Source organism: Bufo gargarizans, chromosome 6 (genome assembly GCF_014858855.1).
Source record: "Bufo gargarizans isolate SCDJY-AF-19 chromosome 6, ASM1485885v1, whole genome shotgun sequence".
NCBI classification, from domain to species: Eukaryota; Metazoa; Chordata; class Amphibia; order Anura; family Bufonidae; genus Bufo; species Bufo gargarizans.
In genome coordinates this window covers 130,769,590-130,840,463 of record NC_058085.1, presented here as the reverse complement: position 1 = coordinate 130,840,463, position 70,874 = coordinate 130,769,590, and the positions used below count along the sequence as shown (strand labels likewise).

General features: G+C 45.4%; 1 protein-coding gene across 3 annotated transcripts; it reads left to right on the top strand.

Annotated features, from left to right (window-relative positions):
* Positions 1 to 19,575: 19,575 nt before the first annotated feature.
* Positions 19,576 to 68,712, top strand: ZNF652 (zinc finger protein 652). Of its 3 annotated transcripts, none has more exons than XM_044296990.1 (7): positions 19,576 to 19,757; positions 41,333 to 42,429; positions 48,636 to 48,662; positions 56,168 to 56,315; positions 57,621 to 57,736; positions 57,994 to 58,138; positions 67,080 to 68,712. In XM_044296990.1, exons 2-7 carry the CDS (start codon positions 41,479 to 41,481, stop codon positions 67,589 to 67,591), a joined length of 1,899 nt encoding a protein of 632 aa, XP_044152925.1. In that variant the 5' UTR covers positions 19,576 to 19,757; positions 41,333 to 41,478; the 3' UTR covers positions 67,592 to 68,712. The 3 variants fall into 3 exon arrangements, with proteins under 3 accessions (XP_044152925.1, XP_044152927.1, XP_044152926.1); XM_044296991.1 differs by lacking the exon at positions 19,576 to 19,757 and adding an exon at positions 37,245 to 37,335; XM_044296992.1 differs by lacking the exon at positions 48,636 to 48,662.
* Positions 68,713 to 70,874: the final 2,162 nt, after the last annotated feature.

The window sequence follows — 70,874 nt, the reverse complement described above, 5'->3', positions numbered from 1 at the left end:
TTTTTGTTCCAGAGCAATTATTTGAGCAGTGTAACTAGTTAAGCAGTACAACCCCTAAATTTCCTTCTAGGCGCACCGACTGCCGAAGGATGTCCCTAATTTTTAGAGTATTGTACTGCAGTTGAAGTCCCCTAGTGGGGAAAAAAAAAAAAAAAGGTTCAAGCGATTTACTATTGAAAAAAAAAATAGACATATTAGGTACTGTCGCATCTACAGGGAGTGCAGAATTATTAGGCAAATGAGTATTTTGACCACATCATCCTATTTATGCATGTTGTCTTACTCCAAGCTGTATAGGCTCGAAAGCCTACTACCAATTAAGCATATTAGGTGATGTGCATCTCTGTAATGAGAAGGGGTGTGGTCTAATGACATCAACACCCTATATCAGGTGTGCATAATTATTAGGCAACTTCCTTTCCTTTGGCAAAATGGGTCAAAAGAAGGACTTGACAGGCTCAGAAAAGTCAAAAATAGTGAGATATCTTGCAGAGGGATGCAGCACTCTTAAAATTGCAAAGCTTCTGAAGCGTGATCATCGAATAATCAAGCGTTTCATTCAAAATAGTCAACAGGGTCGCAAGAAGCGCGTGGAAAAACCAAGGCGCAAAATAACTGCCCATGAACTGAGAAAAGTCAAGCGTGCAGCTGCCAAGATGCCACTTGCCACCAGTTTGGCCATATTTCAGAGCTGCAACATCACTGGAGTGCCCAAAAGCACAAGGTGTGCAATACTCAGAGACATGGCCAAGGTAAGAAAGGCTGAAAGACGACCACCACTGAACAAGACACACAAGCTGAAACGTCAAGACTGGGCCAAGAAATATCTCAAGACTGATTTTTCTAAGGTTTTATGGACTGATGAAATGAGAGTGAGTCTTGATGGGCCAGATGGATGGGCCCGTGGCTGGATTGGTAAAGGGCAGAGAGCTCCAGTCCGACTCAGACGCCAGCAAGGTGGAGTACTGGTTTGGGCTGGTATCATCAAAGATGAGCTTGTGGGGCCTTTTTGGGTTGAGGATGGAGTCAAGCTCAACTCCCAGTCCTACTGCCAGTTTCTGGAAGACACCTTCTTCAAGCAGTGGTACAGGAAGAAGTCTGCATCCTTCAAGAAAAACATGATTTTCATGCAGGACAATGCTCCATCACACGCGTCCATGTACTCCACAGCGTGGCTGGCAAGAAAGGGTATAAAAGAAGAAAATCTAATGACATGGCCTCCTTGTTCACCTGATCTGAACCCCATTGAGAACCTGTGGTCCATCATCAAATGTGAGATTTACAAGGAGGGAAAACAGTACACCTCTCTGAACAGTGTCTGGGAGGCTGTGGTTGCTGCTGCACGCAATGTTGATGGTGAACAGATCAAAACACTGACAGAATCCATGGATGGCTTTTGAGTGTCCTTGCAAAGAAAGGTGGCTATATTGGTCACTGATTTGTTTTTGTTTTGTTTTTGAATGTCAGAAATGTATATTTGTGAATGTTGAGATGTTATATTGGTTTCACTGGTAAAAATAAATAATTGAAATGGGTATATATTTGTTTTTTGTTAAGTTGCCTAATAATTATGCACAGTAATAGTCACCTGCACACACAGATATTCCCCTAAAATAGCTAAAACTAAAAACAAACTAAAAACTACTTCCAAAAATATTCAGCTTTGATAATGAGTTTTTTGGGTTCATTGAGAACATGGTTGTTCAATAATAAAATTAATCCTCAAAAATACAACTTGCCTAATAATTCTGCACTCCCTGTATAACGACCGGTGTGACGTTACATTACCCTACTTCGTGAGACTTCCCTACCTTGTCACTTCCGGTCGCACCAGAAATGACGTTACGGAGGTGTGTCGATCTGCGCAGGCGCAAAACGACGGTTTAGGCAAATCTCACAGCAGAGTTCAGCTGGACACCGGCACACTGCGCATGTGCCGGAGAGCCTCACCATCCTTAGGTAAGGGAAAAATTAAGGTCCAGTGCGCAAGCGCTGGGGGTAGTATAACTGGCCATTGTGCAAGCGCTGCTAACCCTTTGCTGGAGCTATTCTCATATGAGCTGGTTCTTGATTGTTCTCTTATAGTGCTTACTGCAAGTTGGAAAACCTATTTACTATGTTCTGTAGTTAGCCGCGCTTGCACACTGCCCTGTAATTTTTCCTTACCCTAAGGATGGTGAGGCTCTCCGGCGCATGCGCAGTGTCCCAGTGTCCAGCTGAACTCCGCTGTGAGATTTCCCTAAACCGTCGTATTGCGGCTGCGCAGATCGGCACACCTCCTCACGTCATTTCCGGTGCGACCGGAAGTGACGAGGTAGGGAAATCTCACAAAGTAGGGTAATGTAACGTTACACGGTTCTATAAAAACATCACAAGTGTCAGAAGAGCCATATTTCGTCACCTCGCTCCACAAAATACATTGAAAAGTCATATGTATGCCAAAATGGTACCAATGAAAACATCAACTCATCCTGAAAAAAATGACCCCTCACACAAGACCATCACCAGGAAAAAAAAAAGGACCTCAGAACATTTTAGGTATCGCTGTGTCTGTAATGGCCGCCTCTATAAAGATATCACATGATCTATCCCATCAAGTGAACACTGTAAAAAATAAATAAATATATAAGTGGTTCTAGAACAGCTATTTTTTGCTTACCTCGTCTCACAAAAATAGTTTCCCAAAATGACACCAATGGAAACATCACCTCATCAAACAAAAAAGAGGCCCCCACACAAGACCACCAGAAAAATAAAAAAAATATGGCTGTGGGAAAATGGCGACAGAAATGCATTTATATGGTGTCAGGATGTTATAGAGCGGGAGGAGCTGAGCAGACTGATATATACTGTAGTTGTATGGGAAAGGATTTGGTAAAACTTGTAATTTATTCATTTAATTTCCTGCTCCTTCTGGGCTTTGAAGTGGAAGAGGCGGTTCTATCAGTGATTGACAGCTCTCTCTGTATACACAGTCATAGGGGGAAGGCTGTCAGTCACTGATAGGACCGCCTCCTGGACTTCAAAGTTCAGAATAAGAAGGAATTTAAATGAATAAAAAACAAGTTTTACTGAATCTTTTTCGACAAAACTATATATCAGTCTGCTCAGCTCCTCCTGCTCTACAACATCCTGTGTACCGATCAGACACCATATTCAGTGTGAAAGGTTTCTTTTAAACTGAAAAATTTTTTTGGACATATTAGTTATCACCTTGTTTGTAATCACCTGTTCTATAAAAATATTACATGACCTTTCCCATCAGGTGGACGCCATAAAAAATAAAATAAAAAAAGCTATTTTTGGTCACCTTGCCCCTGAAAAATTATATCAAGTGATCAAAAAGTCATATGCACCCCATACAGTACCAATGAAAACATCACCTTATCCTGCAAAAAAAGACAAGCCCTCAAACAAGACCTCCAGATCTCCAGAAAAATTAAAAAAGGACACTTAGAAAATGGTAACACAAAAATGTGTGATTTAACCCCTTAAGGACTCAGCCCTATTTCACCTTAAGGACTTGGCCATTTTTTGCAAATCTGACCAGTGTCACTTTAAGTGCTGATAACTTTAAAACGCTTTTACTTACCCAGGCCGTTCTGAGATTGTTTATTCGTCACATATTGTACTTTATGACACTGCTAAAATTGGGTCAAAAAAGTTAGCAAATTTCAAAGTTTCAATTTCTCTACTTCTATAATACATAGTAATACCTCCAAAAATAGTTATTACTTTACATTCCCCATATGTCTACTTCATGTCTTACTTCATGTTTGGATCATTTGGGAATGATATTTTATTTTTTGGGGATGTTACAAGGCTTAGAAGTTTAGAAGCAATTCTTGAAATTTTTCAGAAATTTTCAAAAACCCAATTTTTAGTGACCAGTTCAGGTCTGAAGTCACTTTGCGAGGCTTACATAATAGAAACAGCCAAACCAAACTCAATATTTATGGCCCTGATTCTGTAGTTTACAGAAACACCCCATATGTGGTCGTAAACTACTGTACGGGCACACGGCAGGGCGCAGAAGCAAAGGAATGCCATACGGTTTTTGGAAGGCAGATTTTGCTGGACAGTTTTTTTTGACACCATGTCTCATTTGAAGCCCCCCTGATGTACCCCTAGAGTAGAAACTCCATAAAAGTGACCCCATCTGAGAAACTACACCCCTCACGGTATTTAAAACGGATTTTTCAAACGTCGTTAACCCTTTAGGTGTTCCACAAGAATTAATGGAAAATGGAGATGAAATTTCAGAACTTCCATCTTTTGGCAAATTTTCCATTTGAATCCATTTTTCCCAGTAACAAAGAAAGGGTTAAGAGCCAAACAAAACTCAATATTTATGGCCCTGATTCTGTAGTTTACAGAAACACCCCATATGTGGTCGTGAACAGCTGTACGGGCACACGGCAGGGCGCAAAAGGAAAGGAATGCCATACATTTTTTGGAAGGCAGATTTTGCTGGACAGTTTTTTTTTTACACCATGTCCCATTTGAAGCCCCCCTGATGCAACCCTAGAGTAGAAACTCCATAAAAGTGAAACCATCTAAGAAACTACACCCCTCAAGGTATTCAAAACAGATTTTACAAACATCGTTAACCCTTTAGGTTTTCCACAAGAGTTATTGGCAAATGGAGATGAAATTTCAGAATTTCCATCTTTTGGCAAATTTTCCATTTTAATAAATTTTTCCCAGTAACAAAGCAAGGGTTAAGAGCCAAACAAAACTCAATATTTATGGCCCTTATACTGTAGTTTACAGAAACACCCCATATGTGGTCGTGAACAGCTGTACGGGCACACGGCAGGGCGCAGAAGGAAAGGAATGCCATACGGTTTTTGGAAGGCAGATTTTGCTGGACTGTTTTTTTTTTACACCATGTCCCATTTGAAGCCCCCCTGATGCATCCATAGAGTAGAAACTCAAAAAAAAAGGCCCCATTTTAGAAACTACGGGATAGGGTGGCAGTATTGTTGGCACTAGTTTAGGGTACATATGATTTTTGGTTGCTCTATATTACACTTTTTGTGAGGCAGAGGTAACAAGAAATAGCTGTTTTGGCACCGTTTTTATTTTTTGTTATTTACAACATTCATCTGACAGGTTAGATCATGTGATATTTATATAGAGCAGGTTGTCACGGATGCAGTGATACGTAATATGTATACTTTTTTTTATTTATGTAAGTTTTACACAATGATTTATTTTTTGAAGCAAAAAAAATCATGTTTAAGGCTGGGTTCACACCTGAGCGTTTTACAGCGCGTTCCTACACGCTGTAAAACGCACAACAGGCAAGAACCAATGATTCCCTATGGGAATGGTTCTCACCTGGGCGTTTTACAGCGCGTACGATCGCGCTGTAAAACGCCCGACGCTCAAACAAGTGCTTGAGCTTTTTTTTGGGCGTTTGTCGCGCGTTCCCGCACATAGAAATTCGGGAACGCGCGACAATGTGTGAACGCCAGTCTCTGTATGCGCGATTGTAAACGCCCGTACAATCGCGCATACAGAGCGCTCGTTTCAGAACGCTCAGGTCTGAACCCAGCCTTAGTGTTTCCATAGTCTGAGAGCCATATTTTTTTCAGTTTTTGGGCGATTACCTTGGGTAGGGTATGATTTTTGCGGGATGAGATGACATGTCCTATCTTTTAGCGGAACGGGCGGATCGCGGACCCATTAAAGTGAATGGGTCCGCGATCCGATGTGGCTGACCTACGGCCGGCGATTGTGCATTGCGGCCCGCTATTGCGGGCCGCAGCACGAGCACGGGTCACACACGTTCGTGTGAACTCGGCCTTACACAATAACAGCTTTTAAAAAAAAATAAAAAATATGATGTTTTAGTGTCTCCATATTCTGAGCCACAGTTTTTTTTTATTTTTTCGACGATTGTTTCAGGTAGGGGCAAATTTTTTGCAGGATGAGGTGACGGTTAGATTGGTACTATTTTGGTGGGCAAACGCCTTTTTGATCGCTTGCTGTTGTACTTTTTGTGATGTAAGGTGACAAAAAATTGTTTATTTAGCAGAGTTTTTATTTTTTACGGTTTTCATCTGAGGGGTTAGGTCATGTGATATGTTTATAAAGCCAGTCGATACGGAAGCGGCGATACCTAATATGTATACTCCCCCCCCCCCTTTTTTTTTTTAACTTTATTTGGGGAAAATTACGTTTTTGTTTATTTTTACTTGAAACTTTTAATTTTTTTGGGGGGGGGGGGAGTTTATTTTTCTAACTTTTTTTGCACTTAATTTTTTGTCCCACTTTGGGACTTGAACTTTTGGGGGTCTAATCCTTTACAATGCATTCCAATACTTCTGTATTGGAATGCATTGGCTGTATGAGTAATACTGTGTGTATTACTCATACAGCTTCCGGCCTGTGAGATCCAGGGGGCTGGATCTCACAGGCTCTTCACCGGAAGGCAGCACCGCCTACTACCGCCGCCCCGCACAATAAAAAGCCGCAAACCACAGGTCTGAATTGACACCGGGGGGGGGGGGGTCACGGGACCCCCCCTGCGCATTTAGCCATGGTGCCTGCTCAATGATTTGAGCAGGCACCGTGTTCCTATCACCGCCCGCGGTGATCGGAACAACACATGACGTACCGGTACGTCATGGGTCCTTAAGGACTCGGGAAACATGCCGTACTGGTACGTCATGCGTCCCTAAGGGCTTAAAAAAAAGTATATACTGTACACTGAACAAAAATATAAACGCAACACTTTTGGTTTTGCTCCAATTTTGCATGAGCTGAACTCAAAGATCTGAAACATTTTCTACTTACATAAATGACCCATTACTCTCAAATATTGTTCACAAATCTGTCTAAATCTGTGTTAGTGAGCACTTCTCCTTTGCTGAGATAATCTATCCCACCTCACAGGTGTAGCATATAAAGGTGCTGATTAGACAGCATGAATATTTCACAGGTGTGGCTTAGACTACCCACAATAAAAAGGCCACTCTGAAATGTGCAGTTTGATCACACAGCACAATGCCACAGATGTCGCAACGTTTAAGGGAGCGTGCAATTGGCATGCTGACTGCAGGAATGTCTACCAGAGCTGTTTCCCATGCAATGAATGTTCATTTCTCTACCAGAAGCCGTCTCCAAAGGCGTTTCAGAGAATTTTGAAGTACATCCAAACGGCCTCACAACCGCAGACCATGTGTATCCACACTAGTCCAAGACCTCCACATCCAGCATGTTCACCTCCATGATCGTCTGAGACCAGCCACCCGGACAGCTGCAGCAACAATCAATTTGCATAACCAAAGAATTTCTGCACAAACTGTCAGAAACCTTCTCAGGGAAGCTCATCTGCATGCTCGTCGTCCTCATCGGGGTCTGGACCTGACAGCAGCTCGTCGTCCTCATCGGGGTCTGGACCTGACTGCAGCTCGTCGTCCTCATCGGGGTCTGGACCTGACTGCAGCTCGTCGTCCTCATCGGGGTCTGGACCTGACTGCAGCTCGTTGTCCTCATCGGGGTCTGGACCTGACTGCAGCTAGTCGTCCTCATCAGGGTCTTGACCTGACTGCAGCTCGTCGTCCTCATCGGGGTCTGGACCCGACTGTAGCTTGTCGTCCTCATCGGGGTCTGGACCTGACTGCAGCTCGTCGTCCTCATCGGGGTCTGGACCTGACTGCAGCTCGTCGTCCTCATCGGGGTCTGGACCTGACTGCAGCTCGTCGTCCTCATCGGGGTCTGGACCTGACTGCAGCTCGTTGTCCTCATCGGGGTCTGGACCTGACTGCAGCTAGTCGTCCTCATCAGGGTCTTGACCTGACTGCAGCTCGTCGTCCTCATCGGGGTCTGGACCTGACTGTAGCTTGTCGTCCTCATCGGGGTCTTGAATGGACAAATGCTCACATTCCATGGCGTCTGGCACGTTGGAGAGGCGTTCTGTTCACGGATTAATCCCGATTTTCACTGTTCAGGGCAGATGGCAGACAGCATGTGTGGCGCCATGTGGGTAAGCGGTTTGCTGATGTCAACGTGGATCGAATGGCACATGGTGGCAGTGGGGTTGTGGTATGGGCAGGCGTATGTTATGGACAACGAACACAGCTGCATTTTATTGATGGCATTTTGAATGCACAGAGATACCGTGATGAGATCCTGAGGCCCATTGTGCCATTCATCCATGACCATCACCTCATGTTGCAGCATGATAATGCACGGCCCCATATTGCAAGGATCTGCACACAATTCCTGGAAGCTGAAAACATCCCAGTTCTTGCATGGCCAGCATACTCACCGGACATGTCACCCATTGAGCACGTTTGGGATGCTCTGGATCGGCGTATACGACTGCATGTTCCAGTTCCTGCCAATATTCTGCAACTTCGCACAGCTATTGAAGAGGAGTGGACCAACATTCCACAGGCCACAATCAACAACCTGATCAACTCTATGCAACGAAGATGTGTTGTGCTGCGTGAGGCAAATGGTGGCCACACCAGATACTGACTGGTTTTCTGATTCCCCCCCAATGAACATTCATTGCACGGGCATCAGCTCTGGTAGACATTCCTGCAGTGAGCATGCCAATTGCACGCTCCCTCAAACGTTGTGACATCTGTGGCATTGTGCTGTGTGATCAAACTGCACATTTCAGAGTGGCCTTTCATTGTGGGCAGTCTAAGGCACACCTGTGCAATATATATGCTGTCTAATCAGCACCTTGATATTCCACACTTATGAGGTTGGATGGATTATCTCGGCAAAGGAGAAGTGCTCGCTAACACAGATTTAGACAGATTTGTGAACAATATTTGAGAGTAATGGGTCTTTTGTGTATGTAGAAAATGCTTCAGATCTTTGAGTTCAGCTTATGCAAAATGGGAGCAAAACCGAAAGTGTTGCGTTTATATTTCTGTTCAGTGTATATAGCTCCCTCTAGAGAAAAATAATAAAACTTGTGGTTGTCCTAAAATAGCTGTACTGGTACCTCAGAGGCTGCTCAAAAGCAACATGGCGCCTGTACACCAATCCATTAAAATCTGCGCTGCAAAAGACGGTCTTTCCCTTCTGGACCCTGCAGTGCACCAAACAGCAGTTTACATCCACATTTATGGCATTTCCCTTCCAAAACAATATGAAACATGGCACTTACCGTGGGCCTCCGCACCACAAAAAAAAAAAATAGAACATACTCCTTTTTTTTTTTAGGTGTGGAAGGATCGCGGACCCATTCAAATTGAATGGATCTGCCAGCAGGGGCCACATGGATGGTGCAGTTTCATTGGGGAGCGCAATTTGCAGTCTCCAATGCACGGCACGGGTGGCACAGGTTCGTGTGCATGAACCCTTTGGAAGATTTATGTAGACACTTGTGCATAGAGCACCATTGAAGATTGATAATAGTAACGCCTTATTCACACAGTCAGGGGGGGGGCACATTTACCATAGTGTCGCCGCCTGTTTTCAGCTGTAAAAATGCTGTTTATGGGCTCATGCACACAAACGTATTTTCTTTCCATTTCGTGTTTTTTTTTGCGGACCGTATGCAGAACCACTCATTTCAATGGGTCCACAAGAAAACGGAAGTTACTCCGTGTGCATTCCGTTTCTGTATGTCCGTTCCGCAAAGAAATAGAACATGTTCTATTATAGTCCGCATTATGGACAAGGATAGGACTGTTCTATCAGGGGCCAGCTGTTCCGTTCCGCAAAATACGGAATGCACAAAATACATAGTTATGTGCATGAGCCCTTAGACTGTCTTTTTCTTTTTAGTTGCATTTTCTACTGAAAATGCACCTTTTTTGGAGGGATTATGCCTTGTTAGCCTATTTTCATTTTTTAAACTAATTTAGAAGTTTTCTAACTTTTGCGCCAGTTTTTTCGACCTATTTATATAAACAGTCTAATTTCTACTCCACTCCAGGGCTGGTGTACCTTTCTTCATCTGTCTTGAGCGCTGAGTTGCGCCACATTTTGTCATGGAGACACGCTCCTATTCTCTGCTCACTTGCACAACATTTTCATGTACATACTAATTACACCACTCTTAGGCCCCTTTCACATGGGCGTTGCGGGAAAATGTGCTGGTGCGTTCCGGGAACACCCGCGATTTTTCCGCGCAAGTGCAAAACATTGTCATGCGTTTTGCACTCGCGTGAGAAAAATCGCGCGTGTTTGGTACCCAAACCCGAACTTCTTCACAGAAGTTCAGGCTTGGGATCGGTGTTCTGTAGATTGTATTATTTTCCCTTATAACATGCTTATAAGGGAAATAATAGCATTCTGAATACAGAATGCATAGTACAATAGCGCTGAACAACGGTCACGGGTGCACACAACGGTCGTGTGCATGAGGCCTTAGGCTGGGTTCACACAGGCGTGACAGATTAGGTCCGTATGCGTTCAGGGTGCGTTCAGTGAAACTCGCACCATTTTGCAAGCTCAGTCAGTTTTGTCTGCGTGTTCAGTTGTCCAGTTTGTTCCGTGTGGGTGCAATGCGATTTGATGTGTTTTTCACGCGCGTGATTAAAAAACTGAAGGTTTACAAACAACATCTCTTAGCAACCATCAGTGAAAAACGCATCGCACCTGCACTTGCGTGAAAAACGCAGAATATAGAACATGCTGCGATTTTTACGCAACGCAGAACTGATGCGTGAAAAACAACGCTCATGTGCACAGACCCATTGAAATAATTGGGTCAGGATTCAGTGCAGGTGCTATGCGTTCACGTCACGCATTGCACCCGTGCGGAAATCACGCTCGTGTGAAAGGGGCCTTAGTGATTATGAACTTGTCATACTGATAAAGAGCCACTAGAGGTCAGACTAAGGCCTCTTGCATACGACCGTATGGCTTTTTCAGTATTTTGCAGTCTGCAAAAAACGGATCTGCAAAAAATACGGATGATGTCCGTGTGCATTCCGTTTTTGCAGAACAGAACAGCTGGCCCCCGTTATGCGGACAATAATAGGACATATTCTATCTTTGAACGGAATGGAAATGGAAGGCATATGGAGTACCTTCCATTTTTTTGCGGATCTATTGAAATGAATAGTTCCGTATACGGAACGCAAAAAACGGAACGTAAACAGAAAAAAAAGTTTGTGTGCAAGAGGTCTTACCCTAAGTTCACACCTCAGCATTTTACAGCGCGTTCAAACGCGCTGTAAAACGCTCAACAAGGAGAAACCAATGCTTCCCTATGGGAATGGTTCTCACCTGGGCGTTTTACAGCGCGTATGATCGCAAGTTCTTGAGCTTTTTTTGGGGCGTTTGTCGCGCGTTCCCGTACATAGACTTTCGGGAACGCGCGACAATGGGCATTCGCTTGTCTCTGTATGCGCGATTGCAAACGCCCGTACAATCGCGCATACAGAGCGCTCGTTTCAGAACGCTCAGGTCCGAACCCAGGGTAAGGCTACATTCACACGACATGTGATGTACATTTTTTCAAAGGCCATCACACGTCTGTTTTAAGACCAATGGTAGTCTATGGGGTTATTCACACGGCAGTTTTTTTTTACGTAAAAAAATAGATGTTCTATCTTGTCCGTTTTTCACTGACAGATTGCTGTGCGGCCAGATTTCTCCTGGTCCCCACTTTAGTGAATGGAGCAAGATGGCTATGCGGTAGCTTCCAGCAATGCTAAAATGCAGAGAGATCCGTCAGGGAACAGCTCGTCGGATCTAAAAGCACTAGTGTGAAACTAGCCTAGGGGCTCATGTACAATATGCGGGCACTGGCCGTGTGCACTCTGCTTCACAGATGCATATCCATTCACTTGAATGGGTCCACAATCCGGAAAGTCCGGTGCCGTACGGAGGCACGGAAGCACTACGGAGTGCTTCCGTGGGGTCTCTATCCGTGCCTCTGCACTGCAAAAAAGCAGTGCATACACTACTTTTTTGCAGTGCGGACGGACCACGGACCGATTCAAGTTGAATGGGTCTGGATGCGTCTGCAGAATCTGCACAGATGTTGCCCGTGCACTGGGGACAGCGCTTACGCACACAGTTCGGCTGCCTTTGCCGAACAGCTGGTTGTCAGTCACAGCGAGGGGGCGTCGTTACCGTGACTTCAAGCAAGGAGGCCGCTGCCCCCGTGACTTCAAGCCTTACAAACACGCTGCTGGATACTCTCAGGTACTGCTGCCGGCTTGGGATGTTTGTTGGAGGTGACAGGTTCCCTTTAACCTTCTAATGTCCCAAAAAATTAAAAAGACATTTACAAAATGATGCAACATAAGGCCTCTTTCACACGAGCGTTCAGGGTTGGCTCCGGATGCTTTCAGGGTGCGTTCAGTGAAACTCGCACCATTTTGCTAAAAAGTTCAGTCAGTTTTGTCTGCGATTACGTTCAGTTGTTCTGTTTTTTCCGCGCGAGTGCAATGCAATTTGATGTGTTTTTTCACACACGTGATACAAAACTGAAAGTTTACAAACATCTGTTAGCAACCATCAGTGAAAAACGCATTGTATGCGCACTTGCTTGCGGATTCAAAGCGTTTTTTCACTGAAGCCCCATTCACTTAAAATGCAGAATATACAACATGCTGCGTTTTTCACGCAACGCAGAAGTGATGCGTGAAAAACAACGCTCATGTACACAGACCCATTGAAATGAATGGGTCAGGATTCAGTGCGGGTGCTATGCGTTCACGTCACGCATTGCACCCGCGCGGAAAACTCACTCGTGTGAAAGGGGTCTAAAGTAGACATATGTGGAATGTAACTTGATAACTGTTTTATGATGTATCACTATGTATTAAAAGCAGAGAAATTCTAATTTAGAAAATAGCAAGTTTTTCCAAGTTTTCTTAGAGAAAACAATCTCAGAATGGCTTGAATAACTAAAATCTGTTATTACCACAACGTGACACGTCAGATTTGCTAAATTAGGCTGGGTCTTATATATATATATATATATATACATATATATATATATATAAAAAAAAAATGAAAATATAAACTCATGCAGCCCTTACCTGGTGTCAGAAGGAAGGCTCACATTCTCCCCCTGGTGGATGAAAAGTAATAAGCAGCTTCTTCACAAGAAGTGCACAGTAAAGGGGCTATCCAGGAATTGATGATGATGATGATATATCCTCAGGACAGGTCATCATTATCACATTGGGGGGGGGGGGGGTCCGATTCTGATGTTTCGGTGAGCTGCCGCTGCTCCAGGGCGACTTTCCGCGCACTGCGCCATACACTGTATAGCAGCTATGCTTGGTATTGTAGCTCAGCCCCACATGTCCGATGTACAGTGCTGTCACATGGCCTAGGAAGAGGCTGCAGTGCCATGGAGCGCTGGCCGCTTCTGACGCCGGGGTGATAATGATGAGAGTTGATGCAGAGTGGATGGCGCCCCCCACAGTCCAACAGATTTTTTTCTGGAGCAAGGATAACAAAAAAGATGCACCAAATGTATTAAGAGGTGTGTGCCGCTTGGTACATTTGGTGCATTTTACTCCAGCTTGCCACAGTCTGGCATAGAAAGCTCTGATGTTTCCTCCTGTGTGTGCGGATCCCGACTAAAGTACCACTTGTTGAGGGTCATTTATCATTTAGGGTTGTTTTTGTGTCAGTTTTAAGTCTGGCTTTGCTTTGTGTGTCTGCACCACATTTATGAACGGATGCACCTTAGTAATATATCTGGTGTGAGTATAATGTGGTTTACACCTTTAAGCCTCATGCACACGTCCGTGGAACACGGACCGTGGTATGCCGGCCTGGATTTCTTCTGAGTGCAGGAGTCATTGGTTGCTATGACGCCGTGCGCTTCCTGCTGCCGCCGCAGTACGGTGATACACTGGTATAGATCTATACCAGCGCATTACTGTACTGCGGCGGCAGCAGGAAGCGCACAGGGCGTCATAGCAACCAATGACTCCTGCACTCAGAAGAAATCCAGGCCGGCATACCACGGTCTGTGTTCCACGGACGTGTGCATGAAGCTTTAGATGTAAAAGTAGACCTGGTGCGGGTTGGTGACTTCTTGGGGACTCTACAAAAGTTGTCCATAGTAAATGAGCCATAATCCAGGTCTAATCTCACTTTTAGGGGTCATTCACACAAATGTATTTTGCAGTCCGTATACGGGCCGTTTTCTGCATTCCGCGTACGGTCCGTATACGGAACCATTCATTTCAATGGGTCCGCAAAAGATGCGGACAGCACACAGAGTGCTGTCCGCATCCGTTGCTCTGTCCCGTGGCCCCTGTCCATTTTGCAGACAAGAATAGGCATTTCTATAATGGGCCTCCTGTCCCGTTACGCAAATTGCAGAAGGCACACAGGCAGTATCCGTTTTTTGCGGACCCCAAAAAACGGCACGGTCGTGTGAACAAGCCCTTAGCCTTAGGCTATATGCACACGGCAGTGGTTTTTTGCGGCCTCCATTCCTTTTTTTTTTTTTTTGCGGATCGAATGGTTTCCAATTCATTTCTATGGATCCGTTAAAAATGCGGTGGACTCATCCATTTCTTGTCCACGTCCACTGTTCGCGTTTCCCGTCTGCAAAAAAAGTATTGCATGTCCTATTCTTGTGAGCAATATACGTTTTGCGGACCCATTGAAGTCAATGGGTCCGCAAAAAAATGCGGATGACCAACGGAAGCCATCCGTATGTCATCTGCATCCGTTTTTTTTTTTTTGCGCATGGTTACTGGGAAACCTGTATATATTAAATTCTGAAGAATTACAGCCTTCAGTTTTTTTTGGGGCGGACCGCAAAAAACAACAACTGAAAAACGGAAACACAACCTACAAAATTTGCGGACAAACGGAGCGGATGTGGATGTAAAAAAAACAGGAACACGGATCCGCTATTTTTGGACCGCAAAAAACAACTGTAGTGTGCATGTAGCCTTAAACATAGACCACTGTGACCACTGTCTTTTATTCCTCATGCTTGTTTTTGACACAGACGATGGCGCAGAAGGTGATTATTATAACGAGGCGTGAGTGACTCAAGCTTCGGATCCAAGATCCAAAGTCCGATCATTCCAAAACTTAGTTTTGCATCAATCGAATCGACTTTGGATCTATGACCCGAGGCCCGACTCACTCACCCCTAGTTATAACTATATGAATTGTCCGCTGCTTCTTGTAGACTCCTTCCCCAGATCTGACAATCCTAGACCTGACTGGTACATGCACACGACCGTGTCCGTATTGCGATCCTCAAACTGCAGATCCACAAAATATGGACACCTTCTATGTGCATTCCACCGTTTTCTCACTTCCATCGTAAGAAATGACTATTCTCATCTGGAATGCGGACAAGTATAGGACATGTTCTATAATTTATGGAATGAAAATATGGATGACATCCGTGTGCCGTCCGTCTCACTTGCAGAACCGTAAAAATGAATGGGTCTTTTTGCAATACGCAGAGAATGTGGATCGAACACGGAGGCAAAATATGGTCGTGTGTATGTAAGGTTATTTTCACACTTGCGTTTACATTTTACGGTATTGAGATCTGGCAAAGGATCTCAATACCGGAGAAAAAAACGCTTCATTTTTGTCTCTATTCATTGTCAATGGGGACAAAACTGAACTAAACAGAACGGAATGCTCCAAAATGCATTCCGTTCCGTTTGTTTGCGTTCCCATACCAGTGCAGCATGAGATGCGGAACAAAACGGATCCAGCATGACGCACAATGCAAGTCAATGGTGCCGAATACGTTTTCTCTGACACAATAGAAAAAGGATCCGGCACACATTGATTTACAATGGAGTTCATGACGGATCCGTCTTGGCTATGTTAAAGATAATACAACCGGATCCGTTCATAACGGATGCAGATGGTTGTATTATCAGTAACGGAAGCGTTTTTGCTGATCCCTTCCAGATACAGCAAAAACGCATATGTTAAAGTAGCCTAAGGGCTTGTTCACATCACCGTTATGGATTCCGTTATTGTTTTCCGTTATAACGGAAAATAACGGAATCTATACGACTGAAGTCAAAACGGAGGCATTCCGTTTGGATCCTTCATAATACAAGTCTATGGGAAGCATACCGTTATGTAGAACGGAAAAAAAAAAGTCCTGTCGACAGGACTTTTTTTTTTCTGTTCTGCATAACGGAGACCAGACGGATCCGTTATGATTCCCATAGACTTCTATTATGACGGATCAGAACGGAATGCCTCTTTAAAGGCTTCCGTTTTGCATTCCGTGATAATTCAAATCTAAGGGCAGCATAACGGATCCGTCCTGGTTTTCGTTATGGAGGACTGGACTCCTGCATGATGGAAACCAGGACGGATCCGTTATGCTTCCCATAGACTTGTATTATGAAGGATCCAAACGGAATGCCTCTGTTTTGACTTCCGTCTTATGGATTCCGTTATTTTCCGTTATGACCATGTTATAATGGAAAACAATGACGGAATCCATAACGGCGACGTGAACCCGCCCTAAGTCTGTTATTCCTACAGTCTCTAAGGAGATATTTGCACCTGCCAAATGTGATGCAGAAATCCTTGAGACTGCTGAAGGAACAACCCCAATCATACTGTATGTATGGGACAGATTTTCAGACGCAGGTATTTCTCACACAAATCTGCCGCGTGTGAATTTCCCCCCAGGTAAAACATGCAGAAGATTTTTGCATTTTCGTGCAGATTTCTGCATGTTTCTGCACCCTGACCGCACCAAAATATGCATGCGTTACTTGCGGCTTTTGGTAAGGATTTGATGCAGTTTTAACGCAGATATCACTCGTCCATTGAAAGGGGTGCAATACGCCCCAAAAACCGCAAACATAATGGACATGCTGCAGATATCTAAATCCACACGGAACACAAAAGCAAAGTGTACATGAGATTTGTATAATCTCAGACACATCGCTGGTACTGTATTAGGGCTCGTTCACACAAACATATTTGGCGTTCCGTATACGGGCTGTTTTCTGCGGTCCGCATACGGTCCGTATACGGAACCATTCATTTTAATGGGTCCGCAAAAGATGCGGACAGCACACAGAGTGCTCTGTCCCGAGGCCCCGCAAAAATGATGAGTCCTGTCCTATTCTTGTCCGTTTTGCGAACAAGAATAGGCATTTCTATAATGGGCCTCCTGTTCCATTCCGCAAATTGCAGAAGGCACACGGGCGGCATCCGTTTTTTGCGGATCCGCAATTTGCGGACCGCAAAAAACAGCACGATCATGTGAACAAGCCCTTACGCAGTGGTTTTACTGCACGAGTATCCTTGTGGAAAAAAACTAGCGTAATCCACAACATGTGCAGACAGCTACATTCATGTGGCGATTTTGCCACTCTCTGCTGCAGAAACTGCCGTGGTTACTGCCATAGTTTTTTAACTATAGATGTCATGGAGTCGCTCATAGTTTACCCCATAAAATGGTGCTAAACTGCGAACTGACTACCGCTGCGGCTTCCAGTGCTGTCTGTGCAGACACCATACCAAGAAGGGACATGTCCCTACCTGGCACAGTCGCAGCTTTAAACCGCCAACTGTGTGAACAGCGGTGTGCCTCCCTCTGAGAATAACTGCAGGCGGAGAATTTTGGAGCGGAATTCGCGCTAAAACTATAGCGCCATAAACATAAATAGTCACTGGTACTATTACACGGCACACAGTCAGAGTGGCACATTTACTAAGACCAGCTATTTACCGCGGCCTTAGTTTCCCGCTTTGTGGTGCCGTTAGATTTGTCTAAGTTATGTGGCAGTTTTTGCCCCTGGCTGGAGTAGTTTTTCGCTAACATGTACACCTGTTTCCAAGTGTAAATGTTAAAAAAGTTTCAGAGGCTGGAGTCGCGGCTTTGGCACACCCCTTGACAAACCCCCCCTCCACATCAACCCTAACTGGCTGACATGGCATAAAACCAGTCATGCGACTAAATAGACTTGTGACTATTGTACGCCTAAAATGCGCGCCAGTCCCTTAGTAAATGTGCCCCAGAGAGTCCTGCACATGTACAAGGGTTGTCTGATGCAGCAAATGATACGTGTATACTGTAAATAGGGCTGTGAGGTAAGGTAGAAGTATTTTGGCTTCTTAGAGGACGACCACGCCGCGCGGTTGTGTGGCGCTTGTGACACGGCTGCGCTGTGGTCGAGTACCGCACGGCCATATGGGCAGCAGAGGGCCCTAATTAAACTACTGAGACCACACTGTTTAGTGCATTGTTAAGTGCCCCACCGCCATTAACAATAAAGACAGACTAAACAGTGTGGTCTCATTATTTAAACTGTGTGAGAAGGCATCGGCTGCAGCTTTCTCGCAGCTCACCAAGCACAGCGCCACGCCTTGTACTGTATAATGGCTGTACTTGGTATTACAGCTCAGCTCCATTCTCTTCTATGGGGCTGAGCTGTGTCTAGGCCATGTAACCAATGAACCTAGTCACTGGCCTAAGGAAATCTGCGAAAAGGCAGCAGCGCTACCGTGAGCGCCACAGCCTTCTCTAGCAGCTGATTGGCGGAGGTTTCGGACCAACACGATCAGACACTGGATAGGTTTCTGCGGCTGACCACTTTTGTATAGTAGGCACAAGTTCTGCACCAGCTTGGACCAGTCTGTACACTGTATGGCCCCAGTCTTCGGACAGGTTAGCAGCTCCAAAGCCTTTGGTTTTACATGGAAATATTCTGTCTGGCCACGACCACCACTTGGTGGCGCTCTCTCCACATGGATGTCCACAGTGCCTACCACAGCCAGCTCTTCAGCTCCCTGCAGAGGTTGCCTCACATAGCTAGAATGTTATCATTCATAATCTGGAGGAATTTTTAGGATAGGTTCAGACTGATTTTTTTTTTTTTTTGTGGGAGGTTTTGAAGTAGATTTCTATTAAATGTTTTTTAGCCAAAGCCAGAAGTGGATCCATCAGGAAGGGGAAGTATATGACCTTCCTTTATATTTCCAAATCCTTTAAATCCACTTCTGGCTTGGGCTGAAAAACCTGAAGGGAAATCTGCCTCAAAAAACCTTCTCCAAAAACCTATAGTGAGCCTACCCTTCGAGTTTAAAAAGCAAAGCAAACAAACATGTCCAATAAAAGGTGGACAGTTGCTATTGTATTGCCATTGTCTCTTTAAGACACAAAGGGTTAACAGGACACCAGTCCGTCTGCCAGCAATAAAGCCCCGCCTACTTTGGCGCATGCGCTCTGGTTGCCATTGTGTTTCGTTCACCTTTGTACGCATGCTCTAACAAAATAGCGAAAATACACCGCTTGAGGCAGTCCCGTCTCTCTCTTAGGTTTTGAAGCCTTCGGCCATTTTATTGTAGACCATAACTCATAACGGGTGTGCTTACACAAAATGGATCCATGTAGTAGAGACCGATTTTTACAGTCAGTGGTAAGCGAGAACATAAGCTAGGACACTCTACCTCTGACGCTGTTCTCTACAGTTCACGCATGCGCTTTCCTTAGTGACTCCTAACCACGCATGTGCGAACTAAGAGACGCCGCTAGGCGCGTGCATGACTGGCGCATGCGCGCGATCTAACCAACACAGCGCAAGTGTCTAGTTTCGTCCTATGCTGAGGACATGCGCGCTGTACAACGCTCCCTCCCCCGGCGCGCATGCGTGGGTTTTCCCTGGTTCTGAGCCAAGACAGGCGCGCCCCCGACACGGAGCGGGCAGCGGCCACGTAGCTGCGCGACACCGGGAACGCGCACAGAGGGGGGTGCTCGGTGTTGTGACGTGAACGGCGGAGGAGGAGGAGGACAGGAAGGAAGCTTCCCGGGAGCCATGGACCGAGACACCCCGGGAGGGAGGGTGAGTGAGATAGGGAAGGAGCCGGGCGGGAAACGCAGGCCTAGAGCATTATGTGAGGTGGAAACCCCAGGCCGAGGCCTGGATATGGACTGTTAGTGACTGGAAAGTGAATGCACAGAGCAGGCCTGAGGGAGCTAGGCCGCAAGAAGTGCCTATGATGTGACTGCTCTGCACTCCTCAGTGTGTGGGGCTGACATCTCCTCAATGCTGTGGCCTAGGGAGGGGCAATTACCTGCTTACTGCCATCACTTCCATGATTTACCACAGAGGGGAGCAATTATTTACCCCTCCCTCCTAAAATGACAATCTGACTAGTGATTAAACTCGTGCCCCTCTCTGGTCTCTGCACCGCGTTCACACCTGCTGAAGCGTTTATTTCAGTATATTTCTGTGTACGCCTGATCCCAGGACATGGCGCTAGTAGTCGCGCTGTCAGCTTTGCGCCATATTCTGGTGTAAAGAATGGCCCCTAACAAGGCATTCTGCCCGCCATAGCTATATTATGAACGGCTTAAGAAACTAAGCGCGATATTTCATTACCCTGGGGCACATTGCTTTGCCCGGTTTACCTGTGCCCACCAGTCGCTGTTTTCAGCCAGGGTTTACCTCCTGTCTGTGGGCAGCTTTATATAATAAATTGGGCATCCCCCCCATTGACAGCTCTCATGGCTGTCATTGGGGGTGCTTATTTAAAGGGGTTCTGGAGCGAACTGGGGTATTTTTTGTGCCAGCAGTAAATAGTGGGTATACTGGCGTTACATTACGCATAGAATATAACCCTGGTGGACCCGCTTACTGATTGCTGGCACAACATCACTGGAGGACCTTGTTGGCTGCACTCACACGACAGTGGAAAAGAAAAGGATAAACTGTCAGTTTTCCATGGCCATTTTGCGTGAATGCATGCATCCATCTTCAGTCCTATCTGTTCTTATCGCCTATTTTGCATCAGTCTTTAACGTCCGTTAAATTCGTTAAAACCCCACCCCCTCAGTGTATATAATGTCCACCCCCTCCGTGCCCTCAGTGTATATAATGTCCACCCCCTCCGTGCCCTCAGTGTATATAATGTCCACCCCCTCCGTGCCCTCAGTGTATATAATGTCCGTCACCCCCTCCGTGCCCTCAGTGTATATAATGTCCGTCACCCCCTCCGTGCCCTCAGTGTATATAATGTCCGTCACCCCCTCCGTGCCCTCAGTGTATATAATGTCCGTCACCCCCTCCGTGCCCTCAGTGTATATAATGTCCGTCACCCCCTCCGTGCCCTCAGTGTATATAATGTCCGTCACCCCCTCCGTGCCCTCAGTGTATATAATGTCCGTCACCCCCTCCGTGCCCTCAGTGTATATAATGTCCGTCACCCCCTCCGTGCCCTCAGTGTATATAATGTCCGTCACCCCCTCCGTGCCCTCAGTGTATATAATGTCCGTCACCCCCTCCGTGCCCTCAGTGTATATAATGTCCGTCACCCCCTCCGTGCCCTCAGTGTATATAATGTCCGTCACCCCCTCCGTGCCCTCAGTGTATATAATGTCCGTCACCCCCTCCGTGCCCTCAGTGTATATAATGTCCGTCACCCCCTCCGTGCCCTCAGTGTATATAATGTCCGTCACCCCCTCCGTGCCCTCAGTGTATATAATGTCCGTCACCCCCTCCGTGCCCTCAGTGTATATAATGTCCGTCACCCCCTCCGTGCCCTCAGTGTATATAATGTCCGTCACCCCCTCCGTGCCCTCAGTGTATATAATGTCCGTCACCCCCTCCGTGCCCTCAGTGTATATAATGTCCGTCACCCCCTCCGTGCCCTCAGTGTATATAATGTCCGTCACCCCCTCCGTGCCCTCAGTGTATATAATGTCCGTCACCCCCTCCGTGCCCTCAGTGTATATAATGTCCGTCACCCCCTCCGTGCCCTCAGTGTATATAATGTCCGTCACCCCCTCCGTGCCCTCAGTGTATATAATGTCCGTCACCCCCTCCGTGCCCTCAGTGTATATAATGTCCGTCACCCCCTCCGTGCCCTCAGTGTATATAATGTCCGTCACCCCCTCCGTGCCCTCAGTGTATATAATGTCCGTCACCCCCTCCGTGCCCTCAGTGTATATAATGTCCGTCACCCCCTCCGTGCCCTCAGTGTATATAATGTCCGTCACCCCCTCCGTGCCCTCAGTGTATATAATGTCCGTCACCCCCTCCGTGCCCTCAGTGTATATAATGTCCGTCACCCCCTCCGTGCCCTCAGTGTATATAATGTCCGTCACCCCCTCCGTGCCCTCAGTGTATATAATGTCCGTCACCCCCTCCGTGCCCTCAGTGTATATAATGTCCGCCACCCCCTCCGTGCCCTCAGTGTATATAATGTCCGCCCCCCCCCCCTCCGTGCCCTCAGTGTATATAATGTCCGTCACCCCCTCCGTGCCCTCAGTGTATATAATGTCCGTCACCCCCTCCGTGCCCTCAGTGTATATAATGTCCGTCACCCCCTCCGTGCCCTCAGTGTATATAATGTCCGCCACCCCCTCCGTGCCCTCAGTGTATATAATGTCCGCCCCCCCCCCCCCCCCCCCCTCCCTCCGTGCCCTCAGTGTATATAATGTTCAGTTTCGGGGAACTGCTTTACCCGTTTTGCTGTGACAGGAGCTGTTGTCCTGCATGACAATTGCTGGCTGATTGAGTGATGAACGCGCGGAAGGAACCATGTGTTGTTGAAGAAGGTTCTGATCCACACTTCACTCTGCCATGTAGCTGTCTGAGAAGAAAACATTCCCCAAACCATGACACTTCCTCCTCCACCTCTCACTGACTTCTTTACACACTTTGGGTTCAGTCTTTCCCCAGTTTGTCGACGAAACATAATGTTTCCCATCAGACCCAAATAAATTAAACTTGCTTTCATCACTAAAATGAACTCTGGAGCACTTCTCCTCTGTCCACACAACATGCTCCTCAGCAAAGTCTAGCCTTCTGATTCTTTCTGCTAATGAGAGGTTTGGTAACTGCAAAGTGGGCTTTCAGTCCAAATGCTCTTAAAGGGGTTCTGCACTTTGTTTTATCTGATGATCTATCCCCCCCCCCCGGGACCCCCGCCGATCAGCTGTTTGAGAAGGCAGCGGCGCTCCAGGAGCGCCACGGCCTTCTCACTGTTTACCACAGGCCCAGTGACGTCACGACTAGTATCAACTATCGTGGGTGGGGCTAAGCTCTGTTCACTTGAATGGAGCTTAGCCCCGCCCCCCCATAGTTGAAACTAGTCGTGACGTCACTGGCCAGCGGTAAACAGTGAGAAGGCCGTGCTACTGGAGCGCCGCTGCCTTCTCAAACAGCTGATCGGCGGGGGTCCCGGGTGTCGATCCCCCCCGCCGATCAGAAGCTGATCTATCTAGAGCAGGGGTGCACAACCTGCGGCCCGGGGGCCACATGCGGCCCTTGATACCATTCTGTGCGGCCCCCAACCATCTGGTAACAGACATGTATGCCTATATCTTGTGGCTGCTCACATGTATTTTTCATGTATTTCTCCCATTAGATGGGAGTCCTGGAAGTGTAACTAGACATTAATGGTATATAATGTGTGTTCAATATGCCATAAGTACAATATTTCAGTTGTTAATACACCTTTAAATTTTAATTTCGGCCCTCGTTGGTTCAGTCTGGCAATGTGGCCCCCAACCAGGAAACGTTGTGCACCCCTGATCTAGAGGATAGATCATCGGTTAAAACAAAGTGCAGAACCTCTTTAAAGGTGGACACCCTGTATGACAAGACTGATCCTTACCCTGTTCAGTGCTGAATTGTCGAGCAATTCCAACGATGACCCATGGAGATTCTCCGCAATATCCTGTCCTCTCTTGCATTTGTCTTAAGAGGGCGACCGGCCTTCTTGGGGGACTTGAATAAGTTTGTGATGTTGTAAAGATGCAATATTCTAGAAATCACAGACTTGGAACGACCAACTTCTCTTGCTATGGCTGATAGGGTCACCCCTTTGGCCTTCATCTGGACAACCTGCTGCTGGAGGGTTTCAGCCACTTTGGAACGGCACACCGTTTTGGCAAAGTCAATGAAAACTGGAAAGTTAGGCTGCCAGTTACATAGTGTTTGTCATTAAGGAAATTAGCACCAGTTGTCAGATTAGCACCAATAACTTGCAGGTATCTGAAAATGTTCTCTATGGGTACTTTCACACTAGCACTTTTCTTTTCTGGCACTGAGTTTCATCCTAGGGGCTCAATACCGGAAAAGAACTGATCAGTTTTATCCCCATGCATTCTGAATAGAGGGTAATCCGTTCAGGATGTCTTCAGTTCAGTCTTTTTGACTGATCAGGACGGAAATAATACCACAGCATGCTACAGTTTTATCTCCGGCCCAAAAAACTGAAAACTTTCCATAGGAATGTATTAGTGCCGCCATTCAAAATACCGAAATGCCTGCTATGTCCAATGCATTTTTCAGACTGATCAGGATCCTGATCGGTCTTACAAATGCCATCAGTTGGCATACGTTTTGCTGGATCCAGCAGGCAGTTCCGGCAACAGAACTGCTTTCTGGATCACTCTGCCGCAAGTGTGAAAGTAGCCTAATTTTGATCAGTGTTTTTTTTTTTCAATTATCTCATTTACATTTTTTTTCTGTGCTTTAGAATAAATACAATTTGTAAAGTAATCTTAAAATAGTGCTAATTTACTCATGTTAGGATATATTCACATAGGACTACACTATGACCATGACATTTTGGAAATTGTGTGTTGTTCTCTAATGTTGATCGCCACTGTATAATGTCCACCCCCTCCATTCCCTCAGTGTGTGTGTGTGTATGTATATACATATGTATATACCCCCTCCGTTCCGTGCCCTCAGTATATATAAAGTCCATCCCCTCAGTGTATATACCGTAATGTCCACCCCCTCCGTGCCCTCAGTATATATAATGTCCCACGTAGTGCCCTCAGTATATAATGTCCACATCCTCACTATATATATATATTGTCCACCCCCACAGTGCCCCTCAGTATATCTAGTGCCCTCATTATATATAATATCCCCCACAGTGTCCCTTATGTATATAATGTCCCACATAATGCCCTTCAGTATATATAGTGTCCACAGTGCCCTTTGCAGATATGCTGCTCCCCAAGATCCCTCAGTATGTATAATGCTTCAATTTTTTTGTGTTTTTAACCCCTTTGTCTCTCTATAGTGCCCCCCACCCTCGGTAGTGCCGACATTAAAGGGGTTGTCTCACTTCAGTAAGTGGCCTTTGTCTTGTAGATGCAGTTAGTACAAGACACTTACTAATATGTTGTTACTATCCATATTGCTTCCCTTGCTGGCTGGATTCATTTTTCCATCACATTACACACTGCTAGTTTCCATGGTTACAGACCTCCCTGCAATCCATGAGTGGTGGGCGTGCTTGCACAATATAGGAAAAAGCACCAGCCTCTCTGGTGGCTGGGACCACGGGAACACACATACTAGTGCTTTTTCCTATATTGTGCAGGCACGACCACCACTGATGGGTTGCAGTGGTGGAAACGAGCAGTGTATATTGTGATAGAAAAATAAATCCAGATAGCAAAGGAAGCAATATGGTTATTAACAATACAAGGCACTTACTAATATTTTAAAGGGGTTCTGCACTTTCATTTAACTGATGATCTATCCTCTGGATAGATCATCAGCTTCTGATCGACCAGGGTCAGACACCTGGCGCTGCGGCCTTCTCACTGTTTACCGCCGGCCCACTGACGTCACGACTAGCATCAACTAGCGTGGGCGCGGCTAAGCTCCATTCAAGTGAACAGAGCTTAGCCCCGCCCGGCGGTAAACAGTGAGAAGGCCGCAGCGCTGCTGGAGGGCCGCTGCCTTCTCAAACAGCTGATGGGCAGGGGTCCTGGGTGTCGGACCTCCGCCGATCAGAAGCTGATGATCTATCCAGAGGATAGATCATCGGTTAAATGAAAGTGCAGCATACGAGCTGTGCGTTCTACAGGGCCCCCCTCTGTCTGAGTTCATCATACATACGGACAAGAGGTACATATCTGTATACACAGCACCATCAAGTATGCTAAGGAGCTAAGTACCATCTCATCCTTCTAAGCACAATTTTTTTATATAAATTTTTTTTTGCTTACTTTATTCCCTACGTTGACTACACTGTCATCACCTCCTGATGAGCTGCTGTATGCAGCCGAAACGCGTCGGGGTTGTGTCTTTTTATTATCTACATTAGATTTATTCTTTTTGTTTAGTTTCACTGGATTAATATTTGCCGATCCAGCTTTGCTAAGTAGGGCATCACTAGGGCCACATCTAGGCTTAGGTACGGGGGCAGGGTGTCTCCACCATTAGGGGACATCCCTGTGCTTCAGGACATAGTTCCGTAGGGTCGTCTAGGGAGAGAATTTTTCCCACAGACTTACCCACAACCATCCCCGTTCCTACAGTGATTTATTATTGTACCACCTATCTATAATAGGAGGTTCGTCGTTTGCCTTTTTTTATATCAGAGCATCTGAGTATATTGATCACTCTTGCTCATACCCACTCATTAATAAAGGTATCAAGTTTCCTAATTAAGCACGTCAATTCTCAATTTTCTTCTGACCTATTTCCTACGTGTAACTTATCAATAGATATCTGGTTAAGTGTCTTTAAATAAGAAAGTGCAGAACCCCTTTAACTTTCTCTACATGATAATTGCCACTTACTGAAGTGACACAATCCTTTTAACAAAAATAAATAAAAATAATAATAATCCCCTCACCACAGGCATGGCTAGGGACTCTCGCTCTGCACTGGAGGCAGCAGGACCTCCCAGCATCGTGATGTCACATGATCATGCTGGGAGCCTCAGGTCCTTCTACCTCCAGTGCGGAGTGAGTGTTCCCAGCATGCATGTGGTGAGGAGAGTATATACATAATGCCTAGGGGACCCCTTTTTCTCAAGCTGTTAGATGGGTGCATTTTTGTCTAAATGGCTGTTAAAAACTGGTCCATTGATTTCAATGACATGTCCTATTTTTGGGCAGACTGTATTCACAGCTCTTTAAAAAGGATGATTAGTCCCATAGACTGTAATGATTCTGAGAACATGTGTTTATCGTCCCCCATCGCTCTCTATCAGTAATGGGACTACAGCCCCCAGCATTTCCTGACAATTTTCCACTGTCAGAGCATGCTGGAACTGTAGTTCCCCCACAGCTTGCAGACCACAGGGGTGAGGTAAAGCAAGGCCCTTTACTTATAGGAAGTGGTTACTGCTCGTTATTAATGGATATAATTATATTGTCACTTTTAGGCCTCATGCACACGAACATTGTGTGTTTTGCGGTCTGCAAATTGCACATCCGCTAAAAACGGATGGGGTCCATGTGTGTTCCACAATTTGTGGAATGGCGCGGACAGCCATTAATATAACTGCCTATTCTTGTCTGCAAAACGAGTGATGTCTGAATCTTTTGCAGCCCAATTGAAGTGAATTGGTCCGCATCCGAGCCGCCAAAACAACAGTCGTGTGCATAAGGCCTTAGCCGTGTGGAGCAGACACAGATTACATTGTTCAGCAATTGTAATCCCTCTGTAATTATTCCCTGGTCATGTGACCGAATAAATGACAGGAACGCTGCTATTCAGATGGTTGTCAGCTGCAGTTTGTGCAGTGTGCTCGTTGGTCCTATAAAGGGTGATCTGGTGGGTGCTGGAGCCTAAGGGTCCATTCACACGTCCGTTGTTTCTTTCCTGATCTGTTCCGTTTTTTGCGGAACAGATCTGGACCAGTTCTGTACCCATTCATTTTCATTGGGTCCTGAAAAAAAATCTGACATTTCAGCGACATTTCATATAACGTATTTCAGTGGTGTCACAGCGAAATGCTGTTGCTATAGTCGGTGCAACAGTCACGTAAAATGCATCCCAGTGGGATTTTGTTGAGACTGCATATCACATTGGGACACAATACACATTATGTGAAAAGTAGTGTCACCAATGTCGCCATGACATCATACCCTATTGTGCCGTGCGACACCGTGCTGTGTAGCCGTACCCTTAGCCAGTGACGTCATGTTGATCGTCACATGATCTATGTGCAATTCAGTCCGATTCAAGTGAGTGGGCTGCAGTATGAAGTGTACGGCGCTGTGGGGAGGCCATAGTGCTTGTCATCAGCATCCCTTTCAAAAAGCTGGTCCGTGGGGGTGCTGGGAGCCAGACCCCCCCCCCCCACCCTGATATTGATGACCTGTCCTAAGGATCGATCATCAGTGTTGTACTGCCAGAAAATCAATAAACTCCAATCAGAGGATGGTTCACTGACCGTGTTGGCACTTAAGGTCCATTCACACGTCCGCAAAATGTGTCCGCATCCGTTCCGCAATTTTGCGGATGAGGTGCGAATCCATTTTTTTGCAATGGGGCCGGAATGTGTTGTCCGCACTTCCATTCCGCAAAAAAATAGAACATGTCCTATTCTTGCCCGCAATTGCGAACAAGAAAAGGCATTTTCTATGAGAGTGCCGCCGATGTGCAGTCCGCAAAATTGCTGGTGTCCGTGTCTTGCAGATCCGTGAACTGTCACATATGTGTGTGGCACTTTACCCTCCATGATTTGGGGGTAGACACATTCACTGGTCGAAGCCTCTAGTTCAGGGATGGCCAACCTGAGGCTCTCCAGCTGTTACAATACTACAATTCCCATCATGCCTGGGCAGTCTACAGCTATCAGCCTACAGCAGGGCATGGTGGGAGTTGTAGTTTTACAACAGCTGGAGAGCCCCAGGTTGGCCATGCCTGCTCTAGTTCATAGTTTTTTTTATTATTTCACAGAAGCCCAAACACTGATGATGTGTTATGCCTGGTACAGGGCCAGAGTGGGCGGGGCATGTGACAGAACAAGGAGCTGACAATCTGTCATGTTTCGCCCTCTCAGGCCCTGCACTGGGCTTGTTGCATTGTTTCTACATAAAGTATGGGGTATGTTTAGGCAGGTTCTGGGCCTGTATATTCACTGTCCTCATCAGGGCAGGTAATCTGCCAGCACAATACAGGCTCAGGCGCTGGCATTTACATCTGTTTGCATAGCAGTCACTGCAGGAATAGCAGGTGAGGTGCTGCGATGTGTTCATGCCTTTGTCCTCTACCTATTTCTGATGCAGCCACACACTTCATATTGCGCGCGCTGCTTTCTCTCATTGGGCATAATGCTGGTATTAGATGTGAAGGACAGATGGGGCTACTTTCACGCTTCTGTTTTGTCCCCATTCATTGTCAATGGGGGCAAAACGTAACTGAACAGAACGGAATGCTCCAAAATGCATTCTGTTCCGTTCTCATACCGGAGAGCAAACCGCAGCATGCTGAGGGTTGCTTTCCGTCCTGGGATGCTAGTGTGAAAGTAGCCTAACACCCAGAGATGTACCATCGGCCGGAGTCATGAGGAATGTGTGAAAAACCACGGGAAATGAAAAAGACATGGGGGGAACTTATCATCCCCTCTGCTCCAGAAAACTGGCGCCAAAAATGTAGTGACTCTGGGGATTTCAGGAACGGCTCACCACTTTTCAAAGTAGCGAGTGGTTTGGGGCTGTCATAGATGGCCCGTCACATTTATACATCAGAAAACATAGGTTATAGCGGAAATCTACATCAGCCCCTTTTCTGGTGCAGATCTCTGCTTTGGAGCACGGAGCAGTACAAATACTACCATCCATGCGCCTCTTGACTCCAGCAGAGAGATTAAGGCCCCTTTCACACAAGCAAGTTGCACGCATTGGACTCACAGGGTAGGTTAGTCAGAGCAGCCGTCCTGACCTCCCAGCAGTGACAGGGTTGCGTAGCATAATATTGGTTTATGATGCTATGTAACCCTTAGAGGTCTGGAATGTATTGGATAACACTGATGTAATGCTGTCAGTGTTAACCGATACATTCCAGAATAAGGGCATCTGCTGGAAGGTCCGGACGGGTGCTCTCACTGACACGCCCTGCGAGTCCAATGTGAAAGGGGCCTAAGACCGTTGTGTAGGACTCCAGTCTTCATCAATCTCCCCCAGGATGATCAGGGTTCTCTGTAATGATAGTCAGTGGTGTTGCAATGTACCTTTTTTTTTTTTTTTTTTTTGCGTCAGTTGCGTTGCATGACACGAGTGCTGTACCCATTTTAATCACGAGACACATGTCACCATGTAGCCGGACTGTATCGTTCAGTGTTCAATTTGCTCTATAAATGAAAGGGCCACTAACCCTAAAGTCTGCAGCCTGTAAAGCTGCAAATACACTTTCATTAGCTGTGGGCCAAAACCCTGGTTTTGGCTGACGGCTATTTCACCCTGACCCCGACATACATGCATGCTTGGGCATGTGTTCTCAATGGCAGAGGAGAATAAAGGCCAGACACTTATTGGTGGCTTATCTCCTATGAGAAGAGCACAGTGAGACATAGCCATCTGCTGTATGGAAGAAGTGGAGCTCCCACATATGTTCAGTAGTCAGTCCATCAAATGTTGGTGCCTCCAGTCCATTCATGTGTGTGATAATGCTCCTCCATCTTCTGACATGGTGGTCTATCATTTCCACCTTAAAACTGGTAAATGTCAAACAGTAATGGGTGCAGTAGTTGCACGATTTGCACTACATGTCCTAGCATGTCTTAAGTTGTCGGCATAAGCACTGTATTCAGCCGCTTATACATTCTCATAGTGTTGCCATACTGCTACCCTGAGTAGGTATCTTTCTATTTATTACCAATGCAAAAGTAAGGGTACGTTGAATATACGTCCGAAAAATCCAACCTGTAATTGCCACGGACTGACCCTTGAACGTCTGCCATAGATTTGTAGTTAGTTACACCGCAGATCCAAGTGCCATCCAGTGGGAGAAATGTGCTTGTGGAAACCGCAACAAGAAGGCGCACGTTGCTTTATTTCTACTATGCGGTGGGACACGAGAGGTAGATTTCGGCTTGGGGTACGCTCTGTTTTTCTGGACTACTAGTGTGAAAACAGAAAAAAGATGTGGACATAATTCGCGTGCTGTGTATTTTGTGTCGGTCTCTCCTTTGTGTCTGCAAAGAGTTATTTTGTTTCTCTGTAACCCCAGAGATGCATCGCTCCCTCCCTTTCCTTGTCTTCTGGGTCTTATTACACAAGATGCCAGAGAAATAAGAAAATACATGTCTGCCTCTTTGGGTTCCTCGTTCTACTAATCACCTCTGGCCAAATACAAAGCGCTGTGCCTTTTGGAAATGAAAATCCCACCTATGAAGGTGAGTTCACTGCTAGCAGCGGCTGGTTGTCACCATGTGTCAGTGGGCGCCGTGGAGGGATTGGAGGACAGCGCCCCTCTTGGACTTGGGCTGCGTTTAGTATTGCAGATCAGCCTCATTCAGTTGAAAAAGTGCAATACCAGAGACAGCCCATGGATGAGAGCGTGTTTGGGGGGGAAGGGGGGGACACCCGCTATATGGATGGCGCTCGCTATGTGTCACTGAGTGTCTGGGAATTTGACAAATGTAGAAATGTGATGCTGGTGTGTGTGTGTGTGTGTGTGTGTGAGGACCTCTTACTGGGTCACTAAACAGTGGGGTATTCGGAGTGCTTTGTCCACCTATGGAGAAAGGTAACAACCAAAATTTCATCCTGGATCTGCTCAAGTTTCCACTAAAGAGGGAGACAGAAAATCCTCCATGTGCTTCGATAAAGAAAAGAAGCCTAATCTACTTTTATTATTGGAATATATCTTTTTACAAGCGTGAGCCTTCTGGAAATCTGGGAAGCCTATTCCCTGTCTGCTGAGCACAGCCTGCTGCAAATCCCTCCCACAGGATCCTGATGTCATTGTGTTAGGAGTGCCGCAGATGGTTGCCACCTTTGGTGGGGTCATACTTACTATAGAGGTCTATGATCCAGCCCTCGCTCTTTACCGGGCAGACACTTGAGGATTCTCGGGCAAGCTGAATTGTCTAATGGCAGAGAAGAGATTGATCATAAGCTTATTGTGTTCAGGACATGTTTCATTTCACATTTGTCTGTCTTTCCAGTCATTGGACGTTCGCTCTAATTGTCCCACCTATGTTAAGCAATTGCACAAAAGGCCCCATTGTCCGTGCGCCACCCGTGTCAGTGGCTGGGATAATTGTGCCTCTCGGATGCACACTTGCAGAGGTTTGTTCCCTGTGCCCTGCATTGCTTCGGCAGGAATGCGTAAAGATTCATCCTTTTGTTGGACAAGGAGGGGAGGGAGCGAGTTTCCAACGACATGTGCGATAGATGAAGGTTACACTACAAGGTTGGGGTAGATGTGCCTTCTGAGCAGGAACGTGTGTGCTACTGTCTTCATGGCCTAGTTAGGGATGGTTAGAATCCTGGAGAGGTGTAACTGGCTCCTATGGTCTACAGTAGCCTGCCTGACTTTCATATGAGATCAATAGACATCCATCTAAAAATCCAGGCATCAGCAGCAGACACTGCCGTAGAAGTCTATTTCATACAAAACTTACAGGGGTATTATCATCTTAATGATCACTGTTAAATCTGTTAATGATTTAACAGCGATCATTTTTCTAAATATATTTAATTAACAAATCCCCACCCCTTAGAAAAAAATAAACCTATACTTACCTGACTGTTGTCTTCCGTCTCCCCTGGTTATGGCCACCGCTCTTCTCAGGAATCGCGGTGGCTACGCGTGCGCAGACGTCTTCTTTTCTTCTCCCGGCCGGCCGCTCGCTGTACTGAACGCGCACGCAGAGTCCGCGCATGCGCCCTGGTGACTTCTTCCTGGCAAGTATACTATACTGGCCAGGAAGAAGTCACCAGGGCGCATGCGCGGACTAGGCATGCGTGTTCAGTACAGTGCCCGGCCAGAAGAAGACATCAATGAAGATGGAGCCCACCCCCTGCCGAAACCAGGAAGTGGACGGCACGCCGGGAGCAGGTAAGTATAAAACCGCGTCTTGAGAAAACCCCTTTAATTTGTGATATGACGAGAAGAAGTTTACACCATCAGACGTCATCATAAAGGGAGAGTTTCTCCACAGTCCCGTATTGCAGCTCCTGGACTGTGCGCAATACTCCACTGCTAACTCCTTATGCCTCTCTAGGGGATATTCACATAATGTTCAAGATTTTCTCTGCGTTTTCAAGGCTGTAATCTGCACCCAAAAGCACCTTCGGGAACCTTTGCCGTAGTTCATAAGGCGCGATTTATCCATGTATGTCGTTGAAATCCGTTTTGCCAAAAAAGAAAAACGGTTGGTAAATCCATTCTTGTCATGGTTTCCGCATGGAATCCACGGACATCGGCCTTAATATGTTTAGCCCTATTAAATTAGGAGCTCCTCATTCAGATCCACAGCAGGAATCAGCGCTTTGGTGTCCGCCTCCAAAGCGGGATGGAGACTGAACGGAGCCAAACTGATGCATTCTGAGCCGATTTTTTTTCTATTCAGAATGCATTAGGGCAAAGCTGATCAGTTTTGGACTGCTTGTGAGAGCCCTGAACGGATCTCATAAACGGATAGCCAAAACGCTAGTGTGAAAGTAGCCTAATACTGATCATCGGAACAATGCGGAGGAGACACAGGGCCAGCTTTATCATTAGCTCAAGTCAAAATAATGGAGTGAAAAAGTCGAAAATTTTTGCGCAATCGCTAAAACAGGACAAATAATTAGCGACTTTTATTGGCTCTGCACAATGTTTGACAGTTTTTTTGAAAGTGGGTGTGTTTTCTTATGTGAATTAATCTCTAGACAGATTTACTGTTGCGACAATTTAAAAAAAGTCGCAAAAAATTGTGCAATCTCACTCCAGTGAGGACCATGCTTATCTTATGCGACTTTTTAATAAACATGTGACTTTTTCGTAAAGATGTGCGACTTTTGTAAAGCCGCTTACTGAAGGATAAACTGCTACCGTCAAACCACATTTATCACAGTATTAAAGGACCATTAATAAATCTGACTCTGGACAATCTGACCGCCAAAAGTGACTTATGTAAAAGTGGAGTAAGATGTAAGTGTAATGATAAATCTGGCCCACAGGCTTTCTCTGTGGGCGTCTCCTTCTCCCTGGCTGTGATTGGACAGCGCTACAGCCGGGGGGGGGAGAGGAGACGCCCACGGAGAAAGACTGCGTCTCCTCCCCATTGCTCCGATGCGCAGAATTTGTTTGTGTGTGTGTGGGGGGGGCGGCATAACGGGGCGCAGGAGCGCTATTTAAAAAAAACTGGCAGGGTAGCAGCACAGCAGGGGGTACCCCGCAGCTAGGGGTGGGCGGTATAGGCGATATGCGATATAAATTTGTGCCACGATATGGATTTTGTGCATATCGCCGGCCTGCGATATGACCACGGAGTGGCAGTTCCGATCGGAGTCCCAGCAGTGTAATGCTGGGGCTCCGATTGGTTACCATGGCAGCCAGGACGCTACTAAAGTCCCGGCTGCCATGGTATGTCAGTGAGCAGCATTATACTCGTGTGCGCCGTGGCCGCCGGGCGCTCCTTCTCATAGGTCTGTGCGGCGCAGACCTATGAGAAGGAGCGCCCGGCGGCCACGGCGCACGTGAGCTATAAGCATTAGCGTTGCGCCGCACTAGTGGGTGACGGTCATCTTAGTATAGTAGCGCAGTCCCAGAAGCCAGTGTTACCTGTTCGAGAGGTGTCAAATCCACACCAAAAACCGCAAGTGACACATGCTGTTTTTGGTGCGGAAATGAACAGAAATGTATGTGGAAATTCTGTTTGTAAGGGCTCATGCCCACCACATGGTTTTGGTCTGCATCCAATCCACAAAAAAATGCAGACGTGAACACGTAGCACTCGCACTGAATCCTGACCAATTCATTTCAGTGGGTCTGTGTACATGAGTGTTGTTTTTTTTCATGCATCAGTTCTGCCCTGCGTGAAAATCGCAGCATGTTCTATATTCAGCGTTTTTCATGCAGGCCTAGCCCCCATAGAAGTAAATGGGGTTTCAGTGAAAAACGGAAGCAAGTGTGAATGTGATGCGTTTTTCACTGATGGATGGTTGCTAAGGGTACTTTCACACTAGTGTTATTCCTTTCCGGCATAGTTTTAAATTAGAGGGGCAAAGGTTTAAAAGTAATATCAGGAAGTATTACTTTACTGAGAGAGTAGTGGATGCATGGAATAGCCTTCCTGCATAAGTGGCAGCTGCAAATACAGTGAAGGAGTTTAAGCATGCATGGGATAGGCAGAAGGCCATCCTTCATATAAGATAGGGTCAGGGACTATTCATAGGATTCTGTATATTGGGCAGACTAGATGGGCCAAATTCTATGTTTCCGTCCTAGGGGCTCTATACCGGAAAAGAACTGATCAGTTTTAGCCTAATACACTCTGAATGGAGAGGATTCCGTTCAGGATGCATCAGGATGTCTTCAGTTCAGTGTTTTTGCCTTTTCAGGACGGAGTTAATACAGCAGCATGTATTATCAGCAGCACAGTTTTATTTCCGGCTAAAATTCCGGAACACTTGCCGTAATGCCGGATCCAGCAAAACTGATCCGGTATTGCGCTCTGTGCATGCTCAGACTGCAAAAAATTAGAAAAAAAATAAAATAAACGCCGGATCAGTTTTTCCGGATGACACCGGAGAGACGGATCTGGCATTTCAATGCATTTGTCAGATGGATCAGGATCCTGATCCGTCTGACAAATGCCATCAGTTTGCATACGTTTTGACAGATCCGGCAGGCAGTTCTGGCGACGGAACTGCCTGCTGGAATCCTCTGCCGCAAGTGTGAAAGTACCCTAAGAGATGTTGTTGTAAACCTTCAGTTTTTTATCACGTGCATGAAAAACGCATCAAAGCACATTGCACCCGCGCGGAAACTGACTGAACTTGCTTGCAAAATTTGAGTTTCACTGAACGCATCCAGACCTAATCCGTCACGCTCGTGTGAAAGTGGCTTTAGGCCTCTTGCACACGGCCGTGTGTTCCCCGTGGCCGTATTGCGGCCCGCATACGGTGGGTCCGCAATACGTTGGACACCAGCCGTGTGCATTCCGCTTCACGGATGCGGACCCTTTCACTTGAATGCTGCAGCAGTGAAGGCCTGCTTGCACAGATGTGAATCAGAGCTAGGCTTCACGATAATTTTATATAGTGGAAGAGACTGAACAATTACCGATAAAACATATGCTGATCATGTGAATAATCAAATGTGCGGTCATCGAAATCATTGATTATGACATTGCAGTATATATGCACATAAATTGTTTGATTTATCGCCTTTTGGTAAAATCATGTATTAAATGGTACAGTGCCAACTGTAAGAGAAATGGGTGGCTGCCTGCAGCAGATGACCTGCGGGTCCTCGGAGAAGATGCCACAAGATGTCTTTGACAAGTTCATTGGTCATACTTGGGGTATGTGCACATAGACAGGAATTGTTGCAGAAATTCTCAAAGAATCGTGAGGGGAAGTAATCAAAAGGTACAGAACCTCTTTAAAGGGAACCTGTCACCTCCAAAAACGGCCAGCATTACCTTATAGTAGCCCCCAGTCTGTTCATAATCGTATGTTTGATCCGGTAATCGCTCAATAGCTTAAAAAAAACAACTGTATTTTAAGCGCCATCAGCGCTATTTCGCCGGTCATCTTGAAGTCAAGGGGGCAGCAGCTTCCTTGCTTCAAGTCAAGGTAAGCACGCCCCCTAACTGTCCCCTTTTTTAGATCTCTTAGATTGACAGCCAGAAATCTCGCACATTCGTGGTGCGCTCCTTGGTAAGGCGTGATCCCGTCTCCAGCTGCCGCTGTTGGGGTACTTTCACACTACCGTTATTCTTTTCCGGCATAGAGTTCCGTCATAGGGGCTCAATACCGGAAAAGAACTGATCCGTTTTATCCCCATGCATTCTGAATGGAGAGGATTCCGTTCAGGATGTCTTCAGTTTTATCTCTGGCCCAAAAAAAACGGGACACTTGCCTTAATCTGGCATTTTTTTCCATAGAAATGTATTAGTGCCAAATCCGGCATGAAAAATACTGCAAAATATAATGGATCCGTTTCTCCAGATGAGATGGATCCGTTCTTGCAATGCATTTGCGAGACTGATCTGCATCCGGATCCGTCTACAAATGCTTTCCATTTGCATGCAGATTGCCGGATCACTCTGCTGCAAGTGTGAAAGTAGCCTTAGCTGGCTTTCATCTGCGCACCGCGCATGTGTGGGATTTCTGCGATCCCGGCCGCACTTCAGGCAGTCAATCAAACAAGAGAGGGGACGGGTAGGGGGCGTGCTTACGTTGACTTGAAGTTGAACAGCAAGATAGCGCTTAAAATAGTTTTTTTAAGCTATTGAGCATCAGATGACCGGATCAGACATATGATTATGAACAGACTGGGGGCTACTATAAGGTAATGCTGGTTTTTTTTTATACGTTTTTGAGGTGACGGGTCGGGTTCCCTTAAAAAAAAAAATCTTCATTTTTTTTTTTCTTTTTTTTTTTTTTAGGACTAGTAGATTTTGGTGTGGATCTGCAGGTAGTCCACCAGTTCACTTTGCTGGAATTTCGGCATCTGCTGTGGGCGGAAAATGGGCAGCAATCTTGGGGTAGGTGTGAGTGAGCGAGTCCTCAGGTAGAGTTCCCAAGCAGTGGAGGTGGTCACACACTATGCCAACCTGTCAAATCAATACTGTCTACCCGCAGCACTGCCCAGACATTCACTATGGATTGTGAACAGTGGGGGCTCACCCTAATGGTTAATTACAATATAAGGCCTTATGCACACCACCGTGGGTTATAATCTGCATCCCATGCACATTTTTTCCTGTGTGTTGTGAACCATTTCATTTCAATGGGGTCGCAAAAGACACGGGCAGCACACCGTGTACTATCCGTACGGCCAGTCAGCAGCCTTGTTTTGCAGACAAAAAAAGACGGTGCTAACAGAGGGCAGGACGTACTGTTCGGCAAAATGCGGAAAGCACAAGTCCGGTATCCATGTTTTGTAGATCTGCGATTTGAAGAAAGCAAAATCTGCAACTGCCGTGTGCATGAGGCTGTAAGCGCATATTTTTAGTGGAATGAAGTGTTTCTCTGTGCTTACTAGTGATTTATGCTAGAACAGCTCGTTCATCCCGCGGCACGCGCCGCTCCGTGGCCTTTCGTACGCAGTCCCCTATTATTAGCCATGCAGGTGGGACCTCATCCACTACATAAGCCAGCCTTGTTCATCCAGCTGCATGTATTCATCCGGCTTGCTCTGCCTGCTATAGGCCGGCCTCCCCCCACCTGACTCGTCTCCATGGACTGAGATTGAGTTTCTGTGAAGAATGGCTGCTTCTTTTGTGATTATATTTCTCTTAATAATCAGCTTTTTCCCAGACTGACCCCTCCCCCGCTCTAACTGCGCGTTCAGCAGTTACACAGGACCATAAATCCATTCATGATTGCACAGTGATAAGTGATCCTGGCATCGGCTGTAGAGAGGCCGAATACGTGTGTCCATGGACTGGGGATATGTCCGTGTAGAGCTCTACGCTGGTTATCAGATTGTATTGGCATCCCTGCCCCTTGCGCTTTATATTTAAGGGTTTATCTCTCAGTGTATATTTATCACTTACCCACAGGATATAACTAGAAAGGGGGTCCCAAGAGCCCCATTTTTTTCACTGCACAACCATAGTGAGGAGTAATTTAAATGAAGTGGCAGGCAGGTGCTTTCTCTGCTGCTCAATTTAATGCCTGTGACACTGATGGAGACGGCTGGGTACAGGTAATACATTGTGGGACACCCCCTTTAATGTCTGTGACACTGATGGAGAGGGCCGGGTACAGGTAATACATTGTGGGACACCCCCTTTAATGCCTGTGACACTGATGGAGACGGCCGGGTACAGGTAAGGCTACTTTCACACTAGCGCTTGATCGGATCCGTTCTGAACGGATCCGCTCATATTAATGCAGACGGAGGCTCCGTTCAGTACGGATCCGTCTGCATTAATAACTTAGAAAAAATTCTAAGTGTGAAAGTAGCCTGAGCGGATCCGTTCAGACTTTCAATGTAAAGTCAATGGGGGACGGATCCGCTTGAAGATTGAGCCATATGGTGACATCTTCAAGCGGATCCGTTCCCATTGACTTACATTGTAAGTCTGAACGGATCCGCTCGCCTCCGCGCGGCCAGGCGGACAGCTGAACGCTGCAAGCAGCGTTCAGCTGTCCGCATGTCCGTGCGGAGGCGAGCGGAGCGGAGGCTGAACGCCGCCAGACTGATGCAGTCTGAGCGGATCCGCTCCATTCAGACTGCATCAGGGCTGGACGGAGGCGTTCGGGTCCGCTCGTGAGCTCCTTCAAACGGAGCTCACGAACTGACCTATGAACGCTAGTGTGAAAGTAGCCTAATACATTGTGGGACCCCCCCTTTAATGCCTGTGACACTGATGGAGACGGCCGGGTACAGGTAAAACATTGTGGGACACCCCCTTTAATGCCTGTGACACTGATGGAGACGGCCGGGTACAGGTAAAACATTGTGGGACACCCCCCTTTAATGCCTGTGACACTGATGGAGATGGCTGGGTACAGGTAATACATTGTGGGACACCCCCTTTAATGTCTGTGACACTGATGGAGAGGGCCGGGTACAGGTAATACATTGTGGGACACCCCCTTTAATGCCTGTGACACTGATGGAGACGGCTGGGTACAGGTAAAACATTGTGGGACACCCCCTTTAATGCCTGTGACACTGATGGAGAGGGCCGGGTACAGGTAATACATTGTGGGACACCCCTTTAATGCCTGTGACACTGATGGAGAGGGCCGGGTACAGGTAATATACATTGTGGGACACCCCCTCATTCCAGCAAAGATATTGTGGTGTATCCGCAGGATATGGCATTACTATGTGAGCCTCTCTCTGTCAGGTGAGGTTTCTAGGTGCAGCGTTCAGTGTTTAGTAGTTCTGTAATAACTGAGCCTGTCAGGATTTCATGCCGCCTGTGGTTTGTCGAAGGGCCACCATGAGCTTATATGTCCACTTTAGCCAGATTGGTTAGTTGCATAAGGGCTCGTGTACACATATGTATTTTTCTTCCGTTTCTGTTCCTTTTTTTTAACAGGTATATATTCGGAACCATTAATTTCAATGGGGCTTGAAAAAAACGGAAATGACTCCACTTGTATTCTATGTCCGTTCTGTAAAATAAAGCATGAGCATGTCCTATTCTTGTCCATTTTGCGGACAAAGACAGGCATTGTTACAATGGATCTGGAAAAAAAAAAAAAAAAACTGATGCAACACAGATGTCTTTTTTTTTTAGTTTGTTGCGGATCTGTGTTTTGTGGATAGCAAAATACATATGGTTGTGTGCATGAGCCTTAAAGTTTCCGTATTGCAGCTGGCCAGCAAAAAGGCAGCAGTTTACCACTAGATGCTGTGGTTTCATGACAGGTACAGGGTGAAGAACATGTGGGGACGAAAGTTTTCCAATCCGGTCTTGAGTCTCTCTGTGCTGCCAGGCGAAGCGCCAAAGTTATGTAGAGGCACAGGCCTCTATGTATGTTTGGTACTTAGTCCGGCAGGCCCTGTGACAGCCTGAATTGTACTCCAGCCCCCTTGCTGGCATGGATTTAAGCCATTTTCCACGCCAAAAATCTATGTGGAAGGGGATAAATAAGCCAGGCTCACTATTCTTGCTACTCAAAAAGTGGCGTGAACAGAGAAAAGTCGCAGGTTTTACCACACACGGCATCCGACTAATTTTATGACCTATTTATGCCACAAAAGTGGCATAAATAGATGGATAAATGCCCCCCATGGATTTTATGTGCGTCACCTGTACTTTCTGCATTTTGTGGTAAACTGCTGCAGATTTTCCATGAGGTACAATAATGCCGCCCCAAGGCTGTAACTTGGAAACCCAGAATGTTAATATTGAGGGCCTATCCTCAGGATCCAACCCCTGCAGATCATCTATTGGCTCTGCCACTAGAATTACACAGCTCCCATTCACTGCAGAGGGAGTAGCCCTGTGGATGGAGCTGTGTAGGTCCAGAGCTGACCAGCAGGTATGTGGGGTGTCGGACCTGGGCTGATTGGATGTTGGATTGATTTTATGGTAGCTCCTTTCTCTCTGCCATTCATGTTCACTTCATGGATTCCCCCCCTCTTAAATGGGTAGTCCAGGTTCAGAGCTAAACCCGGACATACCCAGAATTTCACCCAGGCAGCCCCCCTAATGTTAACATCGGAGCACAGGGCAAAGGGGCATCTTACTGGGGCTGCCTGGGTAAAAATATGGGTATGTCTGGGTTCAGCTCTGACAACCCCTTTAAACTATGGTAATAGTTTTGTTCTCTGTGGTAAAAATGACTCGAGTGTAGTTCTTATTAAAGGTGTGGGGTTTTTCCCAGTAACAACTTGTTGTTTGGACCGTTTTAGCTATTGTAACACAACCCACAGACCATGGACAAGATTGCCGCTGTTTCTAGAGAACCACTTTTATTATAATTCTGATACACTGATCAAGCCCTTGAAATATATTCAGACTTCTGTAATTGAATATTCTATAAAATAATAGTTTTTTGTTTTGTTTTTTGCAGGCAAGCCTTTCAGTGGATCTAAAGATGTAGCATGGCCCTGTGTCCCTAAAATACAAAAAAAAAGTTATAAAAAAAAGAAAGCAACAACTCAGTGTCTTATGAACATCTTTCTATAAACTTAACAGTAATTCTTTGAACCTTCAGAAATGTTGCGTCCTTCAAACCTACAGCCTGACCCAATGGGTCAAGCAGCCAACTCCTGCCAAAAATTGCTGGATGGTCGCCCTCCTGATGTTTCTGGAATGGGACTTGATGACTCACTGCGAGTTAGCGTTCCACCTCCGTTTTACCATGCTACAAGTCAAGAACTTGATCTTTCAAATAAGCAATTCAAAAGAGAAACAAGTGGACCTTATCCTGTTATGATGGACACTAAGCCTGAGCAGCAACCCTTTTATCTGGACAGTAAACCACCTATTGAGGTTCGACCCGTTAAAGGCGAAAGACAAAATTCAGGAGAATCGGAGGATGACGACGATGATGATGACGACGACGATGATGATGACGACGACGATGAGGAAGAAGATGAAGATGATGTGAATTACAAAAGAGAGCAAATAATTGTAGAGGTGAACCTTAATAACCAAACCTTAAATGTCTCCAAAGGAGACAAAGGTGTTGGCAAGGACCCCTCACACATGAAGACCAGTAGCGATGAGGATGGAGGTGACTCTGGAGACGATGATCAGGACAGCAATGAGGATGATGAAAATGAATCTCGTCCTGCTGGTGATCAGACCAATATGGAATGTGTAAACCAGGACCAGAAAACTGAGAACTCCAACATGGTGGCTGGTGACGGATCCACACTGGCCAATAATCCCAATAATGAACAAGTTACAAGTGGTGAAGCCCCCAAACGGAAGAAGAAGACACCCAAAGAGCCTAAATCTCCAACTGACAAGGTTAAGGGTGAGGAGAAAGAGACCCTAACTTGTGACAAATGTCCACGTGTGTTCAACACGCGATGGTATCTGGAAAAGCATATGAATGTTACGCACCGGAGGATGCAGATTTGTGATAAGTGCGGCAAGAAGTTTGTCTTGGAGAGTGAGTTGTCCCTCCATCTTCAGACAGACTGTGAGAAGAACATTCAGGTATGTCACCATCTAACATAACTTAATTACATGATTGACATGTATGCCGTGCCCTACCTTTAGGGTTTTTTCACATGGTCATTTGAGTCTTTTCTGCAGAACACCAGGGGGATCAAAGTCATCTAGTGATTATAGAGCAGATGGAGTGATAGTGGCAAGTCAATATCAACTGGAAATTGTCATGACTTTCAGAACCTTATTCAGATGGCTTCTTCTTCTCTTGTAGGAAAATTCTCTGGTGGTACAATAATTTTCTTACCACTCTTGAATAAGTAATACAACTTATTCAAGATTTGTGAGCAAGTCCAGTTGATTTTTGATGTCACTAGTGGATATTTAAGTATCTATGTTGGAATTATATGTTGGGATGATCTCCAACATATACGCCGCCTGGCACATATGGTGCCCGTAAAAAAAAAAAAATATATTGTACACCATTTGGTAAACAGATATTTTTTTTTTTTTACTGTCTCTCTGCATAGGAAAGTGTAGTAGACTATTCTATTCCTATACTGTGAAAAGGACACTCTTGGTACATGCTGGCTATATAGGGGTGTATGGCTGTATAGGCATCTCTGGACACAATAGGGCTATACGTTAAAGTGGTTTTCCAGGATTAGAATATTAATTTGGTATTCTCTTTAATCAGCTGATCAGCGGTGGTGCCGGTTGTCGGGCCACCACCGATCTAATATTGATAACCTATCCTGAGGATAGGTCATCAATATGAAAATCCTGGAAACCCCTTTAAAGGTGTTCTCCAGGAATTAAGAAAATAAAATTACTGAAAATACTTGGAACTGAACTCATCTTCAGTTCCAACTGGTACCTCTGAACTGAAGCCGAGTTCGGTTCCAAGTTTTAAAGTGGTTTTCCACTTTAAAAATCAACTCCCGAAATTACTCAACATAGTCTTGCCTGACTTCGCGACTAACTGACTTCCGCTTGTTGGAACCCGTACATTTTAATGCTGTACCGAGACGGATCTCCGTACAGCATTAATCCGAAGTTTTGAACGAAGCGACTTCGGATGTAGAATATGAAGCTTGCTTCGCTCATCACTAATTATAAATATATTCCCAAATATCTTTCATTCGTTATAATGGCTTGTTTTGTTTAAGGAACAATCATTTGGTGAAATAAATGGCCGCTGTCCAATTAGTACACACAAAACCTGTCCTAATCACCCAGCAGGACAAGTTACTTCAGGACACTGAGCTAAAGAATTGCCTTATCCTCCTCTCTGCTTGTCGGGGATTATTTAAATACAGATGATAAGATCTTCAGCTGAATCTCTGTAGGAATGGAGTTTATGAGGAGACACATATCAAGTACAGAGAGGAGGTGTGCATGTGGCTAATGAGCAGCAGCACTCTCCATTACCACAGTCTGTCCTCTCTGTACTTTATGCCTCCTTATGATCTCTATTCCTACAGAGATTCAGCTGAAGATCTTATCTGTATTAAGGATCATAATCCCTGACAAGTATAGCAGAGGATGATGAGGTAGCCATTTAGTTCAGTGTTCTGAAGTAACTTGTCCTGTTGTGTGATTAGGACAGGTTTTGTGTGTACTAATAGGATGGTGGCCATTGTATTTCCCCTCATGATTGCTCCCCAGACAAAACGAGCCATTATCAACAATGAAAGTTATTTGGGAATATATTTATAATAAGGTGGTAATAAGTTTTCAGTAATTTTATTTTAATCCTGAAGGACCTCTTTTAAGGCCTCTTTCACACTTGCGTTGTTCGGATCCAGCGTGTACTCCATTTGCCGGAAATACATGCCGGATCCGTAAAAACGCAAGTGAACTGAAAGCATTTGAAGACGGATCCGTCTTCAAAATTCTTTCAGTGTTACTATGGCAGCCAGGATGCTATTAAAGTCCTGGTTGCCATAGTAGTAGTGGGGAGCGGGGAAGCGGTATACTTACAGTCCGTGCGGCTCCCGGGGCGCTCCAGAATTACGTCAGAGCGCCCCATGCGCATGGATGACGTGCCATGCGATCACGTGATCCATGCTCTTGGGGCGCCCTGACGTCACTCTGGAGCGCCCCGGGAGCCGCACGGACGGTAAGTATGCTGCTCCCCACTACACTTTACCTTGGCTGCCAGGACTTTAGTGTCCCGGCAGCCATGGTAACCATTCAGAAAAAGCTAAACGTCGGATCCGGCAATGCGCCGAAACAACGTTTAGCTTAAGGCCGGATCCGAATCAATGCCTTTCAATGGGCATTCATTCCGGATCCGGCCTTGCGGCAAGTGTTCAGGATTTTTGGCCGGAGCAAAAAGCGCAGCATGCTGCGGTATTTTCTCCGGCCAAAAAACGTTCCGTCCGGAACTGAAGACATCCTGATGGATCCTGAACAGATTTCTCTCCATTCAGAATGCATTAGGATAAAACTGATTCTTCCGGCATAGAGCCCCGACGAAGGAACTCTATGCCGGAAGAAAAGAACGCAAGTGTGAAAGAGCCCTAAGAAGTACTTCCAGTATACACTTTCAAAATGTAAAAAAATTAGCCAAAAGTGGGTGTCAGCTATTTTACAGTTCATATATAAAATAAAACTACTAATCTACATTAAAAGTTGAAAAACTCTGTAGATACATTATATACAATCAGGTCCATAAATATTGGGACATCGACACAATTCTAAGATTTTTGGCTCTGTACACCACCACAATGGATTTGAAATGATACGAACAAGATGTGCTTTAACTGCAGACTGTCCGCTTTAATTTGAGGGTTTTACATCCAAATCAGGTGAACGGTGTAGGAATTACAACAGTCCGCATATGTGCCTCCCACTTGTTAAGGAACCAAAAGTAATGGGACAGAATAATAATCATAACTCAAACTTTCACTTTTTAATACTTGGTTGCAAATCCTTTGCAGTCAATTACAGCCTGAAGTCTGGAACGCATAGACATCACCAGACGCTGGGTTTTATCCCTGGTGATGCTCTGCCAGGCCTCTACTGCAACTGTCTTCAGTTCCTGATTGTTCTTGGGGCATTTTCCCTTCAGTTTTGTCTTCAGCAAGTGAAATGCATGCTCAATCGGATTCAGGTCAGGGGATTGACTTGGCCATTGCATAACATTCCACTTCTTTCCCTTAAAAAACTGTTTGGTTGCTTTTGCAGTATGTTTTGGGTCATTGTCCATCTGCACTGTGAAGCGCCGTCCAATGAGTTCTGAAGCATTTGGATGAATATGAGCAGATAATATTGCTCGAAACACTTCAGAATTCATCCTGCTGTTTTTGTCAGCAGTCACATCAATAAATACAAGAGAACCAGTTCCATTGACAGCCATACATGCCCACGCCATGACACTACCACCACCATGCTTCACTGATGAGGTGGTATGCTTAGGATCATGAGCAGTTCCTTTCCTTCTCCATACTCTTCTCTTCCCATTACTCTGGTACAAGTTGATCTTGGTCTCATCTGTCAATAGGATGTTGTTCCAGAACTGTGAAGGCTTTTTTAGATGTCGTTTGGCAAACTCTAATCTGGCCTCCCTGTTTTTGAGGCTCACCAATGGTTTACATCTTGTGGTGAACCCTCTGTATTCACTCTGGTGAAGTCTTCTCTTGATTGTTGACTTTGTCACACATGAACCTACCTCCTGGAGAGTGTTCTTGATCTGGCCAACTGTTGTAAAGGGTGTTTTCTTCACCAGGGAAAGAATTCTTCGGTCATCCACCACAGTTGTTTTCTGTGGTCTTCCGGGTCTTTTAGTGTTGCTGAGCTCACTGGTGCGTTCCTTGTTTTTAAGGGCTCTTTCACACTTGCGTTGTCCGGATCTGTCGTGTACTCCATTTGCCGAAATTACACGCCGGATCCGGAAAAACGCAAGTGAACTGAAAGCATTTGAAGACGGATCCGTCTTCAAAATGCGTTTAGTGTTACTATGGCAGCCAGGACGCTATTAAAGTCCTGGTTGCCATAGTAGTAGTGGGGAGCGGGGGAGCGGCATCCTTACCGTCCATGCGGCTCCCGGGGCGCTCCAGAATGACGTCAGAGCGCCCCATGCACATGGATGACGTGTCCATGCGATCACGTCATCCATGCGCGTGGGGCGCCCTGACGTCACTCTGAAGCTCCCCGGGAGCCGCACGGACGGTAAGTATACTGCTCCCCACTACACTTTACCATGGCAAACAGGACTTTAGCGTCCCGGCAGCCATGGTAACCATTCAGAAAAAGCTAAACGTCGGATCCCGTAATGCGGCTTAAGGCCGGATCCGGATTAATGCCTTTCAATGGGCATTAATTCCGGATCCGGCCTTGCGGCAAGTGTTCAGGATTTTTAGCCGGAGCAAAAAGTGCAGCATGCTGCGGTATTTTCTCCGGCCAAAAAACATTCCGGTCCTGAACTGAAGACATCCTGATGCATCCTGAACGTATTTTTCTCCATTCAGAATGCATGGGGATAATCCTGATCAGGATTTTTCCGGCATAGAGCCCCGACGACGGAACTCTATGCCGGAAAAGAACAACGCAAGTGTGAAAGAGCCCTAAGAATGTTCCAAACAGTAATGATGGCTTGCTTCACTGATAGTGACAGCTCTTTGGATCTCATCTTGCGAGTTGACAGCAACAGATTCCAAATGCAAATAGCACACTTGAAATTAACTCTGGACCTTTTATCTGCTTATTGTAATTGGGATAATGAGGGAATAACACACACCTGGCCATGGAACAGCCGAGAAGCCAATTGTCCCATTACTTTTGGTCCCTTAACAAGTGGGAGGCACATATGCAAACTGTTGTAATTCCTGCACCTGATTTGAATGTAAATATCCTAAAATTAAAGCTGACAGTCTGCAGTTAAACCACATCTTGTTTGTTTCATTTCAAATCCACTGTGGTGGTGTATAGAGCCAAAAATGTTAGAATTGTGTTGATGTCCCAATATTTATAGACCTGACTGTACCAGTCCAGAGCTGCATTCATAATTCTGCTGGCTTCGGTGCTCACCTCTCTCAGCATTCCTTCCTGGCACAAGGTCTATGCAGAGCTTGCTTTAGTCACTTTACACCAGACAGAACGCATTCAGGTTAGGTAGGAACATATGCATTATTAGGGTCCGCTTATTATTGGCCGTTTGCAGTGACAACCAGCGGAACTGTGAACGCAGCTCTGGGGTATAGCATAGGCCACGACCACTATAAGTAGTATTGTGTATTTACAACGATACTTAACTTTCTATGTAGATTCATTCTAAATATAAGTGATGTTCAAAGGTTTGACATACACTGCAAGTGGAGAATTTGGAGATTACTCTTTATTTATTGCTGTGCTAGATTTTGACATTAAAAGTGGTTATCCAGCATCTAAAAATGATTTTAAAAAAAAACAGCAAATGATATATAAAAAGAAATATACTATTTACCTCACCTGCTGATCCAGTTCAGCATGTGATCCCTGCAACCAATCAGTGGCCTCAGTGGTTATGTGGCATCATGGCTGTTAACACGTGACTGCTGAGGCCACTGATTGGCTGCATTGAAGTGGTGAGACGAGTCGTGTGGATTATTTATATATATATATATATATATATATATATATATATATATATATATATATATAATTTCTTTGCATTGTATAGCATTTCCTTTTTTTCCATTTTAATTTATTTAGAAATGTGGACAACCCCTTGAAATAGATGCATTGCCCCAAGTCCAGTGTTTGCATGTGTTTGTGCATCTTCACTCTGGACTGAATTACCGCTTTGGGCTCCTAGACAAGTTTGATTTCTAATCTTGTAGAACCCTTTCAAAATATACCCATTTATGACCATCTAGAGCAGGGATCAGCAGCCTCCGGCACTCCAGCTGCTCGGAAACTACAGCTCCCAGCATGCTTCATTCACTTATGTGGGAGTAAGAAGAACAGCCAATCATGTGTGCATGCTGGGAGTTGTACTTGCACAGCAGCTGGAGTGCCGAAGGTTGCTGATCCCCGATTTAGACCAGTGGTCTCCAACCTGTGGCTTTCCAGTTGTCGCAGCAAGGCTTGCTGGGAATAGTAGTTCTTAGTTCTGCTACAGCTGGAGAGCCACACATTGGTCCTATTTAGAGAAGATGTTTCTGTAGGCATGGCCCATGTACATATGTCACACTAACCCTCAGCACAGACGTGTTTATGTTTTGGTCATTCCCACGGCCGCATATGTAAAACTTCTTTCCTTCAAACAGGGTACCTGTAATATGGCCAAAAAGATGGTGAGTAATGGCTTCCGGGGACTGCTGTGGGTGGTCACCGGGCTATTCATTTGCATTTATTCTTGTTGAAACAGCTCATCATTTCATGATCTTATGTGACTTCTCACAAGTGGCGGTGGAAGCTGCAGCAAATGTCTAGTATACTAGGAGACTGCAGAAGGCAGAGCCGTGTAGTCTGGACCGCCCCCTAGTTACCCAGCGCCACCACAGGGGATACGAAGCATTACACTGTTTCTTTCAGGGACTTTCCAGATACAGTGTTTTGCTGTAGAGTATCTGCTCTCCAGTCTGACTAATAACTTAAAGGGAACTTGTCACAGGGATTTTGTGTATAGAGCTGAGGACATGGGTTGCTAGATGGCCACTAGCACATCCGCAATACCCAGTCCCCATAGCTATGTGTGCTTTTATTGTGTAAAAAAAAAAAAACGTTTTTATACATATGCAAATTAACCTGAGATGAGTGCTGTCCTTGAGATGAGTCCAGTGTGAAGGAGCCCAGCACCGCCCCGCCCCGCATCCTCAGAATCTCCTCCTTGCTCCCCGACGTCAGACAGCCAGAGCGCTGTAATCTTGTGATGTGCGAGCTAGCACATGCAGGGCGCTGCTGGGCTCCTTCATGCTGGACTCATCTCAGGGACAGCACTCATCTCAGGTTAATTTGCATATGGCTCAAATCTTTTTTTTTTTTTTCCCCACAATAAAAGCACACAGAGCTATGGGCACTGGGTATTGCGGATGTGCTAGCGGCCATCTAGCAACCCATGTTCTCAGCTCTATACACAAATCCCGGTGACAGGTTCCCTTTAAGGCTCCCTAATAGGATTTTTTACATTTGTTCTCGGCACCAGACCACCCCTTTATAAGCTTCTTACAGGACAATATTTGTATTTTTCCATATGGCGGTGCAACAGGGAACCTAAATCTGAAGATGCCCAGCCAAGCATGTGTTTTCAGAAGGAGACATTGCTGATCTCCCAATGGTCAGGCATGTCATACCCTATTGTTCTTTCCTCCAGCACGATCTTCAGGGCCAAGTCGAGACACCCCAAAACACATTAGATGATTGCTCGGCCGTGATACCGTTGCCAGATTTGCCCAGCTTGCATCTAATGTGTGTGGCCTCCTTAAAGGAGTTGTCAGAACTCCAGAGCTATTTTGATCATGTCCCTGAGAGTACTTGGCATTAAAGAAATTAAAATCCACTTATCTATTCTCTAGCACTCCTTTCCAGAGCCTCATGTCCCAGTCTTGCTGCTTTCAGTCTCCTGTGGACTGAAATTATGACATCGCATCCCTCTTTACAGGTACCACTGCAGCCGTTCACTGGTTAGGCAACACTTGGAGACAGTGAATGGCTGCAGCTGTGCACGGGTCGTGACACATCTGGCCCACAGGGAACTGGAAGCACCCTCAGTGCTAGAACAGAGTATCGGAGGAATAGGCAAGTGGCTTTTTTATGTTAAGCACTTTGGGGTTCGGCCTTTCCCTTTAAGGGATCGTTAATTATCTGCTTGATTTTTGGTGCCAAAATCTGTGCTGAACTGTCTTCTTTTGTTTTCAGTGGGAATCCACGCCACTGTATGTACAGCTGGGGATGATTGCCGATTGGTTTTCTAAACCGCATCAAGAAGGGACATGTGCCTTCTTGGCGCAGTTTACACTACAGCGTCATGGATGTGGCAGCATAAACTCGATAACAGATGTCCTTTAGGAATACGTAGCAGAACACATTCCTATCACTTTTATTTCAGCCTCTGCTGAGAGGAGATTTATGTAATGCCATAGTCCCTGAGAAAGGGGGTGGATACATGGCAGAGAGAAACCATTAGCTTATTCCTGCGGGATCTTTGTAATAGGACGCTTGTTGGCAAGTTTAAGAGTACAACTTTTGCTGTTCATATGTAATATACCCAGATGGAAATGTAAGATTGCTGCAAACTCTCCATGCAGTTAGGTCTCAGGCTGATATGTAAGTTTTTACAGGTGTGGTCTCATTAGACACTGGGTATTGTCATCAGATCAGCCCCTCCGCGTCCCCCGGTGCCATCAGATCAGCCCCTCCGCGTCCCCCGGTGCCATCAGATCAGCCCCTCCGCGTCCCCCGGTGCCATCAGATCAGCCCCTCCGCGTCCCCCGGGGCCATCAGATCAGCCCCTCCGCGTCCCCCGGGGCCATCAGATCAGCCCCTCCGCGTCCCCCGGGGCCATCAGATCAGCCCCTCCGCCAGTGAAATAAAATACTTACCTTTCCTGTAGGGGCGCCGCTCCACAGCTCCTTCCTCTTTTTCTCTGCACGCTGCACTGCATCCAGACGTCAATCAGCGTCGGGTCATAGTGCGTGTTTACGTGCACTATGACATGACGATGTGTCAGGATCCAGTGCAGCGTGGTGCGGGCCTTCGGATGACCACGGAGCGGTAAGTAATAACAAGCGCTTCACTCTCGCTCCGTGGTCACGTGACACAAATGAATCCTCGATGGAAAAAATTTGCATTTTTTTTTTTGTCTAATTACTCTATCCAATCGATGAATCGTTTCAGCCCTACTCCATGCCCATCCATATGTCATTTTGTACCAAGGCTAGACGTGGCCTTTTAATTGTACAGTTACCCCCAATAAACTTTTCCTTTTACTTGAACATTGTAATCGCTTACATAATTCATCATTACATTCACACAAAGTTTCATTGTAATCCAACAACTCCGTGGTGTGGTATGTTTTGATCAGTCAGTACTTTAAAGGGGTTCCCTGGGATTTCTCACATTTAAAGAAGTGTCTCATAGGCAGGACTGATTGTAAGCAGAGATATTAGGTGAGAAGGTTGTGCACCATGCACTGCAACCTTTTGGACTTTAGGGATGGTCAGCTGCTGCTTGCCATGCTGCCTGGGCTCTGGAACCTTAGGATTCAATGAAGACTGAAATCCGTGCAGAGGAAGAGGCGCTGATGTAATCCAAACCTGATGAAAGACTTGGCCCATGGATAGCAGTGGCTACGGATGTGCGAATCTACTTGTGCGATTTGCATAAAACTTTGTTTCAATACTGTATAGAGCGAGCGCTCCGTACAGTATTAGAATGTATTGGCTCCGATGAGCTGAAGTTATTACTTCATAAATAACTTAAAGGGAACCTGTCACCGGGATTTTGTGTACAGAGCTGAGGACATGGGTTGCTAGATGGCCGCTAGCACATCGGCAATACCCAGTCCCCATAGCTCTGTGTGCTTTTATTGTGTCAAAAAAACGATTTGATACATATGCAAATTAACCTGAGATGAGTCCTGTCCCTGACTCATCTCACCTACAGGACTCATCTCAGGTTAATTTGCATATGTATCAAACCAGGTTTTTTACACAATAAAAGCACACAGAGCTATGGGGACTGGGTATTGCCGATGTGCTAGCGGCCATTTAGCAACCCATGTCCTCAGCTCTATACCCAAAATCCCTGTGACAGGTTCCCTTTAAGAAATTGATAAAGTCTTGCGACAACATGCTCAATAAAGGGGTGGAAAGTCTTAGTGCAAAGGGGCAGAGCTTCACAGGGTAGGAGTCGGACCTAAAATGTGCAAACCTCAGTGTTGGTGTAAAAATCTCAAAATGATCCATCCGAGAGACTGTATAGAGCCAGAGAAAAATGTCTATCCTTGCACCAGATTGATCACCCAGCCCGAGGTCTGGACAGCCTGTGCAAGTCTACACCATCTTTAAGATAAGTGAATCTGGGCCAGTTTTTATCCAAATACAATGGATTCTGTGCAGAACACATTCATAATTGTTGCTAATGTACTGACTTGTAGTACACCAACATATCCTGCAGGTGGCACCACCATGCCATGTTTGCTCCTCTTGAGTGGCTCTCCGTCCTGGCTCATAGACAGGGCCTTACGTCCATAAGCCATAATAGGGATGTTGCATGAGCACATCATTGTGAGGAGGAATGTTGGACTAAAACACCAGTATTCTCAATTCTTATAGTCCACTGGTCCATTTAAAAAATATATCAATAGATTTATAAATCGAATATATAAAAATAAAGAATAATTTGGCACAAGGGGTTAATTTTTTTATTTTTATTTTTGTTTCACCCCTACCCTGCCAGATCTGCAACGAGAACTATACTTACCTGCTGTCAGCTGCTGAGTTCCAGCTCCCGAGGTACCAACCTCTGTTCACAGCCCTTCCGTCCCCCACATGTAAGCTTCTTGCACAGATGGAGACATGTGCACTGCTGCATCCAGTAACTCATCTCAGTGGTAACGTGTCCCCACCCAATCGGTATGTCACTGCTGGGGACACATCACTTCTGTGACCAGTCATTGACTGCAGCGGTGTGCGTGTCCCGGTCCTTTAAGAAGGTTATCTGCTTTGGATATCCCCTTTTTTTGAGGGGCCCCCTTATAATAACCTGGGTTCACTAGCTTACCACGTGTGGAAACCCCAAGTGATCACCTATAGTTTGTGTTGGAGCCTGACAGCAAGCTTTTAATTTCCCACAGTTCACTTATGTCTATCTAATTCAGGAACATGCTAGGTCCTCCAGAGCAAGAAACACTGTGTTGTCGATCTTCGCTTTGGTTAATACTTGAGGGTCCCCAATGGACCCCCCCAACCCATGAACCTGAAGAGAATCTGTCCACATAAATATCAGTATCAAACCAGACTCAATGCCTAGTAGTGCTGCCTCAGAGCAGAGGACCTAGGGTTCAGTGATCGGCTCAGTATCAGGATATGATTTATCAGTAGGACATGTCGTAAATGTCCGATAGCTGCGCGTCACATCTCTGCAGCTCGCTTCTGTGTCAGGAACAGGCCCTCGCTGTGAATGCAGTGTGTGCTGTTCATGCGCAGCTTTTTCCATTCAGTGCCATGGAACTACTGAAAATAGCTGAGCGCTGGCCAGAGGTGGGACCTGCACCTATCGCACATATACGGCATACCCTACCAGTATGCCATAAATTGCCTAGGTGGCACAACCGTCCAAAGTAGAGAAAAACTATTGTCATATACAGTGAATTCTGGGTTAATAGAGGGGTTGGGGGTCCTGTTGACCAGAGTCGAAGGGAGTTACAGAGAGCGTCTTTCTCTGGAGGACCTGTTCAGTCCTGCTTTTTACAGACACACCATTGATTTGAATAGACAGTATGTAATACCTAGTTTTTCCTGTGGTGGCGCTGCATGGATAGCAGCTGATCTCTGGAGGTCTCACCAGGGGGACACATTGTGATCAGTTTCTTTTCAAGGAAACTTAACAAGTACAAAGTGTCCATAGTGTAGAAATGAAAACACAGAATGCCTGGATGCGACAGCCCCCCACTCTGGACATGGGTGGGGCATGCACCTGTCAGAGGTTTAGCCTATGGATATTCCACTAATGTCTGAGATGAGAATACCTCTTCTGATTCATAAAGCTATACTTAGTGCCTTTTACAGAAGAAAGACATTTTGAGCAGGTTCACACACAGGTTTTCTGTGGCAGCTTTTTGAGCCAAAGCTATAAATACTTCTAGAGGAAAGAAGTATTAAAGGGAATCGCCCCCCAAACTAGTGAAAGTAGTGAATAGTCCAATCATGGTTTTTTTCTTTGTACATGCCAACACTGTGCTCCCAAACAGGCTGTAAAATGCATTGAAAGGACTCCTGAGCTCATGCATGTAACGGAGAGGACTCAAGGAGGAGTCCTCTGTGCATTTTCTGCTGGTTTGTAGGAGCCAACTGCTTGCGCTAGTTTGGTGGGTGTTTCGGAGCGGACTTATTCCCTTTAAAGGGAACCTGTCATCAATTTTATTTTGCTGACCTCACTGAGGGCAGCATAAAATAGTGACAGAAATGCTGATTTCAGCAATGTGTCACTCATGAACTAAAAGGCTGTGAACCAGCATCACAATCATTGCAGCTCAGGCCTTGAAAAGAGTCACATCTACCTGAGAAGAGTCATGGTTATTCCTAATCTCCTGCTCTCCCCGTCCATCTGCTGATGGTTGGCAGTTCTCTCCTAGAGACAAAGGGAGAAAACTAGGTAGAAGACTGACAATCCTCAGCAGGGGGAGCAAGAATTTATGAATAACCATGACTCTTCTCAGGTGGCCGGGACTCTCTTTCCAGGCCCTGTCTGCAATGATTGTGATGTTTTTGGCAACCACTTACTTTTAACTTTTAAATGACAGACCGCTGAAATCAACTCACCTGTCTCTACTTTATGCTGCTGTTAGTATGGGCAGCATAAAGTTGATGACGGGTTCCCTTTAAGTCTTCCCTTTATGTGTTCATTCTCTTCCATCCCTCTTCTTGTTTTAGCTCACACAATTGCCATAAAAACTGTGTGTGTGAACTTGCCCTTAAAGGCTATGTACATCGTTGGGGACAAATTATTTTTGATACTGCATTGTACTTATTTTGAGCTAAAAATCATTTTTTCAATTGGTCTTTATTAAAAATATGGTATTCTTTTTTGTGTATATAGCGAGATGGATGCTATAATAGCAACCTATGGGTTTTTTGTCTTTTCCATCAGACAGGGAGCTGATGGGCTCCTTATCTCTGCTCTCTGACCTCCTAAGGCTAAGCACTCTGTATAGCTCAGTCCTTATCTTACAGAATGTAGCTTAAATAAGTGTTTATGATCTCTCAGTAGAGGTAAGGTTACTTTCACACTTGCGTTCAGAGCGGATCCGTCTGGTGTCTGCACAGACGGATCCGCTCCTATAATGCAGACGATGGGATCCGTTTAGAACGGATCCGTCTGCATTATAGTTTAGAAAAAATTCTAAGTGTGAAAGTTGCTCAGACGGATCCGTCCAGACTTTACATTGAAAGTCAATGGGGGACAGATCCATTTAAAATTGAGCCATATTGTGTCAACTTTAAACGAATCCCTCCCCATTGACTTACATTGTAAGTCTGGACGGATCCGTTTGCCTCCGCACGGCCAGGCGGACACCCGAACACTGCAAGCAGCGTTCGGGTGTCCGCCTGCTGAGCGGAGGACAAACGGTGCCAGACTGAGGCATTCTGAGCGGATCCGCATCCACTCAGAATGCATTGGGGCCGTACGGATGCGTTCGGGGCCGCTTGTGAGAGCCTTCAAACGGAACTCACAAGCAGAGCCCCGAACGCAAGTGTGAAAGTAGCCTTTTATTAGATGACCATCACAAAGTGAAAGTACCAGTCACACAGTTAGAAAAACAGTTAATCCTTTATGACACAACAGCTCAATATTTTCAATAAAAGCCAATTGAAAATTTTGATTTTTAGCCAAAAATTAGTGAAATGCAATCATAATGTGTATATAATATGTATAATAAAGATGGGGTACTGTGTAATTGCCTAGTTCATAACCAGAGCTAAATTGTAAAATGGAGCTTCACATTAGATCTTGAGGCGCGGGCTGGATGTCGAGATGTTGCCGTTGATATGAATGTTGTTGCTTTCCTCTGTACTCATCGATGAATATGGGACAGTCCGGGAGCTGCATTCCTTCACTTCTGCCCTCTTCTCCACAGTGCATTACATGCAACAAGACTTTTAAGAAGCTCTGGTCTCTCCACGAGCACATAAAGATCGTCCATGGCTACGCTGAAAAGAAATTCTCCTGCGAGATCTGCGAGAAGAAATTCTACACAATGGCGCATGTCCGCAAACATCTTGTCGGTAGGTTTTGCAGCCGTCAACCTCCCTCATAAAACGACTACAATACTGTCTAATCATTACATACCAACTCTCCTGCAGTTTATATTTGGACCACTAGGTGGTGATCACTACTGCATGAGATAGATGCCTCATGCTTCTCCTCGGCTATTCAGAGCAGATGCCAACATGTGCCACGTTGCACAGATTGTGTAAAATTATTGGATTTTGCGGCTCAAAACTGTAAGGCTACTTTCACACTAGCGTTCGGGCGGATCCGTTCTGAACGGATCCGCTCATATTAATGCGGACGGTGGCTCCGTTCAGAACGGGCCCGTCTGCATTATAACTTAGAAAAATTTTCTAAGTGTGAAAGTAGCCTGAGCGGATCCGTTCAGACTTTACATTGAAAGTCAATGGGGGACGGATCCGCTTGAAGATTGAGCCATATGGTGTCATCTTCAAGCGGATCCGTCCCCATTGACTTCCATTATAAGTCGGAACGGATCCGCTCGCCTCCGCACGGCCAGGCGGACACCCGAATGCTGCTTGCAGCGTTCAGGTGTCCGCTCACGGAGCGGAGGCTGAGCGCTGGCAGGCGGATGCATTCTCAGTGGATCCGCCTCCACTGAGAATGCATTAGGGCCAGACGGCTGCGTTCAGGGCTGCTTGTGAGCCCCTTCAAACGGAGCTCACGAGCGGACACCTGAACGCAGGTGTGAAAGTAGCCTTACTCTTCTTCTCGTTTCACTTGGAAATGATTTTGATGGATCTTCTACTAATTTAGAGCCAGAGCAGCCAGTAAAAGGATACTATATTATCACTGCAAAAATGTGCCTTTATACAGCGATCCAAAATGGCCAATGCTAAACCTATAATGCAAAAAATCTACCAGCGAAAGGATCCAAATTCCAGTTTTACTGACGTGCTCATGTACAATATATGTTCTCGTACTGTCTCCAGCAGTTTGCCTTTTCCTTGTGTATTTAAAGTGGATCTCTCACTTTAATATTCTGCCTTATGTAATGCCACCAGGTCATTGATACTGATTTACAATTTAAGACCACTGCGTTCTTTTAGTGCTGCTAGTACTAAAATGTGAATCTTGTGCCATTTTGGTTACTAACAGTACTGACCCGCAGGCACCGGTGGCACCATCGGCAGAATACAGGAGCTGTCTATGACAGTCTGTCTCATGTGAGGATGTACAAGCAGTTTGAGTAATAAGAGTATATTGTTTTCTCCAAATGCAGCTGTACTTTTCAGATACTTTTTAAATACTAGAAAGTCATGTTTTTTAGCACTTTATTTTTTCTGCTTTACACACAGCTCACACGAAGGATATGCCATTCACCTGTGAAACGTGTGGGAAGTCGTTCAAGAGAAGCATGTCTTTGAAAGTTCACTCTCTGCAACACTCTGGAGAGAAACCATTCAGATGTGAGGTGAGATAAACAATAAGATGCCTAACTGTCCCCGTCCTGTACATGTGTAGGTTCACCGGTGTGTGACACTCAGTAGGGTTCATCGATACCAGCTATCCACATGCTGCACAGTTATCACTGTTGGTATACTTTTGACATGGTGTCATCCTGTGACATAGATACACACTATGGTTTGCAAATACAATATCCTCCTCATATTAGAAATTGTGTCCATTGTGTTTTATCTATCTACCAAACCTCTGCGCTTCTGTTCCCAGAATTGTGACGAGCGGTTCCAGTACAAGTACCAGTTACGGTCACACATGAGCATCCATATTGGACACAAACAGTTCATGTGCCAGTGGTGTGGTAAAGACTTCAACATGAAGCAGTATTTCGATGAGCACATGAAGACTCACACTGGTACGTAACCCCTTGTTTTGCTGTATTACGGTACATAGATGAGAGGGACCCCTCCACTCGCTCATCTGCCAGACCGAAGAGGGGACCCAGCACTTCCATACATTACTTGGACAACACAAAATGCAATGCTTCACTAGGGTCAATAAGGATCGTGCGAGTGTTGGAGGTAGCCAAGCGCTGTACTCAGCCACACAGAGAATTAATGCTGTGGTACTGGTCGTGTGCAACTTGCTCCATTAGTTTGGTGGAGTGGAACCCCTGAGTATCCCTTATGGAAAGGGGATAACTTTAGAACTTGCAACAACCACTTTAAAGGGGTTCACCAAGACCAACAACTGCTTTCCATATGTGCAGACTGGGTGCAAGGATTCCAGCACTGAGCTCCGGTATGGCCGCATCACCATGTTCAGCCAACCAGTGAACTGGGCAGGCATGGCATGTGACAAACACTGCCACTGATTGACCTGTAGGCTGCATGCACGTCACACATCTGGTCCAGCAGGTTCCAGAAGAGGAGGGCGTCTGCTTCTGAATTCACACGTCCGTGAGATCCCGGCCCGGAGTCCTGCTGAGTGCAACCAATGACGCTGTGCGCTTCCTGCTGCCGCCGCAGTACAGTGATACACTGGTATACCCCAGTGTATTACTGTACTGTGGCGGCAGCAGAAAGCGCACGGCGTCATAGCAACCGATGACGCCGTGCGCTCCTGCACTCAGCAGGACTCTGGGCCGGGATCTCACGGACGTGTGAATTCAGAAGCAGACTGCTGGAAGCGGAAGCACAAGATGCGGGAACCCAAGCCACGCCCACCCTAACTCCTACATCGCAAATCCCGTCAGGTTCCCAGCAGACCTTGGACTCCAGTTTTCCCTCACAACGAACTGATGTGACTAACAAGTCTCAAACTTTGCCGCTTATCCCCTCGCTGCCTGGTTCCTTGGTTTTCAACACCTCAAGTGCCTTTGAATCTAGCCCCATCCCCAAAGGCCCCCCTTTTTAGGGACCAGTCCATACTGACCTTCCTCCAGACATACCTTCTGATCCCCCAAGAACAGACAAATTATCCCAATCAATTGACCCTTCTGCCTCAGAAACAGAACCAGAGGCGTCTCCACTGAAAAGTGCAGACTCCTAACATTCCCTCTGAGATCCCTAATGGAGCTTCTCCAAACATTCTCCCCTGAAGTGATGACATGGAATATGTCCATGTGACCATTGCAGACAATTACTGGCCTCATTGGTGATGCCAGCATGTGCAGCAGGTGACCATAGACTCACATCATGTGAATGTACAGCACCAGAAAATAAGGAAGGATCAGTGCAGGAGTAATGTGGGATTCAACTAGTGAGAGTTAAAAAAATAAAATAAAAATTATCTAATCTATTGCTGTCCCATTAAGTACTGAGTACAACATGTTTAAAGGGATTGTCCAGTTCAGTGCAAAATTTTAGTAAAGTGTTTGGAGTGGTTTTATATTAAAGAATCAAAACTCACCATCCCTCAAACCCTGATGTTCCTGTTCCAACTGGGTTTCCACTGCTCTCTACTTAATGGTCCAGTCGCCACAAGCAGGAAATGCCAGGAGAAGCCTGCTCAGCCAATCACTAGCCATGGCGCTATACTTTTCTCGGCCAGTGATTGACTGAGCTGGCATTTCCTGTGTGCCGAGACCAGTGGGGACCCATTAAGCATTGAAATGGGAGTGGCAGGGGATCAGTGGTGGTGAGTATTGATTCTTTTTAAACCACCCTGAGCACTGTACTAAAAATTTTTACCTCCCTTGTCAACTCCTTTAATATTTTTCCAATCAGCACTAAATGACATATGTACAGTTGCTGTCTGATTTCTAGTGTGTTCCTGGTTTAACCACTTCAACCCCGCTAGCTGAAACCCCCTTAATGACCAGGCCACTTTTTACACTTCTGCACTACACTACTTTCACCGTTTATTGCTCGGTCATGCAACTTACCACCCAAATGAATTTTACCTCCTTTTCTTCTCTTCTCACTAATAGAGCTTTCATTTGGTGGTATTTCATTGCATGCTTTTTAGTTAGACCCATGTTGAGGAGCAGGCCCCAAAAAAATTTAATTTCGGAAACTTGGACTGGTTTCCACCGGAAAGGCTGGGCATAAAAGCTTCCCGGGTTGGCGGTTATAAATTGTGTTGCATACCGATTTGTTTCTGCCACAACTAAGTCTAAGAGCTCCGCAGTCAAGAACAGCTCAAAAAATCCCAGGGCCGAACCGATCTGAGCTGTCTCAACCCGAACGCCAGACTGGGCGGTGAAAGGGGGAACTACAGGTGCGGCTGAAGTTGGGGACTGCCAATCAGGGTTTGCCAGCACCTCAGGGATTCTAGGGGCTCTACGGGCACGTCTTTGCGGTGGCTGCGACGGGGTCACTACTGCACGTGCCACCGTACCAGCTTCAACTGCCCTTCTGGTGCTCGCTACTTCACCATGTTCTACGGCAGTGTTGGTACTAGGTCCAGGAAGGGCTGCGCTGCTGGTGTATGCCTCACCACGTAATCCGACAGCACCAGCCCCACTCTGCTGCTCTTGAAGCGGATCCTGCGCAACCTGCGGTCTAGCGACACGGGGCCGGGTACGCCTGGTGCTATCAGGGACCTCAGCCTCCTCGTCTGAACTTTGGGTAAGAGAGCCACTGCTTTCTACAGGTTCGTATTCTGACCCGCTAGATTCATCAGATGAGGGTTCCCATTCCTCATCCGACTGGGTCAGAAGCCTGTAGGCCTCTTCAGAAGAATACCCCGTTTGACATTTGGGCAACTAAATTTAGGGGTATTCCCTGAGACTACCCAAGAAAAAAAAGCAAGCCTGTCTTACAAAGGGGAGGCTAGCGAAGTACCGGAGGCCGCTGCGGTTGATAAAAAAAATATCAAAACTGATTTTTTTTTTTTATCGCCGCACGCGTGTAAAGTGAATGTGCAGTGATCAAAAATATATATTTTTTGTCACTGCAGTGGGGCAGGCGTGGGTGAACGCACGTGTGGGCGACCGATCAGGCCTGATCGGGCAAACACTGCATTTTGGGTGGAGGGCGAACTAAAGTGACACTAATACAATTATAGATCTGACCGTGATCAGTTTTGATCACTTCCAGATACTATAAAAGTACAAATGCTGATTAGCGATACACTAATCGGCGAATAAGGGACTGCGGTGCGGTGGGCTGGGCGCTAACTGATTCCTAAACTACCTAACCAAGGGGCCTAAACTATACCTAAAACCTGACGGTCAATACCAGTGAAAAATAAAAAGTGACAGTTTGCACTGATCACTTTTTTCCTTTCACTAGTGATTGACAGGGGCGATCAAAAGGGTGATCAAAGGGTTAATTGGGGTGCAGGGGGGTGATCTGGGGCTAGTATGTGGTGTTTGGTGTACTCACTGTGAAGCCTTCTCCTCTGCTGGATCCAACCGACGAAAAGGACCAGCAGAGGAGCAGGGCAGCCATATAACAGATCATATTTACTAATATGATCTGCTATGTGGCTTCTGATTGGATTTTTTAAAAATCAGCAACCTGCCAGCATTGGCTGGCAGGTTGCTGACGAAATACTCCTTTAACTTTTGCCGGCCCGCGATGCGCATGCGCGGGCCGGCTGTGACCGAAATCTCGCGTCTCGCGAGATGACGCACGGATGCGTCCAGGAGGAGTAAATCAACCACCTTCCGGACGCATCCGTGCGTTAGGCGGTCGGGAGGTGGTTAAGCTGTCCATGCACTAATGATTGACAGCCTTGACACCTTTTTTTTTTTTTCTGGCACCTATAACAGGAGTTAGATTGCTGTGTTAGATTATTTTCAGTCATTGCAGGTGCTGATGGCCTGGTAAAAAAGTAAATTAAAAGCTCATGGTACGGTACTGTTCACAGACCTGCCTCATTGGGCATGTGCCAGCTGACTTTATCAACATGCACTGCTTAAATGGGTTATTGTGTCCTCTCAGACTTGGGCCTCTTGCACACAACAGTATGCATTTTGCGGTCTGCAAAAAATGGTTCTGCATAAAATACGGATGACATCCGTGTGCATTCTGTATTTTGCGGAACGTAACAGCTGGCCTCTAATAGAACAGTCCTATCCTTGTCCGTAATGCAGACAATAATAGGACATGTTCTTTTTTTTTGCGGAACCATTGAAATGAATGGTTCCATATACGGCCCGCAAAAAAAAAAACAAAAAAAAAAACGGAATGGACACGGAAAGAATATAAACGTTCGTATGCATGAGGCATTAGATGGCTTATATGCTCCTAAGCATCCCAGCTATATTATATATATTTTAAATTTGGCGACTAAAAATGTAATTTGGCTCCTAAATTTTTCAGGTTAGGAGCCAATGGCTCCTTCATTTTTTTTTAGTCTGGAGCCCTGTGTGGTCATGTGAAGAGCAGCATTTATCCGACCTTGTCAGACGTATTGTGATGAAGTGGTTAGAATGGACTCTGGTCGTAGGGCAGTGTCTGTAAAGAGGATGATGCGGCTTTAGCACCTTGGAAACAAACTGAATTGCCGCATTTTATGCTTATATTTTGAATGAAACGGAAGTGGCTGGTTCTCCGTGCACTAGTAATAAACAATCAAATCCTCCAAGTAAGGGTGACTTCACATCATCCATTAGGTTTACATTCTTCTGATCCGTCAGAAGAACGGGGGAAAAAAACACATCCTGTATTTAGAGCATTAGTGATGATCAGTTTTTGTAATTTCCATTAGAGATCAGTTAGTTTTGATGAGATAAAGTCCCGCATGCAGTACTTTTTCTCCAGTCTAAAATAACTGAGCTCTGACAGAAGTGACACAAACTGATTATAACTGATGCTCAGAAAAAGACAAACCATTTTTTGTGCAAACTGATTTTTATACTGATGACCTGTCCTGTGGTTAGTCCAATGAATAGAAATGGAGGCAGCATGTCCAGTACAAAAAAATCCCTTTATTGGGAGCAGCTTCAGTGAACAAACACGTGCAGAGGGTAGTTACGTTTCGGCTGACCCACAGCCTTTATCAAACACAATGTGTACTCTAAAAGATCATGTTTAAATACCATAAGCCACACCCACTCTCACAGATGTGGCCAATTGCCCAATCAGTGGAGTGCTTTTGACATCACAGGTGTGTATATACCTGCTCATAAATAGTGTCATAATATGCGCCCACTACGGGCATACGATCCAACCCCCCACATACCTTCATGGTGCACTTCATATCAGAAGGGCCCAGATTGACAAACCTGTGTCGAAATATTTCTTGGAACGTGGACACTCGGTCAACCAACTCGAGTTTCGAATCATTGATTCGGTAGGCAAAATGAGACGTGGGGGAGATGAGGATCGGATCCTACGTAAAAAAGAGCTTAAATGGATCTTTGAAATGAGGGCACTCCACCCCTTTGGGATGAATCTTGATTTCTATGTGCTGAACTGTCCGCAAAAAGAAAAAAACTGCATTTTTGCGGACAGCATGCGGCCGTCTGAAAGAGCCCTAACAGTTATATTTATTTTGTGTAAGATTTTATACAAATCCATTAAAAAAACTAAAAAATATAAAACTGTTCAATGCTCCCTGATGCCCTGGTACTTAAGGACACAGGGCGAACAGCTACGTCCTGTGTATTTCCAATCACCGCCGCGCGGCGAGCAGTGATCAAAACAGAGTTCCATCCTGTGACCTCCTCCCCATATCGACGATCTCTGCAAACCGCAGGTCAATCATCCGCCTGCCCCCTCTCTCATTTCTAGGATAGACGAGCGGTTAGCAGAGTATCAGCACATTGCTTGACACGCTGCTTGAAACGGCTGACATCTGGCACAGATGTCAACCGTTTAACCCTTAACATGCCGCGGTCCCTCTCCCATCGGGGGCTGTTGTGCCGTTTCAGCCCCCAATTTTTGAGGGGATGACAGAGGGAGGGGGCCCCCTCCCTCCCCATCACCCGCTGTTTTGTTGTGGCAGCGGGTGAAGGTTACCATGGCAATCGGACGCCTTCACAGGCTTCCGGCTTGCCATTGTAAGGCTAAGTTTGATCAGACTTCTGCTGAAGGCAGAAGTCTGATCAGACTAAGTGTAAAGTGAAAATACAGTACAGTACACTATATAGAGTACTGTATTGTATTATACAGACATCAGACCCACTGGATCTTCAAGAACCAAGTGGGTCTGGGTCAAAAAAAAAATTACGTGAAAAAAAGTAAAAAACAAAAAAACAAAACATTTATCAATGATTACAAATTTTAAAAATAAAATGCACTACACATGTTTGATATCACCACGTCCGTAATGACCTGATCTATGAAACGATCATGTTACTTTCCCCGCACGGTGAACGCCATACATTTTATTTTTTTAACTATGAGGAAATTGAAATTTTGCCCACCTTACTTCACAAAAAAAGGTAATAAAAGTGATCAAAAAAGTCGTATGTACCCCAAAATGGTACCAATCAAATCGGCACCCTATCCCGCAAGAAATGAGCCCCTACATGAGACAATCGCCCAAAAAGTTAAAAAAAAATATGGCTCTCAGACTATGGAGAAACTAAAACATGATTTATTTTTTTTCTAAAATGCTGTTATTGTGTTAAAGTAAAATAAAAAAAAACTATACATATTAGGTATCGCAGCGTCCGTAAGAACCTGCTTTATATAAATATCACCTGACCTAACCCCTCGGGTAAATACTGTAAAAATCATTTTTAAATAAAAACAGTGTCAAAAAAGCCATTTTTTGTCACCTCTCATCACAAAAAGTGTAATAGCAAGTGATCAAAAAGTTATATGCCTCCCAAAATAGTACCAGTCAAACCGCCATCTCATCCCGCTAAAAATTAGCCCCTACATAGGACAATCGTCCAAAAAAATAAAAATATTTGGCTCTCAGACTATAGAGACATTAAAACATAATTTTTTTTTGTTTCAAAAATGATATTGTGTAAAACTTAAATAAAAAAAAGTATACGTATTAGGTATTGCCATGTCTGTAAAAACCTACTCTATAAAAATAACACATGACTTAACCCCTCAGGTGAACACAGCAAAAAAAATATAAATACGGTGTCAAAAGCCATTTTTGTCACCTTACATCACAAAAGTGTAATAGCAAGTGACCAAAATGTCATATGCACCCCAAGATAGTGCCAATCAAACCATCTAATCCCGCAAAAAATTAGACCCTACATAAGACAGTCGCCCAAAAAAAAAAAAAAAATGGCTTTCAGAATGTGGAGACACAAAAAAAAAGCATTTTTTTCCAAAAATGCTTTATGTAAAACTGAAACAAAACCCCCCAACAAGTAGTCAAATGTGGTATTGTCACGTCCGTAACAACCTGCTCTATAGAAATAGCACACAATCTAACCTGTCAGATTAACGATGTAAATAACAAAAAATAAAATTTTGCTGGACTGGTTTTTTGACACCATGTCCCATTTGAAGCCCCCCTGATGTATCCCTAGAGTAGAAACTCCATAAAAGCTTGCTTTGTTACTGGAAAAAATGGATACAAATTGAAAATTTACCCAAAAATCTTAATTCTGCAATTTTATCTCCATTTGCCATTAACTCTTGTGGAACACCTAAAGGCTAAACAAAGTTTGTAAAATCAGTTTTGAATACCTTGAGTGGTGTAGTTTCTAGAATGAGGTCATTTTGGGTGGTTTCTATAATGTAAGCCCCACAGTGACTTCAGACCTGAACTGGTCCTTAAAGTGGGTTTTGGAAAATTTCAGAAAAAATTCAAGATTTGCTTCTAAGCCTTGTAATGTCCCTAAAAAATTAATGTCATTCCCAAAATGATCCAAACATGAAGTAGACATATGGGGAATGTAAAGTAATAACTATTTTTGTAGGTATTACTATGTATTATAGAATTAGAGAAATTGAAACTTGGAAATTTGCAAATGTTTACAAGTTTTTGGTAAATTCGTTTTTTTTTTTATAAATAAAAATGAATTTTTTGAACTCCATTTTACCAGTTATAAACGTTATAGTGAAGGGCGAGCACACTTCATTTGGACTTGCAATTAAATTTAATTAAATCACACTTTTAAATGTCACACGTGTATCACATATTACAATGAAATATAAAATCTTGAATATAAAACAATGTGCTATAAAATACAATATGATCATATGGAGATAGAAGGCACTTCCTCCAAACTAATACATCCAAATAAGTCCAATAGAATCCAATATACATTCATATCCATATGTGAATTGCTATTTCCAAGGGACTATTGACAATTGCAATGCAGTCTAGTCAGTTTGTCAATGCACAAATAAGGAATCATCTCGGTTAATACAACCAATTCCTGTGGATTCTATTGGACTTATTTGGATGTATTAGTTTGTAGGAAGTGCCTTCTATCTCCATATGATCTTATTGTATTTTATAGCACATTGTTTTATATTCAAGATTTTATATTTCATTGTAATATGTGATACACGTGTGACATTTAAAAGTGTGATTTAATTAAATTTAATTGCAAGTCCAATTGAAGTGTGCTCGCCCTACACTATAACGTTTATAACTAATTACCACTAGAGGGTGGGTGTCCCTCTAATTTGGGCTAGTAGCACCTGTTCTGCAATTCCGTTTGGAGTGAGCCACCATCTTGAAGTTTATATTTCCATTTTACCAGTGTCATGAAGTACAATATGTGATGAAAAAAAACATACTCGGAATGGCCTGGATAAGTAAAAGAGTTTTAAAGCTATTCACACATAAAGTGACACTGGTCAGATTTGCAAAAAATGGCCTTGTCCTTAAGGTGAAAATGAGCCTGGTCCTTAAGGGGTTAATTGTCAAAAGCTGAGCTCTGATTGGAGGCCATGGGCAGTAGTCTTACTATTAGACAGTTTTGATAAATGAGGCCCATTGAATCGTCAAATAACTGTTCATTTCTTTTCTTGCAGGAGAGAAACCTTTTATCTGTGAAATCTGTGGCAAGAGCTTCACCAGCCGCCCAAATATGAAGCGCCACCGCAGGACCCACACGGGAGAAAAGCCTTACCCATGTGACGTGTGTGGTATGCGCTTCCGTTTCTCCAACATGCTTAAGGCTCACAAAGAGAAGTGCTTCAGGGTCACCAGTCCAGTGGGTGTTCCGCCAGCCTTGCAGATTGCTCTTAACAACCCCTCACAAGTTGTCACCAACCTTCAAACAGTCCATGTGCCACCCAGCAGTCCTACGCCACCTCTTAACCTTAATACCTTGAGTTCCCTGCCTCCTCGACCCATCCCACATCCATTTTCCCACCTCCATCTGCATCCGCACTCCCATCATCACCTGGCAGTACCGCCCGTTCCACACCTTCCTCCACCCCCGGCTCTCTTTAAAAGTGAGGCGTTGAACCATCGTGGACAGACCGACGATAGTTTCCTACGGCACCTGGCAGAGAAGACCAGCGCTACCCAACATCATTAATGCCAGTGGCAGGCTCCAAGTAGCAGTGGCAGCCTAACCAGGAATTGGTGCCCCATTGTAGAGCTGATTGAACAGAACTTGGCTAGGCTCAAACTACATACGTGCCCCTTGTTAACCGCTGGAGTGCTGTCACAAGAAACAAAAATGGAGCACTGCCCTTTTTGGGGGGAAATGACTATAGCGTAGAGCAGTGTTGTCCTGGTGGGGTGGCTGACTTATTCTTCACAGTTCAAGCATTATTTTAACCTATAAATTGTGGTGACTGCATCTACAGTCTGACCCTACAGGTGGCACCACAGGGCATGAGGGGCTTACGGGCACTCGACATGCCAGGCTTAAACGAGTTAAGAAATTTAACTTAACCCTGGCCAAGATGAATGGCCCAAATGGATGGAATCCAAACTACTCTGGGAAGGACGAGAAGGAACTTTAGGGTATTTTCTTTCCCTATTTGTATACTGTCTGAAACTGACAATTTCCTAAAAGCATTAAAAATATAAATTTTTTTTTTGCTCCCTTCACTCTTCATGTTACAACCCCGAGAAGGTATGCCGTCTGAGAGAGGTTAGGCGGCACTCCCATATGTATTATTTTACTACCAAGATTATTTTAGAGGATTTTTTTGTATAGGCTGAACCTAGTCTGATGTATTTCAACAAAAAAAGTGTACATTTTATTTTGTGTAGTTACGCCCATCCTCGCACTTTTTTATTTTTTAATAATCTTCCAAAAAAAGACAAATTTCAAAAGCCTCCCCTTTTTTATTATAAATTTTTTTTTTTCTGGCCCGGAATTGTAAAAGTGGTGTACGTTTAGGATTTTTTTTAACCTTTAAAGGTGCAGTTCACTTTGCTAGTTTCCTGTAGTTGCATTTTTCTACTTTCTGAATTTATACTTTCCCTTTTTCCCTGTGTTCTAGCAGTTTGTCTAAATTATACAAATTTTTTCAATGTTTTTTTATGTTCTGGTTGACACATTGGTCTCATGCCCATAACACATTACACATTCATTGACTGTGCACCTACGAGGGCAAAGTGGTGCTGCACCTTTAAAGTTTATTCCCTTTTAGTCAATGTTAAAAATCAACAATTTTCTAATAAAATCCTTCCTTTCCACTTGTCTTCAATGACCACTGAGAAAATGTTTTACGTAACTAAAACTCTAATATACCAAGCACTTTAATGGGAGAATATGATGTCTCCTGGCTGTTACATAACAGCTCCCAGAAAATATGAAGCTGTAGTTATACAAGCAATCCGGGCGGATTGGAGTTTTGTCCATTGGGCTTCATTTATTTAAAAATTGTAAAAAAAAAAAACAACTGTTTACCATAGCAACCAATCACAGTGCAGCTTTTGTTTTTCTAGTGCAGTTTGAGATGAAAGCTCAGCTCTGATTGGTTGTTATGGGCATTGTGATAAGTGAGGCCCATAATGAAAATAAAGTACTAAGGACATAGCACTGGTGAGAAAAAAATAATACATGGGGCCACACAGGCCCCTAGGGGTTCACGCTGTTGTTTTTTCTCAGAGGTGGTATGAACTGGATTTTGTGACTTTCTATTCTAATATATTAGTCATCAGACAATATTGCAGTATTGATAATAAAGGGCTTAATAGTGGAGATGGAGCGTAATTTTCAATCATTTGCTCTCACTCAAACTGTTTTAAACGACATCATCATACAGAAATGGCTTTACCTGTAACATCCACTAAATCACAGCCGTAGACTTAAAGGGGCATCGCCCTGTGAAACATCAACAGGATATGCTATAAGTGTCAGATAGAGGCGGGTCCCACCTCTGGCACCCACATCTGTTTGGTCACAACTACGGTAACAGCCTGCTCAGCTGTTTCCCTAACTCTTTTCAGCTTGTTGGAGTGCTACGGAGACAGCGTAGCACAGCCCGCTTGGTTATTTCCATAGTTCTGACCACAACCAGGCAGAATGGGGAAGGGGGGTGTATTGATCCAGATATCCTTTTAATTGGTGGTACTACCCCCCCCCCCCCCCCCCCACACACACACACACACACACAGACTTTTTTTTTCGCCCCTCACACACACATTCTTTTTATCTCTTTACGCACTTTTTCCCTCCCCCTCGCACACTCTCCCCCCCCCTTTCTTTTACTACCCACAGACACACATTACCGCCCCCCCTTCCCTACACTCTTCTGCTCACATACACTCTTTCCTTGCCCACAAACGCACACTACTGCCCCCCTTCCCTACTCTCTCTTCCCCCCCACCCCTCACACACTACCATTCCCCCACCCCTCACACACTACCATTCCCCCACCCCTCACACTCTTTCCTTCCCCACAAACTTGCACTACCCCCCCCCCCCCCCCACACACACACACACACACTTTTGTTTCCCCTTTCCCAACACTCTGAGCCCCACACATTTCCTTCCCCACTACCCACAGACACACATTACTGCCCCCCCAGCACACTCTTTCCTTCCACACACACTTTTCCCTCATCTCCCTAACACGCACCCCCCCCCCCTCCTTTTCCTTACACGCTCTTACCCCCACACCACACACACATTTCCTTCCCCTCTACCCACAGACACACATTACCGCCCCCCCCAAACACACTCTTTCCTTCCCTACAGACACACACTACTGCCCCCCACCAACACGCACAGTCCCCCCCCCCCAACACACTCTTACCCCCCCAAACACACACTTTCCTTCCCCACAGACACACACTACCACCGCCCCCCCCCCCTCTTCCCCAACACGCACAGTTCTCCCCCCCGCCCCTCACACACTCTTTCCTTCTCCACTACCCACAGACTCACACTACGCTTTCCCTACACTCTTACCCCCACACCACCTCTTTTCCCTCCTCTCCCTAGAATCCTGTTAGGGCTGTATCACACCAACAGATTATCTGCCCAATATCTGTCCAATCAGACGCTGTTGTAATGAGTAATTAGCCATCTGACCAATGATTGGTCAGATAATGCGTTGGTGTAATACAGCCCTTAGAATGAGACTTCAGGCCACACCAGAAAGGTCCCATTGAGCAGATATGGGATGAGATTTCACACGGCGGTAACCTGTACACAGCCACACATGCTTCTGCTCCTCATAGAACCCTATGGTGATCTAACTTCAGTGAAGCAGTATTGTTGCAGTGGATCTTAGTGTTCTGGCTGTGTGAAGTCCAGGCCGAAAAAGCTTCACTGCCGGGAAGACTCTCCCAGCCTCTGTCCCCCAAACTTAATGACTGACTTATAGGAACTGACGAGGAGTGCATTGAAACATAAA

Excerpts from the sequence above, each read along its gene's own strand:
- ZNF652 (XM_044296990.1), top strand. The coding sequence starts at position 41,479 with ATGTTGCGTCCTTCAAACCTACAGCCTGACCCAATGGGTCAAGCAGCC. Across the intron at positions 48,663-56,167 it reads GTAATATGGCCAAAAAGATG|TGCATTACATGCAACAAGAC; the intron begins GTGAGTAATGGC and ends TCTTCTCCACAG. Across the intron at positions 57,737-57,993 it reads AGAAACCATTCAGATGTGAG|AATTGTGACGAGCGGTTCCA; the intron begins GTGAGATAAACA and ends TTCTGTTCCCAG.